This window comes from Protomyctophum bolini (genome assembly GCF_963924005.1).
Source record: "Protomyctophum bolini genome assembly, chromosome: 20".
NCBI lineage: Eukaryota > Metazoa > Chordata > Actinopteri > Myctophiformes > Myctophidae > Protomyctophum > Protomyctophum bolini.
This window is the reverse complement of record NC_137881.1, coordinates 28,751,087-28,823,175: the sequence shown is the minus strand read 5'-3', so window position 1 is coordinate 28,823,175 and position 72,089 is coordinate 28,751,087. Positions and strand designations below refer to the sequence as shown.

The 72,089-nt window shown below is 41.5% G+C and overlaps 4 protein-coding genes and 3 long non-coding RNA genes across 7 annotated transcripts; 1 reads left to right on the top strand and 6 right to left on the bottom strand.

Annotated features, from left to right (window-relative positions):
- Positions 1 to 12,260: 12,260 nt before the first annotated feature.
- On the bottom strand, positions 12,261 to 13,307 carry LOC308335708. The gene is made up of 2 exons (XR_013966080.1): positions 13,218 to 13,307; positions 12,261 to 13,059 (listed from the first exon to the last, which is right to left on the bottom strand). It is a non-coding gene; the product is annotated as an uncharacterized lncRNA (long non-coding RNA).
- Positions 13,308 to 35,398: 22,091 nt separating this feature from the next.
- Positions 35,399 to 38,994, bottom strand: LOC308335310 (B-cell receptor CD22-like; the record flags this gene model as incomplete). The annotated part of the gene is made up of 8 exons (XM_080792329.1): positions 35,399 to 35,544; positions 35,771 to 35,821; positions 35,971 to 36,068; positions 36,289 to 36,304; positions 36,859 to 36,966; positions 37,699 to 37,998; positions 38,147 to 38,410; positions 38,934 to 38,994. The coding sequence occupies 8 exons, from the start codon at positions 38,992 to 38,994 to the stop codon at positions 35,462 to 35,464; spliced, it is 981 nt and encodes a 326-aa protein (XP_080648455.1). The 3' UTR covers positions 35,399 to 35,461.
- A 287-nt stretch (positions 38,995 to 39,281) lies between these two features.
- Positions 39,282 to 41,104, bottom strand: LOC308335489. The gene is made up of 3 exons (XR_013966019.1): positions 41,043 to 41,104; positions 40,027 to 40,117; positions 39,282 to 39,551 (listed from the first exon to the last, which is right to left on the bottom strand). It is a non-coding gene; the product is annotated as an uncharacterized lncRNA (long non-coding RNA).
- Positions 41,105 to 43,203: 2,099 nt separating this feature from the next.
- Positions 43,204 to 46,122, bottom strand: LOC308335309 (B-cell receptor CD22-like; the record flags this gene model as incomplete). The annotated part of the gene is made up of 7 exons (XM_080792328.1): positions 43,204 to 43,295; positions 43,511 to 43,561; positions 43,711 to 43,808; positions 43,973 to 43,988; positions 44,791 to 44,898; positions 45,283 to 45,582; positions 46,113 to 46,122. The coding sequence occupies 7 exons, from the start codon at positions 46,120 to 46,122 to the stop codon at positions 43,213 to 43,215; spliced, it is 666 nt and encodes a 221-aa protein (XP_080648454.1). The 3' UTR covers positions 43,204 to 43,212.
- A 739-nt stretch (positions 46,123 to 46,861) lies between these two features.
- LOC308334970 lies at positions 46,862 to 48,667 on the bottom strand. Its single transcript, XR_013965944.1, has 3 exons — positions 48,606 to 48,667; positions 47,523 to 47,613; positions 46,862 to 47,127 (listed from the first exon to the last, which is right to left on the bottom strand). It is a non-coding gene; the product is annotated as an uncharacterized lncRNA (long non-coding RNA).
- Positions 48,668 to 52,180: 3,513 nt separating this feature from the next.
- Positions 52,181 to 59,143, top strand: LOC308335307 (extracellular calcium-sensing receptor-like; the record flags this gene model as incomplete). Its single annotated transcript, XM_080792323.1, has 9 exons — positions 52,181 to 52,434; positions 52,760 to 52,985; positions 53,493 to 53,579; positions 55,072 to 55,341; positions 55,438 to 55,650; positions 55,748 to 56,023; positions 56,743 to 56,967; positions 57,069 to 57,192; positions 58,230 to 59,143. 9 exons carry the CDS (start codon positions 52,181 to 52,183, stop codon positions 59,141 to 59,143), a joined length of 2,589 nt encoding a protein of 862 aa, XP_080648449.1.
- Positions 59,144 to 66,162: 7,019 nt separating this feature from the next.
- LOC308335306 (cell division control protein 42 homolog) lies at positions 66,163 to 66,886 on the bottom strand (the record flags this gene model as incomplete). The annotated part of the gene is made up of 1 exon (XM_080792322.1): positions 66,163 to 66,886. Exon 1 carries the CDS (start codon positions 66,817 to 66,819, stop codon positions 66,163 to 66,165), a length of 657 nt encoding a protein of 218 aa, XP_080648448.1. The 5' UTR covers positions 66,820 to 66,886.
- Positions 66,887 to 72,089: the final 5,203 nt, after the last annotated feature.

Here is a 72,089-nt window from a genome sequence, read left to right as displayed (position 1 = left end):
TGTCTGTCTAGTTTGGTTGTGCTTGTCTTTGTATTTGTCCTTTCCTATGTCTGTTTTACCTGTTCGTCTGCTCCTCTGTCTTTTAGCCTTGAGTCACGTGTTCCTTGCCCTTCCCTTGCCCGGTCCTGTCCTGTCCAGTCCTACTGGCTCAGTATTTTTGCCCTGACCCTGCCAGTTCTGTTTTGTTCCTTGCCCTGGTTCTGCCTCACTCTGCCCCTTGTTCTGCCCTTGTTTCCCTGCTTCTGGCTCTCTCCTCACCCCCGCCACCCACCCTTGTTTGGTGGTCCTTGTTGGACGTCTTGGAGCCGTCCGTTGGGAGGGAGGTACTGTCACGGTCCGCTCCTCGGACCGTGAACTTTGAGTATCTTGTCAATATCATGTCAGTTTCATGTCAAGTCATGGTCAGTAATGTCAGTTTCTTTGACATTCATTGTATAGTTTCATGTCTAGTAGTATCGGTATCAGTATCTAGCTCCATTAAATTGGAACCCCTTATCTATGCTGTTACGCTTTAGCAGTTTAATTGTTGCCATGTGCCTAAGTTAAGTTTTTGTCACAGTCCACTCCTCGGACCGGGAACTTTGACTGTCCTTTATTTGAGATTGGACTTTAATATGTAGTTCTGTCATTTCATTGTTTTCAGCATGTTTGTATGTAATTGCTCATGTGTTCCTGACTGTTCTCTTTGGTTTTGGTTTTGTGTTTCCTTTTGTAGTATTTGTGCCTAGTGTTCCTGCCTTGTAATTTGTCAGTGTTTCCACCTGTGTCCTTTTAGTCCCCCAGCCTATCCTATTGTTGATTGTATTTTGGTTCCACCTGTGCCCTGTTATCCTGTGTGTATTTAAGTCCTGTGTTTGCATATTGTTCTTGTTGGTTCGTTGTTTCCCTGTGGTGTGAGTCCCTGTATAGTTTCTGTGTTTTGCCATGCCTTTTTGCCCTGTTTTTGGAAGAACCTCAGTTTGATTTAATAAATCCTTTTAAGTTTATTGCTCTGCCTACTGTCGCCTGCATTTGGGTCCTCTTCCGTACTCACTCCTGACAGAGATATTTTTCTTAACATGCGCTATATGGGATTTCCATGTTAATTTGTCATCCATTATTACACCTAAATAACCGAAATTCTGATACTTTTGCCATGGCCACTCCATCTATGACTAATTCCACCTGGTCATCCATTTTCCTATTTCCAAAAACCATGAACTTAGTTTTTTCCAAATTCAGCGAGAGCTTATTTATATATATTGCATACACTCTGATTGTATATTTATATATATTTATTTGCATCTGTTGCCGTTGATATTTCCTCCATTATATTCATTAATGTTGTTGCTGTGGACCTATTTTGCCGAAAGCCATATTGGCATTCACTCAACAATTGATGCTTTTCAATAAAAGCATCAAACTTTTGTGCAAAGATCTTTTCAAGCACCTTAGAGAATTGTGAGAGCAATGACACTGGTCTGTAATTATTGAAGCTATGCTTGTCTCCTGATTTAAAAAGTGGAATAACGTTTGCAACTTTCATTCGATCTGGAAACTTGCCTGACTGAAAGAATAAATTAAAAATATAACAAAGGGGTTTGATAATACAATCAATTGTCTTTTTCACTATAACCATGTCTAACCCATCACAATCAGTGGATGTCTTATTTTTAGACTTTGTTACCATAGGTAGGATTTCTTGTTCGCTAACATTTCCCACAAACATAGACTGCAACACTTTACTACTTCCTGACCAATCACCCCGTTCTGTTTCATCATGATTTCCAATTAAGTTTGCCAAATTTGGTCCAATGTTTACAAAAAAAGAATTTAATTAGTTTACCATTTCGTTCTTGTCTTTTATAATTGTATTATTAGTATTGAAATGACTAGGTAAGTTTGTGGAAACTGGTTTATTACCCATTACTTTGTTTAAAATATTCCAGGTGCCTTTAATGTTATATTCTTGTAGACTTTATATACATTGCTAAGTGCCTAAATGATAAACTGTAATTGTTTTAATTTAATAAACGTATTGTTGAAATGTCTGTCGTGGTTCTGTTGTGTATTAATGTCGTGTAATAATTATTCATAGTGTTTTCACATGACAGTTTGGCCACAGCTCATTCATTGGTCAGGGTTTGACATTAAGATGTAAAACTATGAAATAATGAAACAAGTGAGACTTAAAGGTTCCATCGCATAAACAAGGGAGAAAGAGCCTTCTCTGTCCGAACACCCTTCCCAAAACCATCCGACAAGCAGATACCATTGCATCTAGGGATGCACGATAATTATCGTCCCGATAAATTGCGACCCGATATTAGCAATTATGACGTCATCCCGATAAATTCGATAACGTTATAATAGCGCCGATAATATACTTTATATGGGCTCGAAATTGCGATCATTTTGGACGCAAATGCGCCTGAAATTTTATCTGTGAGACATAAAAAATATAGATGGTAGCAACTATGGGACTACCAATCATTTCTGTGGTGCGCCCAAACGCTCCCCGAGTCGCCAATCTCTCCGGAGGAACGGCTGAGACGAGCGAGAGAGAGACGCTTCTCCACTGTCTGTTGCAATATAGTTCCATAGCAGGCTAATAGCCCCGCCTGCTTCTCCTCTCTATCCCCTCTCTCATTTCACTCACTGACTCGCATTCATACGAACGGTCTCAGCAGCTGACGAGCGCGTATTGGTGCTCGTTCATTCATCGCGCTGTTGAATGCGTGTCACTCGTTACCGGTTGTAGTTTATTAATTTGCTCCAGTTGTGTAGCATTGTGAAACGCGACGCGACCGTTTTGGTTGAGAAATGTAGAAGTAGTAGCTGTTTGGCTACATGATGCTACAGACCATGCTAATGACTTATATGCTAACAACAACGTCTATCACTGGAACTTGGATAGTGTTGTATTTGTGTTTACACACGCACACACACAGACAATAGTGGTTCTCAAAGTGGGATCCGGGGAGTCAGAGTTTACAAATGGAACGAAATTGACCCTTACAGGTCCATTTGGTTCCATTTGTACCCTCTCAGAGTTGACATTGATTTTACGATATAAATAAAAAATTATAAATTGAGGTCCCTTATGTAAATGGCATTAAATGGGGGGTCAGTAGCCTAATGCATGTCAAACTGGGTGTCCTTGAAATAAAAATGATGAGAATCACTGCTAGAGCCCTGGCATATATTTTCAAATGGGTGTCTGTGGGCTAACAATTTGGGGTCCTTGCTCCTTGACATGGAAAAGTTTTGAGGCCAACTGACCGGACACACACAGACATTCACAGACATTATATTGTTGTTTTTATTAATTTAAAAAAATTCACACCTGTGTGAAGTGAGGGGCACTCTTATCATCATACGTCATCTGGCCAATCACAATTTGCTCTGGGACTCCCAATTTATATTGTAAAATCAATGTTATTTTTACTCTTGAGAGTATACAACTGGAAATGTTCCATTTGTACACTCAGAGTTACAGACCCATAAGGGTCCATTTGGTTCCTAACTATATAATTTAGCTGGGGACCCCCTGGAACTCCCTCAGGTACCCCTGGGGCCGGGGGTCCCCGAACCCCACTTTGGGAACCACTGATATAGCCTACTATACTGTAATTGCTTAGGTCAAAGCTGTGTTACATGTACCGTTACTCACTAGTATGTATTTTTTATTCATGTCTATATATTTGTATTATCGGTTATCGTATCGGTATCGGTCTTTGAGAAGCAAGAAGTTCTTGATATCGGTATCGGTTTCAAAAAATCAATATCGTGCACCACTAATTGCATCCTTTAAATCTCTTCTCAAAACCCAGCCCCGTTGAATGTTTGTTCACTGAACTCTATTTACATTGTTATTTTTATATTGCATCCTTAAATATGTTTTCTACTGTTGGCCAGCTGGCTGTAAGTTGTTGATTTGCTATGCTGCATCTATTTCATTGTGTTCGATTTTCCTGCTTTTTTGTGAATTTGTTGTACAGCACTTTGACTTTGTCCAGAAAAGTGCTATATAAATAAAGTTATTATTAATGCCGTTATGGATCTGGTTCACCACGGCAACTTCCAACTTCGACCCGTTACGAAGCTGGAGGGGCCGCCGGTGCGAAGAAGCCCGGCTGTGTTTGGGGCCATTATCTCCTACGTCCAGGAACTCTTTGAGCAGCTCGGAATGGATCTGCGGAACAGAAGGGATCCGGGCAGTGTCGTGGGTTCCTCTGGGACCACCCTGAACAACGCCGTGGTGGAGCAGCTAGCCCGTTTCCGGGGCCGCGTGCGAGCCTTCGCCCTGACCCCCCAGGAGGTCAGTTCTACTGGAAGCACCGGACCCCCCCAAGCCTTGTACCCAGATAGGATTCCCCTTCTTAAAGCATGCGATGCGCTGAGGAAGGACCTGGCACCTCTGGGCATTATTATACAGGACCGAGGAGGACCTAACTCTACTTGGGAAAGACAGCAGACCACCACAGAGAAAATCACAAGGTAGACCTTTTTTTTCCCATCTAGGATTTTACTTGGATCCCACCACCGCTGTTCCTCAGATTCTGTGGGAGTTGCATCAGTCCCTCGAATAATATCTCCCAGTGTGACGTGTCCTGCTTTGAAGGCAGCTAGGCCACCATAAATTCTATAGCAGCAACCTAAAATGTCTATTTTATAAAAACGAAACTAATATAGGCCTACGATGAATTGCACGTGCGCAATATCTTTATATCTGATATGAATGTATATACAGTATAGGCCTATACGGGTCAATTTTATCACCATAGTTAGGGATGTCACAAATCACAATCACATATTTTTGCTCCCGATCCGATTCCGATCATTTCATTTTGAATATCTGCCGATACCGTATGATGTGCGTATGATGTGTGTCTAATATGAATATTCTTGCTAAGGGTCTCTACAATTATTCAGTACCCAGTTGTAATACATTGGGTCTAGCTCTATTAATTAGCTCGAATCTGTTAGATATTTGCATGGATCAATAAACATCTGCAATACATCTCATTACAGAACGTACAATTGTAATAAGTATAGGCTACTACCTTACTTTACTCGTTACTGGGTAAAGTAATAATATTACAGTAGTATATTACTAATAGTAGTAAGTAACAGGCAACACCAGGCCTGGATCATCCTTTTAGGGGCAAGGCCACTTGGCCTTTAGTGTGGTCAACTTTTTTAGGGCACAAGGCCAAGTGGCAGGGCATGATCGAAGGCCATCAATTAAAACAATGATTTTAAGTCCCCGGTCATCATTATTTTAGCTTAAAGGTTAAGGATGATTACATTTTTTCTTTATTTAAAGGCGAACATTGGTTCAGAACAGTGCTTCTTAAATAAATAATCACAAATAGGCTACTAGTGTCTGTAACATGAGGTCCCACGTCCCAGTGCAAAGATGAAAATCATAATGAAATGGCCTATGACCCTGTCACCCTAGGCTAATTAATATAGGCCTACATTTAATTTGGGGGTCCTTGAAATTAAAATGGCTGAGGATCAGTGGATTAAACTGAGTTAATTCACAGAAAATACAATGACAAACAGGCTAGCTTACATTCATTTGTATAGCCATATGTTTCTGTTCTGCCTCCTTTGTTTTTGTTCTGCGTCTTATTCTGTAGCGTGGGCGCCCTCTTGTTGATAAAGATGGGTGGTGCAGAGAAGATCTCTTCCATACCTGGGTCGCTGTGTATTCACATATTTTAATGTATTGTACCTTTTTAAAGTTGGGCTTGTTATTATTGTTTGGACCCAATGTTTTATACATTTGTGTCAATAAAGTAACTAACTAGCAGACTCCGATCTGAGCCGACTGTTTACTGAACGTGGATGTGAAATAAACATTGTTTTTGTATGGGCGTTTTTCTGTTTAGCACTCGAGCACTCCAAGTGAGTCTATCTGCAGACGGCAGAAAGGGGGAGTTTCCATTTGGGGGCGTTTCCAATTGGGGGCGTTTCCAATTGGGCTCGCCCATAGAGTATATGGGCTCGCCCCCGAGACGGGTCTGTCTGCAGACTGCAGATATGGGCGTATCCTATTGGGGGGGTTTCCTATGAGGGGGGCGTTTCCTGTTCCTCGTTATTATCCAATGGCGTCGTTAGATGGTAAAAAACTACAAGACGCCATTTTAGACAAGATGGCGGAACATTCACCGAAGGGGCAACACGTTGAAAACATTATGGTATAGTATACTTTTGTTTTGATTGTAAATGTATTAATTGTAAATTTGCGTAGGTGACAAGATGGTTATAGAGAACAACAAATTGTACCAGCCCAAGAATGTGAATTACAAATTAAGTTTGCTCTGCTCTTTTCTCATCAGGTGTGGTGAACTGGAAGAACTTTTCTGCGAGATACATAAAGAAGTACAGGGTGCCATTCCAGCTCGTCACATGCAGCCAGTGCCTCGCCAAGTTTAAGGACCCAATAGGCTACAGGGGGACTGGACGCAGAGGGCAACTACTGTCATTTTATTCTGATAATGACATGCAAGGCTACTGCAGTATTGACTGCTTCTATGCCGCTGGATGCAGTTTCCACACTTAGGGGGTGTGTGTTGGGGGGGCTGAGTGGAGAGAGCGCTGAGTGGAGATCTTTATTATAATAAAGCCGTTTATAACACTCAATTTAATTGTACTTGTGTCTTTCTCTTTGAAATGTAACACTTGGCCAGAAAGAAGTGTCAATGTTAATTTTATAATATACACTGAGTAATATTCATGGATGCCTTTTTATTAATCTGCTCTGCAATCACTCAAGGCTGCATTTTATATTGGTAACAAATCATAATCTTATATTAAAATCAGTAATGTTCAAAAAACCAAGTTAATGGAGACAGTTCAATCCTACCATTGTTGCGTCACACAGCAGCTCTATGTATTACACTCTGATTCCAATTACCATATTTACCAGGCAATTACCATGTTGTAAAAGTGGTACAGCAATTATCTTAAGCATGTTTGTTGTGCATTGATGATACAATGCACTCAAACAATAGCCTATAAAGCCATAGTGGACAGTACAGTATTTCCATCTTTTTAACTGGGATTCCTTCTATCAGTTGGCAAGGCATAAAGAATGGGGTGGTATATTGACTATAAGCCATGTAGCCTAGCAGGGGTTGGCAACCTTTTTGACATTATGTGATGATAGTCAGTGTGTCTTATCAACCCTAGTAAGTTTAATTATGATACATGGGCTATACAAAACCTTTATTTATTCTTCTTTAGAACTGTATTCTTTCACATTACCTCCATGAAGACTCCCTCCACCGTCAGTTATATAGTCATTCTAACTCCTAACTCTATGTGCAGGATGTAATTTGTATATGTGAGGGGACTTCATTTAACTGAGCTATAAACTTTTTTGAATATTTCATTTAAAAATAAAAAAAAACATCACTCTCACTCTTGTGTGCCAGTGATCACCCTCCCTTTGCCAATGATGGCCAGGGGTATAGGTTGCCTATACCCCTGGCCTACAGGAGATTTGAATGGATATCTGATATAGGATATAGGGGTAAGTATGTAACAGACAGATCCTAGATATGCCAAAAGCTTCATGATAAAAGTAATTTAGTGTGTTACTTAAAATGGATCCTGCTTCTAAATAAGAGTAGCTAGCCTACAGACCTGAAGATGACCTTGACATTGTACTACACATATGGCTCTGACAGGATGCAATGTGAAACAAATAGGCCTACAAGACAATAATGTGACAAACTGATTAGCTGTGGACAAGCATCAATCATGTTGAATAATGTATGGCAGCTATGACAACTCTATTACATGGCATTCTTCTAAATATGCAAAACATGTACAAATAGAAGTTAGTCCACTTTTCCCAGTCTATAGGCTATGTGCTGAGTCTGCTGACAGAGGTCACAGAGGAGACAGACCATTATTTTTGCATGGGCAGCTTAAGTATGTACAATGGACACATTGCATGTACTGTAGGCTTATACCTTTCCCTTTGTTTAATGCATTGTTATGCATTATAAACGTCATATATAGTATTTGGTGTGTTTCAAATTGTTTGTTAAATGATTTAAAAAGATGACCAACAAAGGTTGTATGAAGCAGGGTGTTTTTCTTGGAGCTAATTTTACATTTAGTTGTTAAAATTAAATTTTGCTTTGATTGATTGATTGATGAATTTTATTAACAGATTTGGAGAATTACAGTACATTTCAAGTACAACTCAATACAAAACTGTTAACTGTGGATAACACCATAAAGCATTACACTTGTTTACAATGGGGTCCACCTTGTTCAATTCATCAAAACAAATAGAGACGTACAAATATACTCTTCAAAGAAATAAAAATAAAAACAAAATAAATAAAAATAAAATAAAGAAAATCATGACAGGGGAGGTGATAAGGGGATATGTGATATGTTGATCCTGATAAGGGGATATGGGGATGTGTTGATCCTCTGAGGTACAGTATGTACTGTAGGCCTATATATCTTCCTCTGTACAATGCATTAGTATGCATGAACTTCATGTTTAGTATTTAATGTTTTTATTACCAATAGACACAACTTGTGGTTGCTGAATTTCCCCCATTGTATGTACTGTAGGCTTATATATTTCCCTTTGTTTAATGCATTGTTATGCATTATAAACTTCATATTTAGTATTTGATGTGTTTCAAATTGTTTGTTCACTGATTCATTCAAAATATTTCTTAATAGTTATAATAAATGAGAAAGCTTAAGAAAGAGCGTCAATACAGCTTTAAGAAATGAAGTGGGGGCGAGCCCAATTGGAAACGCCCCCAAATGGAAACTCCCCCTTTCTGCCGTCTGCAGATAGACTCACTTGGGAGAAAAGACGGGACGTAAAGGCTCAGTTCAAATGGCCAGTTGAATTTTCTGGGCCGCTCCTAAATTTGAATTAGTGTAAACCTACATGAGCCCTACACGTTTTGGATTAATGGTGTGGTAAGTAGATTGTAAATTTAGTAATGCAGATGTTTAACAATAATGTATTAAACTCTTGAGAGCTTAAAATTAAATCAAATCGTTTCATTTTATGCTCTCAAGAGTTAAAGATATATAAGGGACCGTCCATTTGGTTACTCTCTATCATTTAGTTGGGCCGGGACCACCTGGAACCCCCTCAAGGACCACTGGTATCACTAATATCCCTAATACTGTATGTACATGGTGTAGGCCACACACTCAAAGAGTACGGCAATTTCCCCGTTTTGATGTGCCTTCGGCTTCTCATCAATTCATTATGCATAAACAAACATTTCACATGAACAAACAATATTGGTAAAACTAACACATTTGAGTACGTTATATACATTTTATTTTCACACATTTAGAGTCCGACCGGCTGAGAGCAGCCTGCATGACTACCAGAGGCTATACCGTGTGCGCACTAGGCTGTGCCCCGGCGGTGAGAGGGGACAAACGGACGTGAGCAGGGCTGCATCCCAGCTCTCTGCCGCAGCATGGAACTCCGAGTGCGAAATAGCGATTATGCAACAGCTTACCCTAAGACCTACACGTCAACTCAATGTCATTGTAAGGAAGCCTTTCGAGCAATAAAATAATTTTTTTAATTACACTTTCACCTAGTATGACGCAAAAGGCCACCTCAAAACCACTAGCCTTTACTGCGCTAGCCACTCAGCTCGGCTAGATGCTAGGTCACGTCAGAGCCTGAGATATAGTCACGTGTCGTTTGAAACTGTTTTCATTCAGACCACGTGATGTACCTTATCAGCAATGTTAATCTCGGGCTTTGACACTCCCCCTTTAACATTATAAAATACTGTGAATACAAAAATGAATACAATTATGTAGTCCTATAAGAGTTAAAATAAAACAAAGCAATCTAAAACTATATAGTCAAATATTATTTCACTGAGATTGAGCTATAAGCACAGACGCGAGGTGACGCGAGGTTATGTTTACTGCTGGGCTATCGAGCACATGGCTAATTTGCATATAACTACTGGTTACCCACAGAAGACTGTCATTTATAATAAAATAAACTATTGTTGAGTTTCCAACACTATTATTGCATCTCATCTCTGGCCTCTAGAGTGAACAGATTAACTGTCTAGCACAAAGCGACTAGCTTTCGAATCGCCTCGGACTGGTCAGTAGGCCTACAGTTACAATACAACAGCATGATGCAAGCACGACTACAGCAGCAGCAAACGTTAGCAATAGCTCGTTGCTACATAGCCCTGGTCCAGTGCTTACAGTAAGCACTGGACCAGGGCTATAGTTGCGAATACACAGAAACATGTTGGCAATGACAGAAAACATGTTTCGTTATGCAGCTGCACCATATAATCGTTAATTAACTAATTGAAGACCATGCCGTTGCCAGATTGCGCTATTCCTCTATACTGGCTGACCTACCAGTGAGGAACCCCCACCGGGAGGACAAACCTATCATCAAACCTTTTTACAGCTCTCTCTTTATTAACGAATATAATACGCCCCAGAAAGAGAGTGCAGACTGCAGAGAGTACAGAGTACAGTAGACAATATGCCAATTGCCATACTATTACTAGGCTGTTGCTCTGCGCTCTGATGCCCTCTCCACGCCGCGCACCGTGGCGCATGAACAACAACAACTCCACGTGGACCCACGTATGAATTAGATAGTTTATAAGAAATGGCACGGCGGCCATCCTTGCATGCAGTGACAGTAACAGAATGAGAATCCTGTAGGGCCGTAGGCTGCCTGTATTGTAACCTGTTCATTTTGGGGGGCATGAGGGCATCAACGTTGTTGATGATGAATGATACTATGAAACTTAACAATTCGTTAACTAGTACTCACCTATATGCTGCCACGGAGGATATACCATGTTTAATTCCAAAGTGTTTAGCCTACATTGTTTAAGTCATAGACGCATGCGGTTTTATGAACTTTGGCTAAAAGCATGTTGTTGTTGTTATTATCCCACTACCACCCGGCACTTCAAGTAGACTGTCATGGCAGCTGGCTACAACCGAAAGAACTTCCTCTTCCTCTTCAAAATAAAATCTGCTGATAACAATACTTTTATTTCTTAAGTGAACTACAGGATGTAGTAGACGCAGGATAGTGGGCTTGGAAGGATAAATAAATCACACAGAAGGCAAGAGAAATAAACTCCGCAGACAGTCGGGGCTTTGCCTCCAAGACGTTGCTGTTCAAAACCATTATTCCACCATGTTAAAAAATAAATTGTTTCTTTATTTATTTATTTGAAAGGGTGGCAGCCTGTGCTCAGGGGTATAGAGGCTGGTAGAGCAGACGGATGGGAACCATTTTTATTTTTTTTATTTTTTTATTAAAACTTTGCACTATACTTTTTGATGAAAACAATGCTGGCATTGTAAACAGTCAACTGTTAAAAGCACTATGACAAATATGTCACACAAGTCACATTTCATTGCTCTCAACACACTTTACGCCCAACTGCTCCCCCGTGTGGTCACTTGGAGCATCACACTGCTGGGTCAATGCAAAGAAGTAATGACACCTCAGGGATTACTGTACTGTACTGTACTGTACTGTGGTTAAGATAAGTTGAGGGCAGGAAGACAGTTAAGCTCCCTTTAAACTTGTAAGTATCAAAAGCATCTGGTGTTAATTATAGGGTTTAAACCTACTACTGTCAGTAATCGTGTTGATACAGTATTCAATCAATCAATCAATCAGTGGTTAGGGCATCAAAACTATAGGAAGTACTTTTCATTGTACAAAAAAAAACATGAATTGCGGTAACTACTACAGTATGCATCCCATACATCTATAATGCACAATACATCATACAGTTCCTGCCTGCAAATCCTTTGCGGTTTCTATAAAATAAGTTAAAAGTTCATAGACACTCAGCCATGGACCAGGCAGAGTCACTGTACTGGACTCATTTGAAGATGGGGATGTTGAGGTATAGGAGTTGAGTAACAAAAGACAATGCTATATTGACAGTATTGGCCGTCTAATCTCTGAAACAAAACCTTCAAAATCAGACGCACATTCTACTATGTCGCAGTAGTTTATTTAAAGATATTTTGGGGGGGTTTTCTGCCTTTTAATTGATAGCGAACACTAGAGATGAACAGGGAAAAGGGAGAGAGAGATGGGGTGAGACATTCAGGAACGGGAATCGAGCCTGTGCCGTGACGTCAGGCAGTTGTGTTCCTCTAGTCTACACCAGGGGTGTCCAAACCTTTTTCCAGCTGCACCTCCTGTCATACTGATTAATATAACAAAGTCACATACAAATGCGTCACATTATTATAACCATTTTATTTAACTACAGTGCGATATCAATTAGACTTGTACGTGCATGCGTGCGTGTGCAGTGACATAATATGTGGATAACAGACGCTATATTAATACAATTACAAACAGTCACAAGATGTGGAAATTCACATAAAAGGCATTGCACCTGTTGCCACGTAATAAACAACAATGTCCAATCGAGTCTCATGCATACATTTGAAGTGTAATACATCAAGTACTATGAGAACAACAAGTTGGCAAACATCACACCAAAATTAACCAGTCAATGTCAACTAGATTTAGACAATGAGAAACTATAGTGGCCATGAACAGCAGGTGATATAAAAACAACTCGCTAGTATCACACCACCATTAGGCTAATTAGCCATCATCAAGTGTGAGTTAACAGGTGTCTTCTATCTACTTGTGATTCTCTGGTCTATGTGACTCGATCTGTCCCAAAGAGCACTGAGAGGGCAGAGGCCCAAACTCCAAAAAAGAAAGACAATGTAAACATTAAAAGATATAATATTGATAACAGCTATTTTTACAGCCTGGCATTTGTTTTTTTTGGGGGGGGGGGGAAGGGGAAAGGAAAGGTACTATGTTTACCCAGGGTGACTGGACTAAGCTCAAGAACTTGTTTACAGCCAGGCCCTGTTCATAGAACATTTCATGGTAGAGGTTCAATGCCTTGTCCAAGGGCACTTCAGTGGTGGTCATTTTATCGTGCCAGTCCGGGGATACGAACTAGCGACCTTCCGATATCAAGACCGCTCCGGAAACCGTTCAGCCACCGCTGCCTTAGGCAAAAGAGCAGGTGCCTAAGTCCCAAAAGATGGGGGGAATTGACTAATTGGGGGGGGGGAGACATGCAAATAAAATACACTCGGCATTACCTCCACTTCCATTATCAAAGAGTTTCATCTTATGTTGATTCTTTGATGTTTCTGACATTTGCATAGGCCTAAAGTGCATCAGCTGCACGTTGAGGTCTGGCATTTGCATAAAGTGCATCAGCTGCACGCTGAGGTCTTGATGAGCGTGTGACTGAAACATGAGTTGAAATCATCTGATTAGAAGCTTTGCAGAATGTGGGCCAACAGTTTGATAAATGTGTTGGTGTTTTTTATCTCTCAATTGGTTGCCAGAGTTCATTGAGTTCTCATTCCAGCTTAATAAATCATATAGTGATTATCTGTTTACTGGCAATTTGCCATGAATAACAGTATGACATGATAATATATTTAAACAGTATACTGTACCCTTTGGAACGTGGTGAGATCGATCCAGTATGCCTACATCATAGACGCTCGTGTTGCCTAAGTGGACCAATTGTTTATTTATTTATTTTATTTTAAACATTACGGTGATGGACTTATTGCCAGCTAATGTTTTACATTAAACTATTTTAATTTAAACCTATTGAGACGTGTTCTTAATAAGCAACATGATTGGTTCACAGACTGACCGTGTCGCAGTGGGCAGTACGTGTCATCAGAAGACCCACTTTCATTGGTCTGCTGGTGTCCAGCTGAGCCCTGATTGGTTCCCTGAGGCTGAATGGGTCTGTAAGGAAGGGGGAAAAAATAAATACAAAATAAATGTATACACACAGTCACACACACACACACACACACACACACACACACACAGTCACACACACACACACACACACACACACACACACACACACACACACACACACACACACACACACACAGTATACAGTATGGAATCTAAAGCCATGTCCGACATACAAAGATCAATTCATGCTTTACTTACTTGACACAACATGGATCTGTTAAGAAAAAAAGAGGGAAAAAAGGCCACATTTAGTAAGTAGTTTACATCTTTAATGCTTCACATTTCTCACAGCCGAACGGCTTAAAGATCACATATATATTTAAGCAGGAGCCTGACCATTTAGTGTTTTAAAAACAAGCAGCAATATCTTAAAATCTATTCTGAAACCCACGGGTATAGTGAAGGGCTGCTAGGACTGCTGTAATGAGCTCACTTCTGAGTCAGGAGCCTGGCAGCTGCATGTGTTCTGTATCAGTTGTAGTCCTTGAATATTTTGCTTACTGATACCCAAATAATGTGATGCATTTCATAATTCTTCTATCAACTCAGTGGCCTTCTCCCTGAGACTGGGAGGTCGGGGTTCGATCCCCGGCCGGGTCATACCAAAGACATACCAATGCCTCCCTGCTTGACACTCGGCATCAAGGGTTGGATTGTTCCTGCGACATACTAGCGTCATGTCCAGGGGGTGTACTTGTACATAAAGCTGCCTCAAGCTACAGTAACAGGAGATAGGCTCCTGCCCATATATGGGCCTCATGGCTCGGCAAGGCTTGCTTACTTATTTCATAATTCCTACAAGCTGAAAGCATGTGGACATTTCTGCTAACTCGAGCATACATTTACATCAAGGTTGTTTCGCGTTGGGGTCTAATAATCACCATGTCAGGGTTTATTTCTCAATAATGACCTGCTCCCCATTGATATATTCCTTGTGTATGGGAAGCCTTTACTGCTTCTCTAATTGGCTGCCTGGACATTAATGACATACCTGTGCACTTCTTCCAGAGACACAGGCCCAGAATCAGCAGAAAGATGGAGATTCCAACTGATAGGCCTATCAGAGCGTAGAAATATGGAGTGTCCGGATGGTTGTTGTCTGCAGCAGAATAATGAGACACATATTCCTCTTAAACGCACATTAAGAGCTGTAATGTCAGTCATTTCAATAATTTTAATTTATGCTAAAAGTAGGGAGGATGCATCATTGAAAATCACACACTACATTATGCTGGTATACACGCACGTGTGCACACGTGCACGCACGCACACACACACACACACACACACACACACACACACACACACATGTGCAGGAATCCCAACTTCTCCGCCCATTTGCATCGAGTCTACTGAAGTATTAGGTGGGAATGTGACCTTATTGTCTGGTTACACAGACTGTAAAGTACATGTTATTACAATCATTCTTACTGCTAGACCTGTACGTCCCGTCGGCCACCGGCCTGCTTGAGAATGATGCAACTTGGGAAATAATAATACCCGTTGTAAACTGACTGTGAAAAGTTGCCATGGCAATCAATTGGCTGAGGCAGAGGCTGGGAATTGCACAGGTTTTACAGGCTGATTAGGCCCACTGGCAGAGCCTGACCAGAGCCTTTTGTGGTGGTCCTGGAGAACCGTGGGTCCGACCGACTCGATACCGGGCACTGCACTATAGCTGTGCGGGTGTAGAACACGTGTGACGAATGTGAAGTCGGTGGGGCAAACGGTTCTCGTTACGTGCATTACAACCGTACACACACACACACACACACACACACACACACGCACTCTCACGCACACACGCAACGTCCTCTGTCTACTCACTTGTGACCACGCGCAGCAGCACCTTGTTAGAGCTGTTTCCTCCTCCCAGTGAGTTCCTGGTGTGACAGACGTACAGTCCAGCGTGGCAGGACTGCAGAGAGGCCAGAAGCAACACCGGTCCTGACCCTACCTGGACCAACGGGGAGCTGGAACATGGAGTGCTCTTGTACCAGGTGTAGTTGTGGTTGTCTACTGGGGGGTTGGCGTCACAGCTGCAGGTCAGAGTCACTGTGCTGCCCTCAACTACTTCTCCTGGTGGATTCACTGACACTGAAGTGTTTTCTGGAGGGTCTGTGGAGGAATATTAAGCTCTGTTTACACAAATATAGGTTACAATATTGTATGTTCTTGGTACGAACAATGACAATAACAATTAATGCTTTTGAATAAAGCAAATAATGCCATATCATTTTGATCTTAATGAAATTAAAACCTCACAGTGAACACTCAGAGGGACTCGAGGTGAAGTGACTGTAGCGATGTTGTTCTTTGCCTGACAGGAGTATGTTCCACTGTCACTGGGTTGGATGTTAGAGATGGTAAACATATTTTTCTGTGACACTCTAGTGTTGTCTTTGAGAAGGAAGTAACTCTGGGTGGGTGGATTTGATCCACTGCTGCTGCAGCTCAAAGTGACGGAGCTTCCTTTGACAACATCTCCTTGTGGTCTTACTGACAAAACCACATCCTGGGGACCATCTGTTGGAGAAATAATATAATAGAGAGGATAATCAGATCCATTTCAAACTAACCCTGCAGTGTAAATAAAATACTGAAATAATGAAAAGTGAACAAATGTTGAAATGAAACAGGGGATACTTTGTAACTAGAATGTTTAGGTCAAATCAGCCCCAAATCCCAGCTAACATGTCCATGTGGGCACCATATGGGGTGTATGTGTGTTTATGGGTACCAAGTGGGCATGGGCTAGAACTGGGCAATTATACTGGGTTCCAGGTAGGTTCTATGTGGGCTAAGTGGGCATGGGCTTGAACTGGGCAAATATTGTGGGTTCGATATGGGTTACAAATGGGCCAAGTGGGCATGGGTTAGAACTGGTCAACATGTATGGGTCCCTTGTGGGATATATATGGGCTAAGCGGGCATGGGTTAGAACTGGGCACGCATGTCTGTGTCCCATATGGGTTACGTATGGGCTAAGTGGGCATGGGTTAGAACTGGTCACCCATGTCTGGGTCCTATATAGGTTATGTATGGGCTAAGTGGGCATGGGTTAGAACTGGTCACCCATGTCTGGGTCCTATATATGTTATGTATGGGCTAAGTGGGCATGGGTTAGAACTGGTCACCCATGTCTGGGTCCTATATAGGTTATGTATGGGCTAAGTGTGCATGGGTAAGAACTGGGCATCCACACCTGGGTCCCTTGTGGGTTATTCATGGGCTCAGTGGGCATGGGTTAGAACTGGTCACCAACACCTGGGCCCCTTATGGGTTTATATGGGCTAAGTGGGCATGGGTTAGCACTGGTCACCCATGTATGGGTCCTATATAGGTTATGTATGGGCTAAGTGGGCATGGGTTAGAACTGGTCACCCATGTCTGGGTCCTATATATGTTATGTATGGGCTAAGTGGGCATGGGTTAGAACTGGTCACCCATGTCTGGGTCCTATATAGGTTATGTATGGGCTAAGTGTGCATGGGTAAGAACTGGGCATCCACACCTGGGTCCCTTGTGGGTTATTCATGGGCTAAGTGGGCATGGGTTAGAACAGGTCACCAACACCTGGGTCCCTTATGGGTGTATATGGGCTAAGTGGGCATGGGTTAGCACTGGTCACCCATGTATGGGTCCTATATAGGTTATTTATGGGCTTAGTGGGCAAGGGTTAGAACTGGTCACCCATGTATGGGTCCCTTGTGGGATATATATGGGCTAAGTGGGCATGGGTTAGAACTGGTCATCCATATATGGGCCTCTTGTGGGATATATATGGGCTAAGTGTGCATGGGTTAGAACTGGTCACCCATTTCTGGGTCCTATATATGTTATTTATGGGGTTAGTGGGCATGGGTTAGAACTGGTCACCCATGTCTGGGTCCTATATAGGTTATGTATGGGCTAAGTGTGCATGGGTAAGAACTGGGCATCCACACCTGGGTCCCTTGTGGGTTATTCATTGGCTAAGTGGGCATGGGTTAGAACAGGTCACCAACACCTGGGTCCCTTATGGGTGTATATGGGCTAAGTGGGCATGGGTTAGCACTGGTCACCCATGTATGGGTCCTATATAGGTTATTTATGGGCTTAGTGGGCAAGGGTTAGAACTGGTCACCCATGTATGGGTCCCTTGTGGGATATATATGGGCTAAGTGGGCATGGGTTAGAACTGGTCATCCATATATGGGCCTCTTGTGGGATATATATGGGCTAAGTGTGCATGGGTTAGAACTGGTCACCCATTTCTGGGTCCTATATATGTTATTTATGGGGTTAGTGGGCATGGGTTAGAACTGGTCACCCATGTCTGGGTCCTATATAGGTTATGTATGGGCTAAGTGTGCATGGGTAAGAACTGGGCATCCACACCTGGGTCCCTTGTGGGATATATATGGGCTAAGTGTGCGTGGGTTAGAACTGGTCACCCATGTCTGGGTCCTATATAGGTTATTTATGGGCTTAGTGGGCAAGGGTTAGAACTGGTCACCCATTTCTGGGTCCTATATATGTTATTTATGGGCTTAGTGGACATGGGTTAGAACTGGTCACCCATGTATGGGTCCCTTGTGGGATATATATGGGCTAAGTGGGCGTGGGTTGGAACTGGTCATCCATATATGGGCGTCTTGTGGGATATATATGGGCTAAGTGTGCGTGGGTTAGAACTGGTCACCCATGTCTGGGTCCTATATAGGTTATGTATGGGCTAAGTGTGCATGGGTAAGAACTGGGCATCCACACCTGGGTCCCTTGTGGGGAAAGTGGTGAAAAAGGGCGCCAAAGTTTGTAAAAATGTCACCTTTGCATCCAAAAACAACATATTTCCTGTGATTTTTTCTAATGAAGGGGCATGTATTCCCACTTACTTTTTTGCCCCGATTCCAACTGTGGTGGTCTTATCTCTCTACGACGTCAGGAAGTGGGTGTAAACGCCAACTTCCTGTCCCCAGCCCCCCGAAATGTTGTGAAAAAAACCGAGACCATTTTCGGACTCAGCACGACGAGCTGAAGTCGCTGATATCTGTTTCCCAGCACAGGGACTTACGGTTCTCTTAATTGGCTAACCCTAGGGTTAGTTTTCAACGCGCGATAGCTCGAGAACGATACGTCCGTCAGCCAAGTAATTGACATGGGCGTGTTCAGTTTTCCGAGATCTACGCTCCGATATGTCCGCCATTGTCGTGCGACCCCCGTAGCCCGTAACCCTAACCCTAGGTAACCCTAGTGTTACCTGTCTGGAAGCCTTATAGACATAATGAACCAAAGAGTGTGTTTATGGTTGAAATGCTAAATTTAAAATTGAGTACCAGCAAGGAGACACATATCAGGGCGTTCGTCTTATCGATAGCTACGCGTGGATGCAACTAACTTTTATTTACGACCTTTGTGGGAGGAGCTATCGCGCTTCAAAGTGTAACCCTAAGCTCCTAAAGCACACGACCATGTGTGGCGAACCACATATCAGATTGTTCGTCCCGACAAGCTATATAACATACTAAAAGATGGGCCCGTAATATCGAACGGTTTTTGACTTATAAGCGTTAAAGAGGTTAGACAAATAACGAAACATTTACGAAACCTGGGTCCCTTATGGGTTTAAATGGGCTAAGTGGGCATGGGTTAGCACTGGTCACCCATGTATTATTAGCCCATACATAACCTATATAGGACCCAGACATGAGTGACCAGTTCTAACCCATGCCCACTTAGCCCATACATAACCTATATAGGACCCAGACATGAGTGACCAGTTCTAACCCATGCCCACTTAGCCCATACATAACCTATATAGGACCCAGACATGAGTGACCAGTTCTAACCCATGCCCATTTAGCCCATACATAACCTATATAGGACCCAGACATGAGTGACCAGTTCTAACCCATGCCCACTTAGCCCATACATAACCTATATAGGACCCAGACATGAGTGACCAGTTCTAACCCAGGCCCACTTAGCCCATACAGAACCCATACAGGACCCAGACAAGGGTGGCCAGTTTTGCCTTGCCAAAAATAACAGAACGTATAAAAGTTTAAGCATGGGATAAGTCGGCCACACACACACACACACACACACACACACACACACACACACACACACACACACACACACACACACACACAATTCTCTCTAATTAATTAGGAAAATCTGCTGCAGGCAAACGTTGAACAAAATAACACATTCTTCTACATTCTCTAATTGTGTAAATATTTTTGTTTAAATGCAATGTTAATTTATAATGGTACTCCTGAGAGTGTAACATGAAAGAGTTAAAGCTCTAGTATGGCCTAAATGTATATAGCCACAGTTTAATATTCAAACTTGTCATTATCATGTGCAAGTTAAAACCACATATGGTTAGGCTACCAGGTTTGAATAAATAAAAAAATCTCCCCCCCATTAAGCCTATGTACTAAAATACTTTGAAATGGCAGGTGGTTTGGCAACCCAGTAAAACACCCAGAGTGCATTGCAAGTCCCGCTTGGATGTGATTGGCTGTGTGGTCATACTATGACTGACTGTGTGACGTTGGTTGCAGTGATTGGCTCCTGAGTCAACAGGCAACTATCTCGAAGTTAGCCCGCTCTTTCTTTCTTTCACTGCCCGGCTGTCACTGACATGGAAGAAGCGCGGCTTTGTTGATCAACCGGCGCGGCTATATATAATATAGGCTACTATACACTACACTATACTGTATATACCAGCGTTATGGACGAGGAAAGGGGCCGTGCCCGCAAAAAGACAAAGAAGACGTCGACCAGGGCTCAGGTCAGGTCTCGCAGCAGAAGCAGCAGCAGAGAAGGGAGCAATGGCCGACAAAACCAGGAGACGCTGGTGCGTGTCCATGCAATGTAGCCTACAGGCAGCTACTGCTACAGGACATGTAGGTAAGAGCTAGCATGCCTATTCATTTGACTATCATTATTTTTGCGATGAGTACATCTACATTTAACTTCTGTTATCTGCTGTGCATTTTGATTCAATAACTAAAATGAGTTAGCTGCTGGCATTTGGAAGTGGCTATACAGTGCTTGGGTAAGCTTAGCTAACAACAGTAGTAATGTGTCCATGCATGCATGTGTGTCGGTCCCGAAACACAAATGATTGATAGTACCACCAAATTATAATAATAATACCGGTAGTAAAACGTTTTTAAAACAGTGTGGTCGTTAAGCAGCTCAACCCTGAAACACAGCACATAAGATGAACTGATATATTTACATATCAGTTAATCTATATCTATATATTTACAGGTCTGTTTCCAGTGCCCAGCCAGCACGCCAACATGGGTCCCATGTGGTTTAGAGGTGGGCTCACCTGGCTCCTATGTGGGAGCCAGGTGGGATAACCATATGGTTCTCAAAGTGGGGTCCTACTGTATTGAGGTAGTTCCAGGGGGTCCCCAGCTAAATGATTGATAGTACAGGAACCAAATAGACCCTTATAAGGTCTGTAACTGTCTGAGAGTGTAACACATGGAACCAAATGGACCCTGACAGGTCTTTAACTCTGAGTGTACAAATCTGTACACTCAGAGGGGTGGTACAGTGTAGGGCTGACCTTCGATCGACGCTTCGACAAAAAAATTGATTTGATTGATCATAAAGTTAATGTGACTGTGAGTGTGCGTATACGCAGGCATGGGAAAAAGCAATGCGATTTCATATAGTTAAGTTACCTCATAGTTATGCTGCATGCGCTGTTGGTCGATGAAGAATTATAATCCAAGGTTTGTCAATCATATTATGGTTTGTGGTTGAAAGTAAACCATAATAAGTCAACTTTAAGAAGAGATCTGCAGTTATTGTGCTGCAGACAGTGCAGAGTGAGAGCAGCGCCGCTCTGCTAATTGATCTGACTGGCATTACAGTAATTAGTTTTTTGCCAGCACCTGCTCCAATATAGGCCTAAATCAAATCAAACTTTATTTATATAGCACATTTAAAACAATAGAAGCTGACCAAAGTGCTGTAGGCCTACAGCATTTTGCATTTATCGAACGAACGTCGATTAATCAATGTTTTTGTTTTTATGTGTTTGGTTCATTCTTCTCTTCTCTTTGTCTATTTGTTTAAGTAAATTGGAAATGAAGATGTCCAGTGATCCAGTCCACAAATTACTAGCTGTGTTCTGTGTCCATGTCTGGACATAACAAGAAGTTCCAAAACCTGTTTCTTTTTCATGGTGCATAAGGTAAAATTTAGTTTTTAAAATGTACATTTCTACATGAGACCACATTCTACAAAATGTCTTAAGTCCTGCCAGTTTTTTGAAAACCCTATCAGTGGTGCTTGAATGTTTTCATGTCCCTCTGGACCCTAAGCTGAAAATATTTTGTTTCAGCGACCGACCAGAAGCAAATATTTGAGTTAAAATCGTTTGCTGTGAAAGAATATATATTCAAAGACTTACATTTTCTTCCAAAAATAGCAAATCTATAAGCTTGCATATCTGCTATTTTTCATTAGCTAAAGTATGTAGAGAAAAGTCCTTGCGCACACCTACAAGGACAGAGCTGGCAAAAAAAAATCAAATAATGAGAGGAAAGATGTCCCGCACACTGTATTCATTTATAGAGCCGCAGTTTATTTCAGCTTTAGACTGAAACGTTGTCACTCAGCTTTCCTCTCATTAGCTAAAGTATAAAATAATTGTTAATGTGGTTAAACACTAAAGTGACGGATCTTAATGGATTAACCCATTTTGGTCTGAGGCCGATTAAAAAAAATCCTTGTAAATCCTGACCCAGGATTTTAATACTGTACATAGTGTAGAGAAACACAAAAGGGGTTCCTGACCAGAAGGGTAGCGTTACAAAAAGGGGTTCCCGCCTAGAATGAGTTAATGATGTAATTTTGCAAAACATTTGATGTACACTAGTAAAAGCATGCCACAGCATACAGCTGCTATGTAACTGGTGGAATAGGGTGTGCGACAGATCTGTAAATAGGCCACCGTTAGCGTTTCACATAGTTTTTTAATATTGTCATCATAAACCCAACTTGTTACTTTTGACAAGTTTCCCACCAGTAGCTTTTAAGCTTTTACAAGGTGTAATACAACACGTGTGTAAGTAAGTAGGCAATGAGAGGCTATATGATAGGCGTATGATAGCCCTATGCTATTCAAAGGTTCGGCATAATATTGCTTTAACTTTAATGTCTCTTTCCCCTGTTTTTGTGATCTTTTTTTTTAAGACACATGCGTCAGAAGCAGAGACTCCATCTGATGTACAGACTGATGTTGAAACGACTGAGGAGGTAACAATGGCTGTTTTAGGGCAGTGGTTCTAATAATATTTTGTGGCAATATAGGGCCGTGGGGGTCATCGCACCCCACTTTGAGAACCCCTGCATTAGAATATGGACCACCATAATTATCTGAGAGTGTACAGTTATGGTGGTCAAACAAAATGGATTTGGTTCTCGGAGTTGCAGCAACATTAGGGTCCATTCGGATCGCAACTATCCATAATTTATGTAGAGACCCCTGGAATCCCCTCAAGGACCCCTGGGGATCCCCAGACCCCACTTTAAAAACCACTGTGTTGGGGTGCTTGCCAAGTACATTGGCACACAACCTGGAATTTCCCTTCTATTATTAGACGCATAAGTCCCACCTCGATCTGAGCAAGGAAGTGAGGATTAAATGTGAGTCCGCATGAATCAAGTAGGTTGGACTGACAGGCTGCCACATTCCAATTCCGCACACTCCTGCTCGCTCACTCCTCCACATGTCATGTGATGTGATGCTGTATTTCTCCTGAGCTGTTTGACATTGTGGCCCACACCATGCTACTGCTTAAAGTTAGTTTTTTATGTTTGCTAAAATGTACGTTTTCTTTATTGAATGTACTGTAGGCCATCGCAAAGACATGTGACCTACACCTCCCTGTGGAATGAACAGCGTTGGACTGACTACTGTGTCCCAGAGAGACTACTGTGTCCGCCACTTTAGTATGACCAGCAGCCCCAGTGTGTGTCCTGGAGGTTCTCATGCAAGTATGTAAACTATGGAATTAGATTTATTTCATTTAAAAAAAACATAAACATACTGAGAATTTGACATCTTGAAATGTAAAATTATGTGTAGGAACCCTGGGTTACAGTGGAATTGCTGCCCAACTGAAACCCTGATCAGCTGCTGGAACCCTGCATGTGAGCACCTGAATGTGGGACACAGAGCCGCCCTACTGGAACCAGTTGTAAGTTGAAATATATTAACTTCAAAATGTAGTTTCGAATCACAATCACATGCATAGTCGATAGAATCTGGCCCTTTGATTGCATGCACATAATGGTTGCTCCACTGTAAATTTATCTTGAACTTTCCTCTTGTCATTCTAACTTGAAATGGTGTTTGGCAAAACATTTGATGTTTGATGTACACAAGTAGAAGCATGCCACAGTATTACAGCTGTAGCTGCTGAAAAGGGATCACAATTCTGAACAGAGGCCACCGAAAACAAATTTGCCACCATGTATTTCACATAGAAAACAAATTTGCCACCATAGCTCAAGACATTTAAAATTACAGTTTTTTGGTTTGTTTTTAATCTTCTGTTCAGAAAATAATCCTCAATATGCAGCAAAAATATCTTTACAGACCATAGCTATTATTGATGTATAATTAATCATGTAATTTATTGTAGCACTTGCCGTGTGATTAGATTGTAGTACAACTTTCATGATAAATTCTTAAGCGTTATTCAGTCTGATTTATTGGTGGTGAGGTGACCCCGCACCTACAACATGACGTCACAGAGCCGCAGTGAAGAGCCCTTCTTGCTGTTTTTACTCACCACCGTTCTGCGTTATTACAGCTCTGGTGGTCACCTCACCACTGAAAATCCAGACTATGAATAGGCCTTTAACCCATTGATGCCTGAGGCCGAATCTGGGAACGCCTTCTAGGGCCTGACCTAAGGTTTATGAAAACCTTCAAATTCTGCTTCATTCTTTTTTTTAAATAGTAATGTTGCTATATGTATAGCAATAGCTGATGAGACACAGAGAGCACGGCCGGCATCAAGGGTAGAACAACGTATAGGTTGCACCAGGCATCAATGGGTTAATAAGATGGTTGTGGTGGCCAATCCATTAGTCCCTAATCACACTCTATTATATATATATTTTTTAAATATACACATGTCTTATGATGTTTCATAATGTAAGAATCAAGCCAGCATTACTAAGTCAGCTTCTTGTTATTTATCTTTAGGGACACTAAAGAAGAACACAGTGGCAGTCACACAGGACATTCAGCAGAAGGAGGGAGAGGGAGCACTTGAGAACACATAGGACAATGGGGCACAGCCCCAATAGAAAAAACACCATCTGACAGTCTTGGTAACACACACACACACACACACACACACACACACACACACACACACACGCACGCAAACAACTACCTCCTCATAAGAACCCTCTTATTTTAGTTCAAGTTGAGAGTTCAAGTTTAATCTTTCTCTTTCTCCAGTTGGCTTTTTTGTGTTCAATTTTAAATGATTGTCAAGTCGTGATTGTGTCAGGTTCCTCTTACTTTTTGTGTTCAGAATATTTATGTTCCTCATGTAGTTTGCCAATTTATACACTATTCTAAAATTATTGTTTACAATAGTTATGGGGAGTTTCATTTCAAACATGTTTGGGCTCAATTTAACGCCTACACAGGCTTCTGTGAACGCCCCATAAAGTTTAAATTGCTTTCACTCACTCATCCCATGGCCTAGGGGGTTGTACAGGTGTCATGGTGGATGCTTGGGCACTCTCCAGTGCTTTTCGATCTTCTGTTGTGCATATCAGGGTTTTAAAGCTGCAGCCAGTCCACTCCTTGATGTTGTCCACTCGGGACTTAATCTGCCTGTCTGCCTCTTCTCCACTTTCCCTCTACTGTCCCCTGTACTATTGTCTTTGACAGGGAGGGTATGTCTTGTGACATGACCATGAGAGTAGAGGCTCCTGTTCTCCAGCATGGGTGGTAGCTAAACTGTCTTAACATAATCATTTGACTGGTCTTCTTATACGATATATGTAGCATTCTTCTGTCACACTTGCTTTAAAATGACTGTAGGCTATCCTGTGCTCGGTGTCCGCTGTAAGTGTCCAGCTTTCAGAGCCAATGGAATAGGGTGGAGATTACAAGTGACTTGTAATCTCAGCTTCACTGAGAAGCTGATTTATTATTTGTTATGTTTCCAAATACTGTATAGTCTAGTCATAGCTGATGTTGCTATCCCAATTATTGCTTTTATCTTTTGTGGAGCTGCCATCTTCACTCACAAAGGACCCAAGCCCTTTACTTCCTTCAGGCAAGTGGCCTGTTCCTTGGTGATATATGTACTGTATGGCTGTGGCTGGTGACCAGGTTATTACTTTTCTCTTCATCTCCATGCCATAAGTTTGATGTCATTGGAGATGGTAGGGTCTTCCTCTGATGGATATGGTGGTGTGATATTCTATGAGTGCTTCCGCCATGATGTTGTTTATAAGAACTGCACTGCTTGGGTATAGTGCTTGGATTACCTGTTGTGGTACAGGTTGTGCTGGTGCTAAAGGTGCTTCTCAATCAGTATTCTGACTTTGAATATCTCCTTTTTCAAGATCCTTCTCGGTTAGTAGAGTCATGCTTGTCTTCTATTATTGTGGCTGTATGTTGTTGTGTCCTCCTCAGTTTATTTTGTGTTTTCTAGGCTGCTTTATTGTTGCCCTGTCTTCTCCCTGCATCTATGCTTCCACACATGGATTATGTGATCCACTTTACTGCCTCCCGGTAGATCTAGGATGTTATCAGTGGCCCATGGTTTGTTTTTCTTCCAGTCCTGCCCTAGTACTTCAGTTGGGGTTTCTATAAGTGCTTCCTCCATATTGTCTGTCAATGTATCTATGTCTTGCAGTAGGTTAAGTGTTGTTTTCAATTAATCTAACATGATTAAAATGGATTTTAACGTTACCATAGGTTTACATAGGAAGGAGGCGTGTCTGATAATATGAATATCAAATATTTAAATACTGAATCAAGCAACTTAACTGGGTGCTCACAAGTTAGTGAACGCCCCTGGTTGTCCCTGGAACGATGCTAGGCCAGCGATGTGTCAAAGTGTGTCCCTGAGAAAAATTCGTAACCCCTAATTGCTGCCTGAGCGCCAGCTCCCAGAGATAATGGCTGCTCCTTACTCCTAGTTGTTAAAGGATGGGTACAGTGACAAAAAACACCACAATGTTAGAATGACCCCAAACATGTTTGAGAGTTAAATATCCTTTAATTTAACCCGATCTTCACTTGATGGTTCAAGTTCTTGAAAATGATCAACATTGCCCAATAAGCTTGCAATAGTGTTTTATTTATTTATTTTGAGGGGTGCTAGCCCGTCCTATGCCCAGGTTTGTGTGTTCCACATAACTATTATTTGATTGGCGTAACAATGTGTGTACCCCATTGCGACAATTTGATTGGCTGAACAATGTGTACGATGATTTGATTGGCTGAGCACGGAATGTGATGTATGATATGATCGCCCATCACTTCACACAAGTGTTATTTACACAATTTGTGAATAATTTGTTTTTCATATGTTTCATTTATGACAGTTATGTTAAAACATTAACAGAAAATTGGTCTGAAAGAACAAAGCTTGTTTTTATATTGCAACCAATAGATTCCATGTGACCATGTTTTCAATAAACTTTGTCAAAAGATATATTCTCTGATATAGCTTTTTCACTCTGGTAAAATTTAAATTGGCTAAACCTTAGGCACTTTTTACATCTTGTGTCAATGTGTTTGCAGTTGTTAAACAGGGTTCATGTCAATATACTGCTAAATTCTTCCATTTAAATCCCTTCAGGACCAACTTGAAACCCATTTTGGCAAAGTTCCCGGGTGTTACCCACTTGTGCTGCTGGAAGTGGGATCTACATCGGTCTCAAAGTGCCCAGTTGGACTCCACTAAAGGCCCATTCAGATCCCACTTCAAGCCTATATAGGTAAACACAGGTGAGGCCTACATGGGTTTGAGATACAATTGCCAATTTGGACCCCACCTAAAACCCACAGCTGGGCCCTGAGTGTATACTGGGTGAAAACCCACTTGGAGCCCTTAATGGGCAGATACAAGTCTGGCCTACATGGGTCGCATTTAATTCGCCCAGCTGGAACCCACATTCAGATCCCGGTTCAAACCCATATAGGCAAACACAGGTGACGCACACATGGTTCTGACATCAAATGGCCCATTTGGACACCACCTAAGACCCAGCTAGAAACCCACGTAAGCCCATATGGGCTAACACAGGTGGGTGCTTTGTGAAAAGTGGGTGCACGGCCCACTTGGAGCCCTTAATGGGAGGACACAAGTCTGGCCTACATGGGTCGCATATAATTTGCCCAGCTGGAACCCACTTAAGGCCCATTCAGTTCCCGGTTCAAACCCATATAGGCAAACACAGGTGGCGCACACATGGTTCTGACATCAAATGGCCCATTTGGATACCACCTAAGACCCAGTTAGAAACCCACGTAAGCCCATATGGGCTAACACAGGTGGGTGCTTTGTGAAAAGTGGGTGCACGGCCCACTTGGAGCCCTTAATGGGCGGACACAAGTCTGGCCTACATGGGTCGCATATAATTTGCCCAGCTGGAACCCACTTAAGGCCCATTCAGTTCCCGGTTCAAACCCATATAGGCAAACACAGGTGGCGCATACATGGTTCTGACATCAAATAGCCCATTTGGATACCACCTAAGACCCAGTTAGAAACCCACGTAAGCCCATATGGGCTAACACAGGTGGGTGCTTTGTGAAAAGTGGGTGCACGGCCCACTTGGAGCCCTTAATGGGCGGACACAAGTGTGGCCTACATGGGTCAAATATAATTCACCCAGCTGGTACCCACTTAAGGCCCAGTCAGATCCCAGTTCAAACCCATATAGGCAAACACAGGTGGCGCACACATGGTTCTGACATCAAATGGCCCATTTGGATACCACCTAAGACCCAGTTAGAAACCCACGTAAGCCCATATGGGCTAACACAGGTGGGTGCTGTGCAAAAAGTGGGTGCACGGCCCAGGTAAAACCCATAGCCCATAGCCCATATCAAAACCCAAGTGGGGCCCATATGGACATGTTAGCTGGGATGTCTCATTTGATATCTAAGCCTTGAACACATTTAGGTGTCAATATTTCGTTAAAGTTATAATACCAACTACTGGCAACATGAACCATAGTCATACCTAGAATGGCCTGTAAATTGTACTTTTACAAACTATGTTTGGAATCATGTTGCTGTGAAGAAAGAGCATAGTGGATACTATATGCATCCTGTCGTGGATAAAGGTACGAATGAGGGGACACTGCTCGCAGCTTTCATTGAATATGATTATTCTTTTAATGTGCTGTTGTATTAATTAATTGAATGCATTAAAGACAGAATGGAACAGATTCAGACAGAGAAAGACTTCACATGAACTCATATAAACTCACACTGCACATCCAACCTCACAGCGGCAGACTTCCATGTCTCTTGTCCTTCAACAGCACACTGGTAATCCCCAGCATCCTGGATTGTGGCAGGGAATTTTGGGTTGGGTATTTGTTGTCCATCTTTAAACCAGACAATTGTGGGACGTGGTACACAAGATATGTCACAGGAGAGTATCACCTCTCCCCCCTCTGACGCAGTGTTCCCATGCAGCAGCTGTGCAGTCAGTCCTGATCAGAAGAATAAAAACAAGATGGACATCAGTTGGGGAGATTGTCAGGAAAGATTTGATTTTGATTTCAGGAAAGATTTGATTTTGATTTCATGAAAGATTAAAACGGTACTGTTATTTACCGGACAGAGATAGAGATAGTGTGTAGGTGGACTCGTACGAATTATGTGTTGTCCAAAACCCGAATCTATAACTTCCCATATCACTGTCTTCTATGTTATTGATCCTCAGGGTGCAATCATGGCTGTCATCACCAATGTATTGAAAACGACCTTGACGAGGTCCAGAGCCACGGAGAAGTTCTTCTCCGTTCTTGAACCAGATTGTGTCAGACTCAGTGACAGCCTGATCCCTTGGGAAGGCAACATATGAACATCCAATATTTACTGACGATCCTCTGATGACACATGGAGGTGGACTGGTGAAGTTCACTCTCTGACCACTAAAGACACCTGTACAAGACAAAACAAATAAACCCTGGTAAATATTATGATTGTTCTTTTTTGAGTGGTGCAACCACTCCAAGGAACAGCAATGTCCTAACCTATGTGACTATGTGACTGACTACAGTATGTCCCAATGTTTAGAGTACCAGTAGGGGCAAAGGGGGCACTGTTGTGCCAGAAACAGAGAGAGAGAGATAGTGTTGCACTGTTGCCTGCTAATTACAGAGAGGGGGGGGGGGGGCAGGGGGAGAGGGGAGTTGCACCACTCAGTTCACACGGTGTGATTTTTTCATCATATCAGGTAATATATATGTATATATACATATGTTTTTTAACTCAATATTTCATACATTTATCTGTACGTATATGTGTTGAAACCATTTCAAACTGTCCTCACCAGGTACCAAGAGCAGAATGTCCAGGATCACACTGATTGTCTTTAGAAACCTCATGGTATCTTGAGGTGAAAACAGCATCAACCTGCAATGAAAACAACCAACTAGTAATGTTACTGTTAAATGACTGTACTCTCTGTTCTGTAATACGATATAAGATAGTAAATAATACATATTTTACCAAGTCTCACCAATGCTAGTGAAAAGGTACAGTAAATGTCAAATAGCCAAGCAATATAGCATTTACTATAACGTGTTATAAATAAATAAGAAATGATGTAGAGTAGCTCAGTGTCTTGTGCAAGTAAGAGACATCACTTAGCAGCAGATTATCAATGGATTGTATAATAATTGTATGTGAATGGAGAATAAATATCATACAGTTGATTTCGTCGACTAAAACTAAGACGGAAAATGTTCGTCGACTACCTTTTTCCACTGACAAAAACTAAATGGAAACTAAATAAAAACTAAGCTATGATGACTAAAACTAGGACTAAATATACTGACAATTTCGTCAACAAATAAAAACTGGACTAAAATGTTAGGAAGGGACTAGTGGACAAGAGATCCAGTATAGGCCTAAGTCATTTTACAAATAGCTGCATGCTGAAAATAGCCAATCTACAAGCTCACAACGCACGCTGCGACGCGTTGTGACCTTGAAGTTTCACCTGCGACGGCATCAGTAGATCAGTTACGACGGCATCAAGGCGGCAAGGCCCGCCAAAATACAGTTTGTTCGACTAAATAAACTGTAGATTTAGTCGACTAAAATCTCATGATGTTTAGTCACATTTAGATAATGTGACTAAAACTAAATGCAAACTATTCAAGAGACTATGACTACAACTAAAATCAAAATGTGTGCTGCCAAAAACAACATACATAAAGAAAGTCATAGTGCCAGATACATGTATCAGTATATAAGATACAATCCTGTCAGTGATTATATCAACTAAAGTATCATTGCTGCTAAGTTACGGTGAGGTATAATTCAGACATATACTCACTTGTCTAGAGATCGTCTGTCCAGTCCAGTGTGTCTACATTAACAACAGTCATCTATAGACACAACAGATCAACAACACACACCAACTAAACAGAGAAGTGGAGGTTAAAAGTTAAAACCAATAAGTGTTGTTTAGTCCCTTCCTTCCGGCTCACACTTAAGAATACAGAAGTAAACGACTTAGGAATATCTATCACTGACGAGCAATGGTCTACATCTCAAAAGTTTGTGCACTCTTCTTCAGTATGTGCCAGGCACGGTCTTATACAGTTTAAAATATTACACAGATTACATTTGTCAAAGGACAAACTCAACAGAATGTATCCAAATGTGAATCCAGCCTGCGACAGATGTGGCCAGTCGCCGGCCACTCTAGCTCATATGTTCTGGCATTGCACTAAACTAAAATCATATTGGCAAAGTATATTTAAATCACTGTCAGACATTGTTGAAAGACCTTTTGACCCGGATCCACTAACAGCAATTATGGGAGTCACAGGGCCCGGGGTCAAACTGTCTACTTTCCAATATAACATGGTAAAATATGTGACTCTACTGGCTCGCAGACTGATACTGTTGAATTGGAAACAAGCACAGGTTCCAACTCACACTTCACTTATGAAGGATGTTATGCATTACTTACAATTGGAAAAGATTAAATTGGAATTGAGAGGGAGTGAAGATAGGTTCTACCAGACATGGCAACCCTTCATTGAATATTTTAATAGGTGCACGCTAACCCCTCCTACACAATAGCACAATAGAAAATTGGAAAGAAAGAAAAGGAACTGAGTGTTTTTTCTTTATTTTATTTTTTATTATTTAAAAAAGAATGTCTAACTTACTGTTGGAAGTTTGAGAGCAAGAGTGTCTGTCCTGTTGTCTGTTTTGTTTGTCTGTTTTTTTGTTTTACACTTATGTCTTTTTTATTATACTGTATGTGGAACATTTACATTGCTTGTTATTTTTTTCATTTTTATTTAACTGAATTACTTATTATCATTGTCTAAATCTGAAATTGTCTTACAAAAATGCCTAATAAAAACAGTATTAAAAAAAAAGAATACAGAAGTTAGGCCGTATATATTCATACTGCTGACTTTTAGTTCTCTGTTTTTCATTACTTGTGTGTTTAAAGAAATCGTACAAGCTGATGTACTGATATACGGTATGGCATGAGAAGGCCTGGATCTGTACCCCACAATAACCCAGAGACTAATACAAGAACTTAAAAAAGGAGAATAAAGGGGAAATCACCATTAACCCATTTTGACCGAGACCGATTCTACAAATGTCTTTTCTATGTCAGTGGTTCTCAAATCGTTTCAAGTCAAGGACCCCCAGAATTATATGTATTTGGCCGCCCGACCCCCCCATCTGAAAATATGTTGTTCCAGGGATGCCCCCTGAAGATTTGTGTCACATTTTCACGATTTTTCACAAATAGCAGACCTACAAGCTATCTACGGGCTATGAGCTTGTAGATCAGCTATTTTTCAATAGCTATAAAGTATAACATAATGCTTGAAACACCGAGAGGGGTTCCCGCCCAGAATGGGTTAAGGTCATACCAGGGGGGAATAGAAACAATGATCAGTAAAATGTGCGTAAATAAGGTGACCATGACATTAATGATGTCTAATTGACCAGCCTAACGACTGTTTGACAATATATAGTCTGGGCAAAAGGAAGTGCATTTGCAGAGCTAAATTCTTTGCACACATGTGGTAAACCACAGTGACTCAGCCATTAGTTCAGTGGAGTTTGAAGCAGGGTGTATATTTAACGGACTCATATTTGTCACACATCTATAGCACGCACGCACGCATAGTGCGTGCGCGTGCGTTCGTGCGTGCGTGCGTGTGTGTGTGTGTGTGTGTGTGTGTGTGTGATGACATCTGGCCCAGGGGTGATGAAATAGATACTAGTGGCCCAACAGGTGCACTGTTGGAGGATAATTAATTAATTCTAACCCAGACCCTTCAAAACATGCTAACATTAATTAACAAGCAAGCACACAGGTGTGCCATGTTTACAACTATACTGTAGCTATAGGTTTGTATTTGTACAGTGTCATAATACATACAGGGATGGGCAACAAACCATACACCAAATAGTAATGTGACCGTCATTGGCTCTGTACTCGTGGGGGCTACTTTCACCAGCAATACAAAAATTAAAAATTAAAACAATTCAGCAATGAGATCAACATAAATAGAATAAAATAATCTGATATATCAGGGTCGGCCAATATGACCCTGCAAACAATCAGAGATATCGGATAATTATCGGTCATAATTTCAATATCGTGCAAGGTGTAGCTCATGGAGGAGTGTAGCGGGGCACAGCCTATTGAAAATGAGAAGAGGCCCAATGGAAGTTGCACATAATTATACTTTAATCATCCCCTTTTGACCTGGCAAAGTCACTAGAGCTAAACATAGTTATATTCTCAAAGAGCGGCTTAAGATGAATAATGGCACGTGTTTGGTGTTTCCAGACCCCAAATAGGCCCAGCATGAAAGATCCTCTAAAACTCCCTTAACCTCTCTCAACCAATTAACGAGACGTTGCAACGGTTCGGTTTGATATTTTGGTGTCACGGTTCAATAACCTTTCGATACAAAAACAAGTTAAAAGTTCATACACACTCAGCCATGGACCAGGCAGAGTCACTGTACTGGACTCATTTGAAGATGGGGATGTTGAGGTATAGGAGTTGAGTAACAAAAGACAATGCTATATTGACAGTATTGGCCGTCTAATCTCTGAAACAAAACCTTAAAAATTAGACACACATTCTACTATGTCGCAGTAGTTTATTTAATTTTTTAAAGATATTTTGGGGGGGTTTTCTGCCTTTTAATTGATAGCGAACACTAGAGATGAACAGGAAAAAGGGAGAGAGAGATGGGGTGAGACATTCAGGAACGGGAATCGAGCCTGTGCCGTGACGTCAGGCAGTTGTGTTCCTCTAGTCTAGACCAGGGGTGTCCAAACCTTTTTCCAGCTGCACCTCCTGTCATACTGATTAATATAACAAAGTCACATACAAATGCGTCACATTATTATAACCATTTTATTTAACTACAGTGCGATATCAATTAGACTTGTACGTGCATGCGTGCCTGTGCATTGACATAATATGTGGATAACAGACGCTATTATTAATACAATTACAAACAGTCACAAGATGTGGAAATTCACAGAAAAGGCATTGCACCTGTTGCCACGTAATAAACAACAATGTCCAATCGAGTCTCATGCATACATTTGAAGTGTAATACATCAAGTACTATGAGAACAACAAGTTGGCAAACATCACACCACAATTAACCAGTCAATGTCAACTAGATCTAGACAATGAGAAACTATAGTGGCCATGAACAGCAGGTGATATAAAAACAACTCGCTAGTATCACACCACCATTAGGCTAATTAGCCATCATCAAGTGTGAGTTAACAGGTGTCTTCTATCTACTTGTGATTCTCTGGTCTATGTGACTCGATCTGTCCCAGAGAGCACTGAGAGGGCAGAGGCCCAAACTCCAAAAAAGAAAGACAATGTAAACATTAAAAGATATAATATTGATAACAGCTATTTTTACAGCCTGGCACTTGGGGGTTTTTTGGGGGGGGGGAAGGGGAAAGGAAAGGTACTATGTTTACCCAGGGTGACTGGACTAAGCTCAAGAACTTGTTTACAGCCAGGCCCTGTTCATAGAACATTTCATGGTAGAGGTTCAATGCCTTGTCCAAGGGCACTTCAGTGGTGGTCATTTTATCGTGCCAGTCCGGGGATACGAACTAGCGACCTTCCGATATCAAGACCGCTCCGGAAACCGTTCAGCCACCGCTGCCTTAGGCAAAAGAGCAGGTGCCTAAGTCCCAAAAGATGGGGGGAATTGACTAATTGGGGGGGGGGGGGGGGGAGACATGCAAATAAAATACACTCTGCATTACCTCCACTTCCATTATCAAAGAGTTTCATCTTATGTTGATTCTTTGATGTTTCTGACATTTGCATAGGCCTAAAGTGGATCAGCTGCACGTTGAGGTCTTGCATTTGCATAAAGTGCATCAGCTGCACGTTGAGGTCTTGATGAGCGTGTGACTGAAACATGAGTTGAAATCATCTGATTAGAAGCTTTGCAGAATGTGGACAACAGTTTGATGAATGTGTTGGTGTTTTTATCTCTCAATTCAATTGGTTGCCAGAGTTCATTGAGTTCTCATTCCAGCTTAATAAATCATATAGTGATTATCTGTTTACTGGCAATTTGCTCAACAATGAATAACAGTATGACATGATAATATATTATGTAAACAGTATACTGTACCCATTGGAACGTGGTGAGATCGATCCAGTACGTCATAGACGCTCGTGTTGCCTAAGTGGACCAATTGTTTATTTATTTATTTTATTTCAAACATTACGGTGATGGACTTATTGCCAGCTAATGTTTTACATTAAACTTTTTTAATTTAAACCTATTGAGACGTGTTCTTAATAAGCAACATGATTGGTTCAAAGACTGACCGTGTCGCAGTGGGCAGTACGTGTCATCAGAAGACCCACTTTCATTGGTCTGCTGGTGTCCAGCTGAGCCCTGATTGGTTCCCTGAGGCTGAATGGGTCTGTAAGGAAGGGGGAAAAAATAAATAAAAAATAAATGTATACACACAGTCACACACACACACACAGTCACACAGTCACACACAGTCACACAGTCTCACACACACACACACACACACACACACACACACACACACACACACACACACACACACACACAGTATACAGTATGGAATCTAAAGCCATGTCCGACATACAAAGATCAATTCATGCTTTACTTACTTGACACAACATGGATCTGTTAAGAAAAAAAGAGGGAAAAAAGGCCACATTTAGTAAGTAGTTTACATCTTTAATGCTTCACATTTCTCACAGCCGAACGGCTTAAAGATCACATATATATTTAAGCAGGAGCCTGACCATTTAGTGTTTTAAAAACAAGCAGCGATATCTTAAAATCTATTCTGAAACCCACGGGTATAGTGAAGGGCTGCTAGGACTGCTGTAATGAGCTCACTTCTGTTTTTGTGAGTCAGGAGCCTGGCAGCTGCATGCGTTCTGTATCAGTTGTAGTCCTTGAATATTTTGCTTACTGATACCCAAATAATGTGATGCATTTCATAATTCTTCTATCAACTCAGTGGCCTTCTCCCTGAGACTGGGAGGTCGGGGTTCGATCCCCGGCCGGGTCATACCAAAGACATACCAATGCCTCCCTGCTTGACACTCAGCAAGGGTTGGATTGGGTTGGCTTGTCCTTGTCAATAATGACCTGCTCCCCATTGATATATTCCTTGTGTATGCAAGCCTTTACTGCTTCTCTAATTGGTTGCCTGGACATTAATGACATACCTGTGCACTTCTTCCAGAGACACAGGCCCAGGATCAGCAGAAAGATGGAGATTCCAACTGATAGGCCTATCAGAGCGTAGAAATATGGAGTGTCCGGATGGTTGTTGTCTGCAGCAGAATAATGAGACACATATTCCTCTTAAACGCACATTAAGAGCTGTAATGTCAGTCATTTCAATTCATTTCAATAATTTTAATTTATGCTAAAAGTAGGGAGGATGCATCATTGAAAATCACACACTACATATACTGGTATACACGCACGTGTGCACATGTGCACGCACGCACACACACACACACACACACACACACACACACACACACACATGTGCAGGAATCCCAACTTCTCCGTCCATTTGCATCAAGTCTACCGAAGTATTAGGTGTGAATGTGACCTTAGTTGTCAGGTTACACAGACTGTAAAGTACATGTTATTACAATCATTCTTACTACTAGACCTGTAGGTCCCGTCGGCCACCGGCCTACTTGAGAACGATGCAACTTGGGAAATAATAATACCCGTTGTAAACTGACTGTGAAAAGTTGCCATGGCAATCAATTGGCTGAGGCAGAGGCTGGGAATTGCACAGGTTTTACAGGCTGATTAGGCCCACTGGCAGAGCCTGACCAGAGCCTTTTGTGGTGGTCCTGGAGAACCGTGGGTCCGACCGACTCGATACCGGGCACTGCACTATAGCTGTGCGGGTGTAGAACACGTGTGTCGAATGTGAAGTCGGTGGGGCAAACGGTTCTCGTTACGTGCATTACAACCGTACACACACACACACGCACTCACGCACACACGCACGCACGCAACGTCCTCTGTGACTGTCTACTCACTTGTGACCACGCGCAGCAGCAGCACCTCAATAGAGCCGTTTCCTCCTCCCAGTGAGTTCCTGGTGTGACAGATGAACAGTGACAGTCCAGCGTGGGAGGGCTGCAGAGAGGCCAGAAACAACACCGGTCCTGACCCTACCTGGACCAACGGGGAGCTGGAACCAGGAGTGCTCTTGTACCAGGTGTAGTTGGGGTTGTCTACTGGTGGGTTGGCGTCACAGCTGCAGGTCAGAGTCACTGTGCTGCCCTCAACTACTTCTCCTGGTGGATTGACTGACACTAAAGTGTTTTCTGGAGGGTCTGTGGAGGAATATTAAGCTCTGTTTACACAAATATAGGTTACAATATTGTATGTTCTTGGTATGAACAATGACAATAACAATTAATGCTTTTGAATAAAGCAAATAATGCCATTATCATTTTGATCTTAATGAAATGAAAACCTCACAGTGAACATTCAGAGTGACTCCAGGTGAAGTCGCTATAGCGATGTTGTTCTTTGCCTGACAGGAGTATGTTCCACTGTCACTGGGTTGGATGTTAGAGATGGTAAAGATCTTATTCTGTGCCACTACAGTGTTGTTGTTTTTGAGAAGGATGTAACTCTGGATGGCTGGATTCGATCGACTGCTGCTGCAGCTCAAAGTGACTGAGCTTCCTTTGACAACATCTCCTTGTGGACTTACTGACAAAAGCACATTCTGGGGACCATCTGTTGGAGAAAGAATATAATAGAGAGGATAATCAGATCCATTTCAAACTAACCCCTGCAGTGTAAATAAAATACTGAAATAATGAAAAGCGATCAAATTCGTGAGTTTGTATCGCACGCACCATTTTCCAAGTTTTGTCAAGAAACAGGGGATACTTTGTAACTAGATTACCACTAGACATTTAAGTGTCAATATTTCGTTAAAGTTATGATACCAATTACTGGCAACATGAACCATAGTCATAGCTAGAATGGCCTGTAAGTTGTACTTTTACAAACTATGTTTGGAATCATGTTGCTGTGAAGAAAGAGCATAGTGGATACTATGCATCCTGTCGTGGATAAAGGTACGAATGAGGGGACACTGCTCGCAGCTTTCATTGAATATGATTCTTCTTTGAATGTGCTGTTGTATTAATTAATTGAATGCATTAAAGACATAATGGAACAGATTCAGACAGAGAAAGACTTCACATGAACTCATGTAAACTCACACTGCACATCCAACCTCACAGGGTCAGACTTCCATATCTCTTGTCCTTCAACAGCACACTGGTAATCCCCAGCATCCTGGATTTTGGCATGGAATCGTGGGTTGGGTATTTGTTGTCTATCTTTAAACCAGACAATTGGTGGACGTGGTACACAAGATATTTTACAGTAGATTATCACCACTTGCCCCTCTAACACAGTGTTCCCAGTCAGCAGCTGTGCAGTCAGTCCTGATCAGAAGAATAAAAACAAGATGGACATCAGTTGGTGAGATTGTCAGGAAAGATTTGATTTTGATTTCATGAAAGATTAAAACGGTACTGTTATTTACCGGACAGAGATGGAGATAGTGTGTAGGTGGACTCGTACGCATTTTGTGTTGTCCAAAACCCGAAGTAATAACTTCCCATATCACTGTCTTCTATGTTATTGATCCTCAGGGTGCAATCATGGCTGTCATCACCAATGTATTGAAAACGACCTTGACGAGGTCCAGAGCCACGGAGAAGTTCTTCTCCGTTCTTGAACCAGATTGTTTCAGTGACATTCCCTGTGTAGTCATATGAACATCCAATATTTACTGGCGATCCTCTGACGACACATGGAGGTGGACTGGTGAAGTTCACTCCCCACTGACCACTAAAGACACCTGTACAAGACAAAACAAATAAACCCTGGTAAATATTATGATTGTTCTTTTTTGAGTGGTGCAACCACTCCAAGGAACAGCAATGTCCTAACCTATGTGACTATGTGAATGACTACAGTATGTCCCAATGTTTAGAGTACCAGTAGGGGCAAAGGTGGCGCTGTTGTGCCAGAAACAGAGAGAGAGAGTTAGTGTTGCACTGTTGCCTGCTAATTACAGTGAGAGGGGGGGGGGGGGGGGGCAGGGAGAGAGGGGAGTTGCACCACTCAGTTCACACGGTGAGATTTTTTCATCATATCAGGTAATATATATATATATATATATATATATATATATATATATATATATATATATATATATATATATATATATATATATATATATATGTGTGTGTGTGTGTGTGTGTTTTTTAACTCAATATTTCATACATTTATCTGTACGTATATGTGTTGAAACCATTTCAAACTGTCCTCACCAGGCACCAAGAGCAGAATGTCCAGGATCACACTGATTGTCTTTAGAAACATCATGGTATCTTGAGGTGAAAACTGACCCACAGCATCAACCTGCAATGAAAACAACCAACTAGTAATGTTACTGTTAAATGACTGTACTCTCTGTTCTGTAATACGATATAAGATAGTAAATAATACATATTTTACCAAGTCTCACCAATGCTAGTGAAAAGGCACAGTAAAATGTCAAATAGCCAATATAGCATTTACTAGTATTTACTAAAAATAAAGTAGCTCAGTCTCTTGTGCAAGTATAAGAGACATCACTTAGCAGCAGATTATCAATGGATTGTATAACATGTGAATGGAGAATAAATATCATACAGTGTTGATTTCGTCGACTAAAACTAAGACGGAAAATGTTCGTCGACTACCTTTTTCCACTGACGAAAACTAAATGGAAACTAAATAAAAACTAAGCTATGATGACTAAAACTAGGACTAAATATACTGACAATTTCGTCAACAAATAAAAACTGGACTAAAATGTTAGGAAGGGACTAGTGGACAAGAGATCCAGTATAGGCCTAAGTCATTTTACAAATAGCTGCATGCTGAAAATAGCCAATCTACAAGCTCACAAAACGCACGCTGCTACCTAGATTTAAATGACTATGTAAAAATGGAGATATGTTTTGCCAAAGGGACTTTCGTTGTAGCAGATTATATTTGTCAAGCTTGGGAAAGAAGACAGAGTACTCTGTATACATCTGAGGTGTAATATAATGAATTGTGTAAGGTAAACATGCTATAAAATGCATAAATTATGTATTGTAAAACATGCTGTAATTGCAAATGTGAAATGGTGTCTTATAAACCCATGAGGGTTGGGCACAAGGTGTGCATGACACGAAAATAAATAAACAATCAATCAATCAATCATATCAGTATATAAGATACAATCCTGTCAGTGATTATATCAACTAAAGTATCATTGCTGCTAAGTTACGGTGAGGTATAATTCAGACATACTCACTTGTCTGGAGATCGTCTGTCCAGTCCAGTGTGTCTACATTAACAACAGTCATCTATAGACACAACAGATCAACAACACACACCAACTAAACAGAGAAGTGGAGGTTAAGGTTAACCAATATGTTACTTTACTTTACTCCCTTCCTTCCGGCTCACACTTAAGAATACAGAAGTTAGGACGTATATATTCATACTGCTGACTTTTAGTTCTCTGTTTTTCATTACTTGTGTGTTTAAAGAAATCGTACAAGCTGATGTACTGATATACGGTATGGCATGAGAAGGCCTGGATCTGTAGCCCACAATAACCCAGAGACTAATACAAGAACTTAAAAATATATCAATATAAATAGAATAAAATAATCTGATATATATGGTATCGGGATCGGCCAATATGACCCTGCAAATAATCAGAGATATCGGATAATTATCGGTCATAATTTCAATATCGTGCAAGGTACGTGTAGCTCATGGAGGAGTGTAGCGGGGCACAGCCTATTGAAAATGAGAAGAGGCCCAATGGAAGTTGCACATAATTATACTTTAATCATCCCCTTTTGACCTGGCAAAGTCACTAGAGCTAAACATAGTTATATTCTTAAAGATGAATAATGGCACGTGTTTGGTGTTTCCAGACCCCAAATAGGCCCAGCATGAAAGATCCTCTAAAACTCCCTTAACCTCTCTCAACCAATTAACGAGACGTTGCAACGGTTCGGTTTGATATTTTGGTGTCACGGTTCAATAACCTTTCGATACAAAAATAAGTTAAAAGTTCATAGACACTCAGCCATGGACCAGGCAGAGTCACTGTACTGGACTCATTTGAAGATGGGGATGTTGAGGTATAGGAGTTGAGTAACAAAAGACAATGCTATATTGACAGTATTGGCCGTCTAATCTCTGAAACAAAACCTTAAAAATCAGACGCACATTCTACTATGTCGCAGTAGTTTATTTAATTTTTTTAAAGATATTTTGGGGGGGTTTTCTGCCTTTTAATTGATAGCGAACACTAGAGATGAACAGGAAAAAGGGAGAGAGAGATGGGGTGAGACATTCAGGAACGGGAATCGAGCCTGTGCCGTGACGTCAGGCAGTTGTGTTCCTCTAGTCTAGACCAGGGGTGTCCAAACCTTTTTCCAGCTGCACCTCCTGTCATACTGATTAATATAACAAAGTCACATACAAATGCGTCACATTATTATAACCATTTTATTTAACTACAGTGCGATATCAATTAGACTTGTACGTGCATGCGTGCGTGTGCAGTGACATAATATGTGGATAACAGACGCTATTATTAATACAATTACAAACAGTCACAAGATGTGGAAATTCACAGAAAAGGCATTGCACCTGTTGCCACGTAATAAACAACAATGTCCAATCGAGTCTCATGCATACATTTGAAGTGTAATACATCAAGTACTATGAGAACAACAAGTTGGCAAACATCACACCAAAATTAACCAGTCAATGTCAACTAGATTTAGACAATGAGAAACTATAGTGGCCATGAACAGCAGGTGATATAAAAACAACTCGCTAGTATCACACCACCATTAGGCTAATTAGCCATCATCAAGTGTGAGTTAAGAGGTGTCTTCTATCTACTTGTGATTCTCTGGTCTATGTGACTCGATCTGTCCCAGAGAGCACTGAGAGGGCAGAGGCCCAAACTCCAAAAAAGAAAGACAATGTAAACATTAAAAGATATAATATTGATAACAGCTATTTTTACAGCCTGGCATTTGTTTTTTTTTGGGGGGGGGGGGAAAGGAAAGGTAAAGGAAAGGTACTATGTTTACCCAGGGTGACTGGACTAAGCTCAAGAACTTGTTTACAGCCAGGCCCTGCTCATAGAACATTTCATGGTAGAGGTTCAATGCCTTGTCCAAGGGCACTTCAGCGGTGGTCATTTTATCGTGCCAGTCCGGGGATACGAACTAGCGACCTTCCGATATCAAGACCGCTCCGGAAACCGTTCAGCCACCACTGCCTTAGGCAAAAGAGCAGGTGCCTAAGTCCCAAAAGATGGGGGGAATTGACTAATTGGGGGGGGGGGGGGGAGACATGCAAATAAAATACAATCTGCATTACCTCCACTTCCATTATCAAAGAGTTTCATCTTATGTTGATTCTTTGATGTTTCTGACATTTGCATAGGCCTAAAGTGCATCAGCTGCACGTTGAGGTCTGACATTTGCATAAAGTGCATCAGCTGCACGTTGAGGTCTTGATGAGCGTGTGACTGAAACATGAGTTGAAATCATCTGATTAGAAGCTTTGCAGAATGTGGGCCAACAGTTTGATGAATGTGTTGGTGTTTTTATCTCTCAATTGGTTGCCACTGAGTTCTCATTCCAGCTTAATAAATCATATAGTGATTATCTGTTTACTGGCAATTTGCTCAACAATGAATAACAGTATGACATGATAATATATTATGTAAACAGTATACTGTACCCATTGGAACGTGATGAGATCGATCCAGTACGTCATAGACGCTCGTGTTGCCTAAGTGGACCAATTGTTTATTTATTTATTTTATTTCAAACATTACGGTGATGGACTTATTGCCAGCTAATGTTTTACATTAAACTATTTTAATTTAAACCTATTGAGACGTGTTCTTAATAAGCAACATGATTGGTTCAAAGACTGACCGTGTCGCAGTGGGCAGTACGTGTCGTCAGAAGACCCACTTTGATTGGTCTGCTGGTGTCCAGCTGAGACCTGATTGGTTCCCTGAGGCTGAATGGGTCTGTAAGGAAGGGGGAAAAAATAAATACAAAATAAATGTATACACACAGTCACACACACACACACACACACACACACACACACACACACACACACACACACAGTATACAGTATGGAATCTAAAGCCATGTCCGACATACAAAGATCAATTCATGCTTTACTTACTTGACACAACATGGATCTGTTAAGAAAAAAAGAGGGGAAAAAAGGCCACATTTAGTAAGTAGTCTACATCTTTAATGCTTCACATTTCTCACAGCCGAACGGCTTAAAGATCACATACTGTATATTTAAGCAGGAGCCTGACCATTTTAGTGTTTTAAAAACAAGCAGCAATATCTTAAAATCTATTCTGAAACCCACGGGTATAGTGAAGGGCTGCTAGGACTGCTGTAATGAGCTCACTTCTGTTTTTGTGAGTCAGGAGCCTGGCAGCTGCATGTGTTCTGTATCAGTTGTAGTCCTTGAATATTTTGCTTACTGATACCCAAATAATGTGATGCATTTCATAATTCTTCTATCAACTCAGTGGCCTTCTCCCTGATACTGGGAGGTCGGGGTTCGATCCCCGGCCGGGTCATACCAAAGACATACCAATGCCTCCCTGCTTGACACTCAGCATCAAGGGTTGGATTGGGTTGGCTTGTCCTTGCGACATACTATAGCGTCATGTCCAGGGGGTGTACTTGTACATAAAGCTGCCTCAAGCTACAGTAACAGGAGATAGGCTCCTGCCCCTATATGGGCCTCATGGCTCGGCAAGGCTTGCTTACTTATTTCATAATTCCTACAAGCTGAAAGCATGTGGACATTTCTGCTAACTCGGGCATACATTTACATCAAGGTTGTTTCGCGTTGGGGTCTAATAATCACCATGTCAGGGTTTATTTCTCAATAATGACCTGCTCCCCATTGATATATTCCTTGTGTATGGGAAGCCTTTACTGCTTCTCTAATTGGCTGCCTGGACATTAATGACATACCTGTGCACTTCTTCCAGAGACACAGGCCCAGGATCAGCAGAAAGATGGAGATTCCAACTGATAGGCCTATCAGAGCGTAGAAATATGGAGTGTCCGGATGGTTGTTGTCTGCAGCAGAATAATGAGACACATATTCCTCTTAAACGCACATTAAGAGCTGTAATGTCAGTCATTTCAATTAATTTCAATAAATTTAATTTCAATTGGCTGAGGCAGAGGCTGGGAATTGCACAGGTTTTACAGGCTGATTAGGCCCACTGGCAGAGCCTGACCAGAGCCTTTTGTGGTGGTCCTGGAGAACCGTGGGTCCGACCGACTCGATACCGGGCACTGCACTATAGCTGTGCGGGTGTAGAACACGTGTGTCGAATGTGAAGTCGGTGGGGCAAACGGTTCTCGTTACGTGCATTACAACCGTACACACACACACACGCACTCACGCACGCACGCACGCACGCACGCACGCAACGTCCTCTGTGACTGTCTACTCACTTGTGACCACGCGCAGCAGCAGCACCTCAATAGAGCCGTTTCCTCCTCCCAGTGAGTTCCTGGTGTGACAGATGAACAGTGACAGTCCAGCGTGGGAGGGCTGCAGAGAGGCCAGAAACAACACCGGTCCTGACCCTACCTGGACCAACGGGGAGCTGGAACCAGGAGTGCTCTGGTACCAGGTGTAGTTGGGGTTGTCTACTGGGGGGTTGGCATCACAGCTGCAGGTCAGAGTCACTGTGCTGCCCTCAACTACTTCTCCTGGTGGATTCACTGACACTGAAGTGTTTTCTGGAGGGTCTGTGGAGGAATATTAAGCTCTGTTTACACAAATATAGGTTACAATATTGTATGTTCTTGGTATGAACAATGACAATAATAATTAATGCATTTGAATCAAGCAAATAATGCCGTATCATTTTGATCTTAATTAAATGAAAACCTCACAGTGAACATTCAGAGTGACTCGAGGTGAAGTGACGCTAGCGATGATGTTCTCTGCCTGACAGGAGTATGTCCCACTGCCACTGGTTTGTATGTTAGAGATGGTAAACTTAATCTTATTCCGTGCTACTACAGTGTTGTCTTTGTGAAGGAAGTATCTGTGGATGGGTGGATTTGATCCATTGCTGCTGCAGGTCAAAGTGACTGAGCTTCCTTTGACAACATCTCCTTGTGGACTTACTGACAAAACCACATCCTGGGGACCATCTGTTGGAGAAATAATATAATAGAGAGGATAATCAGATCCATTTCAAACTAACCCCGGTGTAAATAAAACACTGAAATAATGAAAAGCGATCAAATTCATGAGTTTGTATCGCACGCACCAGCGATCATTTTCCACGTTATGTCAAGAAACAGGGGATACTTTGTAACTAGATTACCACATGTAACTAGACATTTAAGTGTCAATATTTCGTTAACGTTATAATACCAACTACTGGCAACATGAACCATAGTCATAGCTAGAATGGCCTGTAAGTTGTACTTTTACAAACTCTGTGAAGAAACATCATAGTGGATACTATGCATCCTGTCGTGGATAAAGGTACGAATGAGGGGACACTGCTCGCAGCTTTCATTGAATATGATTCTTCTTTGAATGTGCTGTTGTATTAATTAATTGAATGCATTAAAGACAGAATGGAACAGATTCAGACAGAGAAAGACTTCACATGAACTCATATAAACTCACACTGCACATCCAACCTCACAGGGTCAGACTTCCATGTCTCTTGTCCTTCAACAGCACACTTGTAACCCCCTCCATCATGGATTTTGGCAGGGAATGTTGAGTTGGGTATTTTTCGTCCATCTTTAAACCAGACAATTGTGGGACGTGGTACACAAGATATGTCACAGGAGAGTATCACCTCTCCCCCCTCTGACACAGTGTTCCCAGTCAGCAGCTGTGCAGTCAGTCCTGATCAGAAGAATAAAAACAAGATGGACATCAGTTGGTGAGATAGTCAGGAAAGATTTGATTTTGATTTCATGAAAGATTAAAACGGCACTGTTATTTACCGGACAGAGATGGAGATAGTGTGTAACCGCGTGTGTGCGCATTATGTGTTGTCCGAAACCCGAATCTATAACTTCCCATATCACTGTCTTCTATGTTATTGATCCTCAGGGTGCAATCATGGCTGTCATCACCAATGTATTGAAAACGACCTTGACGAGGTTCAGAGCCACGGAGAAGTTCTCTTCCGTTCTTGAACCAGATTGTGTCAGTGACATTTCCTGTGTAGTCATATGAACATCCAATATCTACTGACGATCCTCTGAGGACACATGGAGGTGGAATGGTGAAGTTCACTCCCCACTGACCACTAAAGACACCTGTACAAGACAAAACAAATAAACCCTGGTAAATATTATGATTGTTCTTTTTTGAGTGGTGCAACCACTCCAAGGAACAGCAATATGTCCTAACCTATGTGACTATGTGAATGACTACAGTATGTCCCAATGTTTAGAGTACCAGTAGGGGCAAAGGGGGCACTGTTGTGCCAGAAACAGAGAGAGAGAGATAGTGTTGCACTGTTGCCTGCTAATTACAGAGAGGGGGGGGGGGGGCAGGGGGAGAGGGGAGTTGCACCACTCAGTTCACACGGGTGTGATTTTTTCATCATATCAGGTAATATATATGTATATTATATATATGTTTTTTAACTCAATATTTCATACATTTATCTGTACGTATATGTGTTGAAACCATTTCAAACTGTCCTCACCAGGTACCAAGAGCAGAATGTCCAGGATCACACTGATTGTCTTTAGAAACCTCATGGTATCTTGAGGTGAAAACTGACCCACAGCATCAACCTGCAATGAAAACAACCAACTAGTAATGTTACTGTTAAATGACTGTACTCTCTGTTCTGTAATACGATATAAGATAGTAAATAATACATATTTAAAGTCTCACCAATGCTAGTGAAAAGGTACAGTAAATGTCAAATAGCCAAGCAATATAGCATTTACTATAACGTGTTATAAATAAATAAGAAATGATGTAGAGTAGCTCAGTGTCTTGTGCAAGTATAAGAGACATCACTTAGCAACAGATTATCAATGGATTGTATAATAATTGTATGTGAATGGAGAATAAATTTCATACAGTAGATTTCGTCGACTAAAACTAAGACGGAAAATGTTCGTCGACTACCTTTTTCCACTGACAAAAACTAAATGGAAACTAAATAAAAACTAAGCTATGATGACTAAAACTAGGACTAAATATACTGACAATTTCGTCAACAAATAAGAATTTGACTAAAACAGTGGACAAGAGATCCAGTATAGGCCTAAATCATTTTACAAATAGCTGCATGCTGAAAATAGCCAATCTACAAGCTCACAACGCACGCTGCGACGCGTTGTGACCTTGTAGTTCACCTACGACGGCATCAGTAGATCAGTTACGACGGCATCAAGGCCCGCCAAAATACATTTTGTTCGACTAAATAAACTGTAGATTTAGTCGACTAAAATCTCATGATGTTTAGTCACATTTAGATAATGTGACTAAAACTAAATGCAAACTATTCAAGAGACTATGACTACAACTAAAATCAAAATGTGTGCTGCCAAAAACAACATACATAAAGAAAGTCATAGTGCCAGTGTGACGGATGCAGAAATGACATGGCAGGGCGCAGCGCTGACGGCCTGACTGGAGAAACTATCTTTAGTCTTTTTAATTTAGTTTGTCAAACATGTATCAGTATATAAGATACAATCCTGTCAGTGATTATATCAACTAAAGTATCATTGCTGCTAAGTTACGGTGAGGTATAATTCAGACATATACTCACTTGTCTAGAGATCGTCTGTCCAGTCCAGTGTGTCTACATTAACAACAGTCATCTATAGACACAACAGATCAACAACACACACCAACTAAACAGAGAAGTGGAGGTTAAAAGTTAAAACCAATAAGTGTTGTTTAGTCCCTTCCTTCCGGCTCACACTTAAGAATACAGAAGTAAACGACTTAGGAATATCTATCACTGACGAGCAATGGTCTACATCTCAAAAGTTTGTGCACTCTTCTTCAGTATGTGCCAGGCACGGTCTTATACAGTTTAAAATATTACACAGATTACATTTGTCAAAGGACAAACTCAACAGAATGTATCCAAATGTGAATCCAGCCTGCGACAGATGTGGCCAGTCGCCGGCCACTCTAGCTCATATGTTCTGGCATTGCACTAAACTAACATCATATTGGCAAAGTATATTTAAATCACTGTCAGACATTGTTGAAAGACCTTTTGACCCGGATCCACTAACAGCAATTATGGGAGTCACAGGGCCCGGGGTCAAACTGTCTACTTTCCAATATAACATGGTAAAATATGTGACTCTACTGGCTCGCAGACTGATACTGTTGAATTGGAAACAAGCACAGGTTCCAACTCACACTTCACTTATGAAGGATGTTATGCATTACTTACAATTGGAAAAGATTAAATTTGAATTGACAGGGAGTGAAGATAGGTTCTACCAGACATGGCAACCCTTCATTGAATATTTTAATAGGTGCACGCTAACCCCTCCTACACAATAGCACAATAGAAAATTGGAAAGAAAGAAAAGGAACTGAGTGTTTTTTCTTTATTTTATTTTTTATTATTTAAAAAATAATGTCTAACTTACTGTTGGAAGTTTGAGAGCAAGAGTGTCTGTCCTGTTGTCTGTTTTGTTTGTCTGTTTTTTTGTTTTACACTTATGTCTTTTTTATTATACTGTATGTGGAACATTTACATTGCTTGTTATTTTTTTCATTTTTATTTAACTGAATTACTTATTATCATTGTCTAAATCTGAAATTGTCTTACAAAAATGCCTAATAAAAACAGTATTAAAAAAAAAGAATACAGAAGTTAGGCCGTATATATTCATACTGCTGACTTTTAGTTCTCTGTTTTTCATTACTTGTGTGTTTAAAGAAATCGTACAAGCTGATGTACTGATATACGGTATGGCATGAGAAGGCCACAATAACCCAGAGACTAATACAAGAACTTAAAAAAGGAGAATAAAGGGGAAATCACCATTAACCCATTTTGACCGAGACCGATTCTACAAATGTCTTTTCTATGTCAGTGGTTCTCAAATCGTTTCAAGTCAAGGACCCCCAGAATTATATGTATTTGGCCGCCCGACCCCCCCATCTGAAAATATGTTGTTCCAGGGATGCCCCCTGAAGATTTGTGTCACATTTTCACGATTTAAAACAAATAGCAGACCTACAAGCTATCTATGGGCTATGAGCTTGTAGATCAGCTATTTTTCAATAGCTAAAGTATAACATAATGCTTGAAACACCAAGAGGGGTTCCCGCCCAGAATGGGTTAAGGTCATACCAGGGGGGAATAGAAACAATGATCAGTAAAATGTGCGTAAATAAGGTGACCATGAAATGAATGATGTCTAATTGACCAGCCTAACGACTGTTATACAGTATAGTCTGGGCAAAAGGAAGTGCATTTGCAGAGCTAAATTCTTTGCACACATGTGGTAAACCACAGTGACTCAGCCATTAGTTCAGTGGACTTTGAAGCAGGGTGTATGTAACGGACTCATATTTGTCACACGTCTATAGCACGCACGCACGCACACACGTGCGTGTGCGTGTGCGTTCGTGCGTGCATGTGTGTGTGTGTGTGTGTGTGTGTGTGCGTGTGTGTGATGACATCTGGCCCAGGGGTGATGAAATAGATACTAGTGGCCCAACAGGTGCACCGTTGGAGGATAATTAATTACTTCTAACCCAGACCCTTCAAAACATGCTAACATTAATTAACAAGCAAGCACACAGGTGTGCCATGTTTACAACTATACTGTAGCTATAGGTTTGTATTTGTACAGTGTCATAATACATACAGGGATGGGCAACAAACCATACACCAAATAGTAATGTGACCGTCATTGGCTTTGTACTCGTGGGGGCTACTTTCACCAGCAATACAAAAATTAAAAATTAAAATAATTCAGCAATGAGTTCAATATAAATAGAATAAAATAATCTGATATACTGGTATCGGGATCGGCCGATATGACACTGCAAATAATCAGAGATATCGGATATCGGTCATAATTTAAATATCGTGCAAGGTGTAGCTCATGGAGGAGTGTAGCGGGGCACAGCCTATTGAAAATGAGAAGAGGCCCAATGGAAGTTGCACATAATTATACTTTAATCATCCCCTTTTGACCTGGCAAAGTCACTAGAGCTAAACATATATAGTTATATTCTTAAAGAGCGGTTTAAGATGAATAATGGCACGTGTTTGGTGTTTCCAGACCCCAAATAGGCCCAGCATGAAAGATCCTCTAAAACTCCCTTAACCTCTCTCAACCAATTAACGAAACGTTGCAACGGTTCGGTTTGATATTTTGGTGTCACGGTTCAATAACTTTTCGATACAAAAACCCCAACCAAAAAACAACAACAGGAATTTCCTTGGACAGACTGGCTCAGATAATTGGCTTTTGCCACTAATGAGATCAACAGCAACCCCAGTTTACTACCCAATGTGACTCTGGGAATCTGGGATACAATACTGAGACACGTACCTCCCACAGATTACACACACCCAAAGCCAGTGTGAAACAAAAAATGCCATACCTATACCACATGTACTTTCATGTATACCATATACAACAATGTGCAAACACAGCAGCAAGATGTGTGAACTGTTGCGACAAAAGGTTATAGCTAATGGAATACAACCACCCTAAGGACTACTGTCTGTACCAAGTAGACCGCACATGTAAACAGAGCTGCGACCTTTAAACGCATCTTAAATCAGATTTTTGTACACTATTTAAAAAAAATGCTGCTATTTGTTTAAAAAATGCTTTATACCCTGTATAACATGTATAACGATGCAATGTGACATAGCTCTGTATACAAAATGCTGTACCCCCTCCAACTGTATTTACTATTGTATTTTGACACTTGCTTTGGCAATGTAAACGTATGTTTTCTCATGCCAATAAAGCTCATTTTAATTTGAATTGAAATTGAATTGTATCTATGGAGTTGGAGTTGCATTCCGTACAGTGGTGGGTCAACACCTGGCCTGCCAAACATAGATCTGGTAAGATAGTGCCATTGACACATTACATGCACATTACACATTACATGCACGCACGCACGCACACACACACACACACACACACACACACACACACACACACACACACACACACACACACACACACACACACACACACTCACTCACACACTGCCCTACCCAGATGGGTGTTGTGAAAGATTACGTAGTGGCACAAGGTGGCAGAGGGGATGGCACAGCTCTGTGTATAAAACTTAGCAACAATGGACAATGGATTTAGAGTCGGGTGGGTGGTGTTGACAGCCATGAGGGCGTCTCTAGACAACATACACCTGCTTTCGTACACGTACACGTACTTGACCATGATATTGTTCTTGTCCTTCTATCCTTTGTCTTCCTCGCCGCCCTCCTCTTCATGTGAGCTACAGACACAGTTTGACCTCAACAGGTTCTACAAGGCCGGCGACATCGTTCTGGGCGGCCTGTTTCCGTTCCACTACTCCTCCGTCTTCCCCGAGCTGTCTTTTACCTCCAAGCAGCAGGAGCCTACATGCTATGGGTGAGTATCACAAATACGCACAACAACATGGCAAGCAAGAGAACACAGACCTTCAGGACAAGAGTTCTAAGTTCAGTGCCTTTGTATAGGCATCACAATGGAGTGAAAATGTCCAAGGCAGCTCTGTTCAGTTGAAGTAGAAAATATTTGATTTCATAAAGCAAGACAGGTGACCAACACATTTCGACTTATATTTGTATTTCTATACACTGCAGTTATTGTTACTTTTACCTAAGTACATTTTTGTATTTTTTCCCCACCACTAACAATTTGTTTCTGCCCGACACGATATTCAAGGTTTACAGTGAAATTGTGTCTGTGTTAGTTTTATTGCCGAAGGATTCAGACTGGCCCAGTTAATGGCTTTTGCCATTGACGAGATCAACAGAAAGCCCAGCCTCCTACCCAATGTGACTCTGGGATACAGTATCTATGACAGCTGCATCACGCTGGGAGTCACGTTCCGTGCAGCACTGTCATTGATCAGTGGGAGAGCGGAGCAGTTTACGCTGCATGAGAGCTGTGTCGGGTCCCCTCCAGTGCTGGGGATTGTGGGTCCTTCTGACTCAAAAAGTTCTATTGCCATCTCTCGAATGTTAGGTTTGTACAGAGTGCCCATGGTAAGTCTCTCACTTGACTCTCATTTTGCTGCAAACCTATATCGTATAATTTTGGCGATTTGGCTATTTCCCCAATCTGATAAATAATGTGGTATTTTACAGTTTGAAACTAAAACATATTTACTTGCAGCACAGCCCATGAGCAGAGGGCGTGAGTGGAGTGTGCAGCAGGTTTTCAAAAGGTCATCTGTGTTAGAAATTTGATTCATTATTCAGAAGGAAATCTATAGAGCATATACATACACAGGAACATGCACGCACGCACACATAATACACACACTCAACTAATTCCAAATAATAGGGTTACACTTCCCACTGAGCTCACATGCTTTGCTTGCAGGGGAAATAAAAATGATCCTACTGAATGATAATAATAATAATAATAATAATAATGTAGATATAGTATATTACAGAACAGATGTTGTGTGCCTTTTCCAGGTAAGTTACTATGCTGCTTGCTCCTGTCTGAGCGACCTGACTCAGTTTCCATCCTTCTTTAGAACCATACCAAGCAATGCCTTCCAGGTAACTAACCTTCGACACACAATATGTGTTGGTATCTTAGACTTACACTCAGTTCATCTTCCACACATTTGACGATTGATTGATCATTAAAATATGCAAATTCCAAAAGGTTACTGGTAGATTCATTGATGATTCTCACCACTATCTTATAGTTGAAAGTGATTTTAGTGGAGTGAGAGAAATGCTAATAGTCAGTTTACCTTTGGGAAAGGTGTATAATTGTCTTCTTCACTCCCTGATAAAAGACTGGAAAGAAGTTAGAGGTTATGCAATTTATGTAACGACAACCGTGTGGGGGATGAGTTTCACGTTTTGTTTTAGTGCAACACTATATTCGCATTATGAATTTTAGATAAATATCTGCCAAATAATTTCCTCTATGTTGAAATTAATTGTATTACCGCGTATTATCTGTCCAAGCCATTTGTAAAGGCTGCTGGGTGGGTGCTTTTCTGAAAAAATTATAAAGGTCTTGCCTCTGTTTAGAGTTTAGCTGGTGCATAGCAGCAGCTAATCTTCCTGGGGTCCAACACAGAACATAAAGACATGACATTCGACATGAATGACATTACAGGACATAGCCTACATTACAGGACATACAGGATATATAAATCAAATCAAATCAAAAGGTACAGTATGCCTTTTTCAAATAAGGCATGCCTTTTGCTATGTCTGTACAAATATTGTTATGCATTGTACACTGTCTATTTACAAATCTTTGCTCCATACCATTAGGAACATGGTCTTGAGTTAAATACATGATGATGATGATGATGATGATGATGATGAATAATTCAATTAATTCTAATTAATTCCAGACAAATCATCAATATCACACACACACACACACACACACAAAATAAATTAAAACGTGAAATCATAAATAGAGTCTGACTCTCCAGTGTTTACGCAGCCTGGACGAGTAGGCTACTGGAGGAGACAGCTCTTCCCAGGATTGACTATTCCTTACAGTTCCGGGACTCATCCACCCAGGCGAGACATGACCCATGCATATTAGAGAGCCTCTTAGTTAAGCCTCACATGGATGGATTCCACACGTTACAAACAAGTGACTGGCAGACTGCATGGCTGGCACTATATGCCATATGGGACCTTGAGTGGAAACCTCAGGGCATCAAGCCTCTGCATGCTGTAGGCTACCTTTCTTGTATGTGCACCACAGAAGCTGTATAGATGGCAGCTGCCGAAGGCTTTAAAAATGCACACTTGACAGGACCTGAACACATACTGTCTGAACCTGCGAAGCAGCATATTAGCCTGAATGGGCATCAGGTTTGCGGCACTGTCTAGAGATATCTCTAGAAAATGTGGCCACGGTAGCCTATATGATTTCCTGGCATACAGAAAGAGGTCACTTTACTTAACTGAAAGGCTGCATGCAGGGAAGGCCAATTTCTTGTCCTCACGGCTTCTCACTATCTCACTGACATCACATAACCCTTGTGCTAATAATTCCCTCCATTGTTTTCAGGTGCGAGCTATGCTCCAGATCATGAGGCGGTTTCAGTGGACCTGGGTAGGCGTGCTGTTCAGCGATGACGAATCTGGCCGCGACGCCGCCCTGTTGTTCCAGTCCGACCTGGACAAGTCCGGCCTGGGTTGCGTGGCGTATTCGGAAGCTCTGCCCTGGGACAATGACCTGGCCAAACTGCAGAGGATCGTCACGGCGATGAAGACGTCCACGGCTCGCGTGGTCATAGCGTTTGCATATTTGATCTATATGGTCAATGTCATGGAGGAGGTTTGTGTTATATGAGTGACATTCATTTTAGTTTTTCTTTTTATTTAGGTTGTTATTAGTGTTATTTATATATTTATTTTTTAACACAATCAATAGGTGGTAAAGCAGAATGTGACAGGCCTCCAGTGGTTGTTACCTGCCACCGCGGGTTGGTGGAACGACCTCAATCTCCAGTCTCCTCACTACATGCCATACCTGAGAGGCACCCTGGGTTTTGCCATTCGGCGTGGAGAGATACCAGGTCTCAAGGACTTCTTGTTAAAAGTGCACCCTGACAATGACCCGGACAACAGCCACGAAGATAACATAGTGAGCCGTGTCACGTGTTTAATGTTGTAAATGAGTTGCAATTTATTAACGACGTCAGAATCTGCGATTATTATGTATTCCGTTGTCGTTTCTTCAGGTGAGGCAGTTTTGGGAGCACACGTTTCAGTGCAAATTTGCACCCCTTCCATCAGAGTGGGTGGACGCTGGTGGAAGGGTGTGCACTGGACAAGAGGACCTGGGGACAGCAGAGACTACACTCGTGCACGTGTCTGACCTCAGAGCAGATTATAACGTGCACAAGGCTGTGTACGCTCTGGCCCACGCCCTCCATGACATGCTGCAGTGTGTGCCAGGAAGAGGGCCTTTCACTGGGCACAGCTGTGCCAGTTTAAAAACAATAGAGCCATGGCAGGTGAGACATTCAGGGAAACTTTGACAGGAAAAGACTCGCTCACCATATAGAAAAAGAAGTAAAACTCCTTAGACTGAGACTGAGAAAAATATATTTTATTTTATTTTATCATGCTTTTATGGTGCTCTGTGCTCATGGTGCAATTAAAAAGCAGGTGGGACATTCATTCACAGTTTGCCTGTTAATGTTTGTTGTTCGATTTCTTAAATCGGTACGTAACGTCTCTGAATAGAGGAAATCATTACATAGAAGGAAAATACACATTCCGGCAATTAATAAAGGTACAGCATAAAGCAAATGAGAGTGGAACTATAAATATGTTTGTTCAAAATGCTATGACATCATAAAATGTGATGAATAAAAGCAAATTAATTAAGAGAATACATCTTAAAAAAAAAAAAAGTTAATACCTAAATAAAATGTCCACATTTGTCCTAAAGGGCTTTAAATGCCTAGAAAGTTGTGAGTCAAATAAACCAGTGGAGCTGAGTTTTTCATTCGAGTGTTGCAGACATTTTTCCTCTTGTATGCTCTATTTCCTTTGCTAGAAAGTTGTGCCCTCACCACATGCACACACGCACACTATAAATGTTGTACTATGAATACTGCCAGGTGTAGTTATAATACAGCAGTTCCTGTCAATGTAACTATAGTGTATACTGCATACAGTATATATAGTTAGTCTCTCTCCTCTATGATTTTGCTCATCATCCTTTCAGCTTGTGTATTACCTGGAAAAGGTCAACTTCACCACATCATTTGGTGACAGCGTATCATTTGACGAGACTGGCGACGCTTCACCGATCTACGACGTCATGAACTGGGTGTGGCTCCCTGACGGAAGCACACAGTTTCACAACGTGGGCGTGGTCAAGAAGTCGGCCTCCAGGGAAGAACTCATCCTGGACGAAGACAGAATCTTCTGGAACTTTGACTCCCGAAAGGTCATGTCAGCTTTCTAAAAATTATACCCATAAGACCTCTCATGGGAATGTCATTTATAGTTCAGACTGAAATCGATCATTATTGTTCCTTTCCTCCGCAGCCTCCTCGGTCGGTGTGCAGTGAGAGCTGTTCCCCTGGAGCCCGTGTGGCCAGAAGGAAAGGAGAACCTGTCTGCTGCTACGACTGCATTGCTTGTTCCGATGGAGAGATCAGCAATGAGACAGGTTGGTGTACAAGTCCATACCCGGGGTACGTGCAGACTTTATGACACTGTGTTGGAATATTTTGTCTGACTGGGTGTGGCTTTGCTAGAATTTGAATGAACGCTGTTTCGGTGAGCTCCATGCCTGTGCCTGCATGTCTGCTTGTGCACATTCATAACTTTTACACACGTGGCTCATGTTTATACATGAGGGAACATTTGTTTGTTTGTTTGTTTGTTTCAGACCAACAAACCCCAATGGGCTGCATAGTTATTATATACCTGTATGCAACACATGTAGTACTCAAACAGATTCCAATTGGTTGTGGTTGTCTTCCTGTTTCCTGTTTAACAGCAGCAACAACAAAAAATACAAATGTCCAATAGTATATGGCATACGGTATAGATTAATTGGTGATTCTCAACCCTATCTTAGCTGAAAGTGATTTTAGTGGAGCGAGATAAATGCTAATAGACAGTTTACATTTGGGAAAGGTGTATACTTGTCTTCTTCACTCCGCGCATATGACGGTCAAAGCCTGTGTGCAATTTGCAGATCGATTGGTCAATCCATTGAGGACAAAGAAATGGAGGCATTTCCGCCCACAGCAGAGGAACAGGTTACATTTATAGTAGGATCATATAGCGGGATTGTAGAAGGATAGTAGGATGAAGCAATGTAGGTTAGGATGCTCTAGTGACTAGAGCATCCTAACCTACATTGCTCGTAGCGTTAGGAGTACGTCTCCTTATAACGCTATGGTACTTTCAACTTCCTGCGCACGCATGAAAGGCTGCACTGTCTGTCTGTGTATATATTTCACAGGAAGAAGAATTATGTTTTGGAAAGCAGGCTTTCGACAAAACCGTCTTTGTATTGGTGCGTAGTGAAAGTGTTCTTTTTATTTTCGCAGCAGTCGACAGGCAGTGCAGCCTTTCATGCATGCGCATGCAGGAAGTTGAAAGTACCATAGCGTTAAGGAGATCTCCTGTCGCTATATGGACCAGAGCTAGGACACAACACATACTTGTTAATCTGTCTTGCTGTCGTTGTTATAGACTCCACAGAATGCATCAGTTGTCCAGAGGATTTCTGGTCCAATCCCCAGCATGACCGGTGTGTCCCCAAGAGCAGGGAGTTCCTGTCCTACCACGAGGACCTGGGTATGTCCTTGACAACCATCTCATTGCTGGGCACACTTATCTGTGCCATTGTCATGGGAATCTTCGTCTATCATCGAGACACGCCCATGGTGCGCGCCAACAACTCAGAGCTCAGCTTCCAACTTTTGCTGTCCCTCAAACTGTGTTTCTTGTGCTCACTTCTGTTCATTGGCCGTCCCAGACTATGGACTTGTCAGCTGAGGCATGCCGTGTTTGGGATCAGCTTCGTGCTCTGTGTCTCGTGTATCCTGGTAAAAACTATGGTGGTGTTGGCCGTGTTCAAGGCCACCAAGCCTGGGGGTGCAGCCATTATGAAGTTTTTCGGTGCCATGCAACAGAGAGGAATAGTTCTGGCACTTACTTCCATCCAGGCAATAATCTGCACAGCCTGGCTCGTGTCTGCCTCACCAACCCCTTATAAAAACACACAATACCACAATGATAAGATCGTCTATGAGTGTAAAGTGGGATCAACAGTTGGTTTTGCAGTATTACTAGGCTATATTGGTTTACTGGCACTCCTCAGCTTCATCCTAGCATTCATGGCAAGGAATCTTCCAGACAACTTCAATGAAGCCAAGTTCATCACCTTCAGCATGCTGATCTTCTGTGCCGTGTGGATAGCCTTCATCCCAGCATACGTCAGCTCTCCAGGCAAATATGCGGATGTAGTGGAGGTGTTTGCTATTTTAGCATCTAGTTTTGGTCTTTTGGTGGCGCTGTTTGGACCAAAGTGCTATATAATGCTTTTGAAACCTGAGAGAAACACTAAGAAGTCCATCATGGGTCGCGGTGCCACCAAGAAATAGAAGCAGAACTTCTATGATGATCACGAATCCAGTCAGAGATGCAAACATATTATCTATTATCTATCATGAATCAAGTTGGTGAAAAGATTATCCTCCCTGCTCCCTCAAGACTTAAAGTTTGGTGATTTTAGACCAATAATAGACCAAACAAATTGTACCTTTTCATTCTCTTTGGGTCGAAGTACTAGTAGGCTATGTAAGAGACTAGGAGGCAAATTAAGTATAGGTTTAAAATTGGCAAATGTAACCTTTAGCTATTCTTTTTGAAGGTCTCATGGTTTCAAAGTGTTAAACGCTGCTCTGTGTGTTATTTCCATTGTCAAAATGGCTTGAAAACAATATTATTTCTATTGCATGAAGGTTTCATAACTCTTCCAACCAATGTGAACGTGCCCGCCAATGGACATGTAGATCTCTTAAAAAGCATGGTTTCAACTGCTGGCTAAACTCTATAAGCTCTCATGTTGCTCAACCCTCCCAATTTCTCCCAACTATATGGTAGGTATAACAGTGCAAGAAAAGCACTCGGGCAAAGACAATTTTACCCTATAATGCATACTGCAGTGCAGGTACTGTAACAATGTCATCGACACTTTCATGGACACTCCTTTTCATTGTGAAATAAATCTATGCATCTATATATAGGTCTATACTAATACATGACTATGATATTACTATTAACAAAGTATGTGTTTGTATGTTATGGGAATATTTAGGCCTACTGGGAATTAACAATGACATCACTGGGCATCTGTATTAACCCATTCTGACCGGGCACCCATTTTGGTGTTGGCATCATGTTATGCTTTAGCTATTGAAAAATAGCAGATCTACAAGCTCATATCGCGCCACCGAGTGGCGCGATACGAGCTTGTAGGTCTGCTATTTTTGAAAAATTCGAAGAACGACTGACATTTTTAGAATCTGATCTCAGGTCAGAATGGGTTAATCAGACCAGTGTGTGTCCAGTGGAAACCTCGTATGAATCTGATCTCAGGTCAGAATGGGTTAAAGGAATCAAAACTAGAAAGGTCGCAATTTTTCAAAATTGCAAAGTGTGGTTGCCACAGTCGCTTAGGCCCCTCCCACTAATATTGCCAGCCAATTACAATGTCACGTCACCCCTGTGATCATGTGTAAGTAATTCGGAGGGTATCTATGCCCCAAAAAACTGTATCTGTAATCTGTAACAAACGGTTAATGAAAATGGAATTGCTTTTGGCTTTTGGTTGATTAAACCACCCGCGATATCTGATTAAAATTTTGGTGTGGGTTGGACATTTGGTTTGGGATTTGTGGCGTTTTTTGTAAAATAGGCCCCTCCCACTAACTTCGGAAGCCGATTACGGCCGAACGATACGCTCTATCAAATATATTATTCCAGGGACCCCCCCATGAAGCAAAGATTGAGTTAAAAACGATCGCTCTGACAGAATATATATTCAAAGATTTGCACCACATTTTCACGATTTTTCAAAAATAGCAGACCTACAAGCTCGTAGCGTGGCACTCGGTGCCGTGCTATGAGCTTGTAGATCTGCTATTTTTCAATAGCTAAAGTATAACATAATTCTTAAAACACCAAAAGGGGTTCCCGCCTGTCACTATACACCATTGGTTCTCAAAGTTGGGGTCTCAGCTGGTCCTTAGAAGGGTAGAAACTAAAATCAGCCAGAGAATGTATCATTCATATACTGTACAGTAGCCTACTATGCTGCGTGAATAAACATACAATTTGATAGCATACAGTAGATCACCCAGGTTTCATGTTTTTTCAATCCCCACACGTGTGCGTGTGCAGTGTATGTATAAGTGTTGCAACACTTAAAATGTAGAATATGAAATTTTAACAGTAATATCGTATATACGTACACGTGTGTGGGTATATGGATAGGGTGGCCTGGCTGGGTGTGACTACCGCGGCCTGAATGATTCAGCCCTGCAGCCCTGCTGTGAGATATGATCTGGACAACAGATGTCAATATAAAGTTGAGGATAACATTGGCCACTTCTGTGTCTTAGTCATAGTTCTCTCTCCTTTCTTTCGTAATCTTTTTTGTCATCAGACGGACAGCTTGGTCATATACACTTCTCTCTTTGTTGACGTTTTGTTAACTCATCCTCCTGCCGTTAACCCAGTGGTGGAAAGTAACTAAGTACATTTACTCAAATACTGTACAAATACTGTACTACTAAATGTTGAGGTATTTGTACTTGACTGTATTCCAATTTCCAATACATTTACATCTACTCCACTACATCTCAGAGCAACATTTGTACTTTTACTCCACTACAATTATTTGAAAACTAGTTACTTTGGAGATTTACATTTTGATTAGAAAAACATACATTACTGTAACCACTTCAACCCTATATACATTTCGACCATTTGAAAATAGCTGATCTACAAGCTCACAATGCGTTGTGATGCATTGTGTGTGACCTCTCTTTTCTATTTAAATATGAATATAAACTAGAAAGGTCGCAATTTTGAAGAAATGCAAAGTTGTGGTTTGCAGTTAATTTCTCGCATTTGCGGCGCCCCCTATGGATGTAAATGGAACTTGGTTGATTGAACCACCCACGACATGCGATTCAAATTTGTAATGGATCGGACATTCCGTTCGTGATTTATTTATTTGTAAAATAGGCCCCTCCTACTATCTTCGGATAGTCGCCCTGTTAGGGCGACCACACTAATGACAATCTCTTCAAATAAACAATTGAATCAGAATACAGCTGATTTAGCAAAAGGCACTGACCCATGTGATATTTAATTGGTGTTATTGCACAGTTTCAACCTTGTAGTCTTTAATTGGTCTCTAAGGCCTGGGTTGATTAAACAACAACTCTGTGTATGTGCGTGCGTGCATGTGTGTGTGTGTGTGTGTGTGTGTGCGTGTGTGTGTGTGTGCGTGTGTGTGTGGGTGGGTCTGTGCGTCTTTTAGGAGGTCTGTGCCATAGATACATTTACCTTGCATCACCAGGCATTCCACCGTGGAGAAAACCGGTGGTTTTCATTCCAAAACTGATCAAATGATTAAAGGGATTGTCATTGTGACATTAAAAAAAAGTTTTTGTAATTTTTCTTATTTTACGCAGAGCCTGAGTTTCCTCACTCACTCGATCGGTCTCAGAGGGAGAGATAGCCAAGAGTAGTCGCGGTTTATTTACTAATCAATCGATTTAATCCATTTTGGAAAAGCTTAGATTTGATTAAAGTTTAAAATGTGTGATTAAAGTTTATATTTTAACCTTTCTTAACCTTTTCTGATTAATTGAATTTGAATATGAAGGACGGCCAAATCCCCAATGAAGCCATAGGATTTCTTGGGTTTTAAATCCTTTAATAGCAAACAAAATCAATCAAAACCTCCCAAGTTTGATTAAATGTAGTAATGCTGTAAATAGCCACACGGGGGCAATGAATTAACATCAAATGGAAACTGAATGATATCTAGGCTATATAGATATTCAAGTGAGTCATTTCACTTTTCACTTTCACTGGCCATATATGTCTTGAGTGTCTTGAGTGTATACAGGGTTTGATTCAAGGTTCAAGGTTGGACAAAATTGTTACATCTTGTGTACATAAAACTAAAACTTATTTTAGTTTGGTTTCCTCCGTGAGGTTTCAGATCAACATATGGAATGTCAGAACAGGAAGGACGGATGGGGAATGATCAACATATGGAACAGAACAGGTCAGCTCCAGATATAGAATAGAATAGAGTTGCTGGCCGGCTCCGTATATGCAGATCTATCAGTCTTAATTCTCCATGTACAGTAGGCCATACGGTTATCCAGGATTAGATGTGTCGTGCAGTGGCGTATATCCCAGGAATTACGTTTTGGGCAGGCAAGGTGTGATAATTGTCACAATCGTAGCACTAAAGGTTTTCAAAGATATATACCTGCCAGACGAGTATAGGATACAAAGGCTGAAAGGCATGCATTTAAATTCCAATGGGTGATTGAGGGCCGCGCTCTACCGCAACGCCGGCAACGGCCAATCAGCTGTCCACTAATAGTTCTCAGGTCTTGTTTCTGTCCTGTTTTTTTCTCATTGTATGGATTTTGATATGGAGATGGTATATGGTGGCGTGACGTGATGTGTCACAGGGCCACCATTTATGGAGATCTATATGGTTCCTCATGTCACGTGACGTCACGATGTCACCAGGCGTGACCATATATGGAGACGTGACGTCACGAGGCATGACCATAATTCTGTGGAGGCATGGGTGCAGGTGACGGACGGACGGGAGATGCAGGTTTCCATATAGTAAATGCTCACCTACAGTCGCAATAAGTATATATTGGTCAGTATCTGTTACGAAGGAACGGAGTGCCTCTCTGACATCATAACCGGGGTGTCAGAGAGGTGACGTCACTCTAACATACCTCTGACACCTCAGCACTATAAATATAGGTGCCTACGCGAGCAAAGCGGATTTAAGATAAGATTCGAGATCAACACGCCGACCTAGGACTCCATACCAAGATCGCGATACCGACCGCCGGACACCAAGACCGCATCATATCTGTCCCTTCCGAACTTCGGAAGGTTGGATTCTCTCGGCCCTATCCCCGACCAGACTCTCATACTTGGGCCTCAGTCACAGTATCGGCTATCGGATTATGTTTGAATGATGATGCAGTTTGTCAACTCATGTGACATTGTTGAATAAGGTAAGACATTACTCTGTCCTGACCATTGATTGCGAATTCAGTGAGCACTTACTATGAGACCTAGCAGATCATGTCTGTCTGTCTGTCTGTCTGTCTGTCTGTCTGTGTGTCACACTTTTGTGCCCATATATGGAGCTGCTTTGGGGACTCCTTATATGGTTATGGCTGAATCATGGTGACATCAGTGTGATGGCGTGGTCCAACTTGTGCCCATATATGGAGCTGCTTTGGGGACTCCTTATATGGTTATGGCTGAGTCATGGTGACAACTTAAATATGTACGAGCTGTGTTCGCTTCCCGCGTTTGCGCGTCTTACTGGTGCTATCAGTTGAACTTGTCTCACCTAAGCCTTACTTTTTGCTGACCTGATGCCACTATAAGTTTTCACTCCAATTGTCTAAACTTAAAGGGTGCGTGCCAGTGCTGGGCAAACATGGCTGCTCATGAAGAAAGGAAAGGCCTGCAATTAAGTTCATGAAACCTTGTAGAAAGTTTGGTCACGAGGGGACATTTCAAAAATATCTAAACGGCTCTAAACCGAGAATTGGCTTGCCATGGCATTAATTTATGGTTGTTCTCAACATGTATGCAATGCAATAGAACTGGAATTTCCACATTTATAGCATTACAAAGACCTCGGTCCTGCACTATAACGCTATGCCGTAGACGAGATATTCCAGTTGCAGTGCTTTTCACACAATCTCCTTCAACCACAGTCCATATATTTTTCAACATGGATCATGGATGGATCCATATTTGTAGGCTATAGTTAGTTCCAACTTTGTTCTATTTCTAATTTGTGTCATTTCTTATTAAACGTGGTTAATGTGCACCATCTAGTGGCTGCATTGTAAAACTACACCACCTGATCTCTGATTTCTCCACTGTCAATGAATTCAAGATGTCTAAATTAAAGATAGATACTGGTATAGGGACTGGACTATATCCTGGGAAGATAGTGCTTTATTCCTATCAAGACACCTGCAGAGAATGCATGGTATGGTATATTTAAACTTAACCAGTAAACTGACCACCAACACTTCTATGACATTGTGCATAATTATATAGGCCTGCTCCCTTTTGTTGATTATTTTAGTTTAGCAGGGTTACAGTTTTGTACTGAAATGATTAAACACAACCATACAGTATTAATACATACTATAGAAAACAGCAGGTTAACTTGTTTATCTCTTTCACCTGCACCAATCATTTCAGCTGATTGAATGATTGTCCAAAATTGCTTATTAGTCTTTAACTTTATTTTCGAGGGAAAGCGTATATAATAATGAACAATACATTGTATTACACAATGTATTGTGTGTAATTATGCTGGATCCATTGTTCCCGACCTATGATGACGCTTAACAGATAACAGCAACATATATACAGCAAATCACAGATTGAGTAAAAAAAAACACAAAGTGTGTTGTAAAAGAAAAGAAAACAAATACATGAACAATAATTCATAATAATGCCTAATCATCAAGATATTACAAAACACAGATTTTTTGGTTCATCACAGCTCACACCATGGCCATGGCCAACAGGGCACCGCATTCAGCAGTGACATGTCCTGCCACCCAGGTGCAGTCAATCAGCACTGACCAGCGACCATACACCCTAGCAACAGCTGCACCAATAAGGGCACCCCTCCGCGGACCCCGCTCGTTGTCCTTTTTCTTATGCCAGAGCCAACAGGAGGCTCTACCTGCCTTGTTCTTGGGGGGTTGCAGGCACTGAGAGGTCTCAAGGACTGCGGTTTGCTTCCTATAGGGTCCTCCTCCTATACCAGACTGTTCGTCTGTGCGGCGTGCATGCGTCCGTCCGTGAGTTCCCCAGAGAAGGCTTGTGATGTTTTGTACATCACTAAAATCCTTAACCTTCTATATATGTTTGTGTCATCATCACACATGTGAATGACAGAGTTAAACAATAATCAATGTGAGATACATACAATGAATACATTGGGTACGTATACGTATAGGTCATATAGCAGCAGCAATTGTCAGGAAGGGCTTGATTTGTTTGAAAATACAAAAGGCTATTATGGAATGAGCTGGAAATCTAACCTTGATCCACTTGTCAAACACTTCTGGAACGTATACAATACTTATTTTTTTGATTAATTCAATGTTGCAATTACAGGCGATCTGTTTAAACCATTTTGGGCGGGAACCCCTTTTGGTGTTAGCATTATGTTATGCTTTAGCTATTGAAAAATAGCAGATCTACAAGCTCGTAGCGCGCCACTCGAGCTTGTCGATCTGCTATTTTTTGAAAAACACCATACAGTTCAAAAGCAAAAGTGTAGGCCTACTGCGAGGGATCACGACAGCGCACACGTCGTTTGCATCTCGTCGTCGTTGGTCTCATAGTGACCCTGAGCCCGGTGAGCCGCCAAAACCAGCTGGTCAAACGCATGCTGCACGCCTTCCTTCGTGCGGGCGGAGCACTCGACGTACGCGACGGCGTTCAGGTGGCGGGCCAGCTCCTCCGCCGTCTCCGGAGGGACGGGCGTCTGCCTCGTCCGTGCCAGCGTCTCCACGGTGGCGGGGTCCTCCCTCAGGTCGCTCTGCAGGCCCACCAGCAGGTAGGGGCAGCCCGGGCAGTAGTGGCTGATCTCGGGTATCCACCTGTCCTGGACGTTTTCGAACGACGAGGGGTCGACGACGGAGAAGCACACCAGGACCACGTCCGTTCCGGGGTACATGATGGGGCGCAGCCTGTCGTAGTCCTCGCTCCCCGACGCCTCGTACAGCTGGAGGTCGCATTGCTCGCCGTCGATCGTTATCAGCTTTGAGTGGTTTTCCATGACCGTCGGAGCGGTGTCTGGCAGCTCAGTGGGGAACGTGTCCGTCATGTAGGTGACCAAAAGGCTAGATATGCCCACTAAGCCGTCTCCGACTAAAACACACTTGATGGTCTGCATTGTTGTTATCCTCGTTTCAAAGTCCACTGTTTCTTCCTTGGAGGTCACTTCCATTTATTCTCATTGAAGATGTGTTTATTGATCCTCTGAGCTGGCCATGAACCTTTGTTGTTGTACGCCTGGAAAAATATCACGTTCCCTCATTACTTATAATACAATTTACAATTTAGGCATTTAGCAGACGCTCTTGATCCAGAGCGACTTACATTTAAGCAAAAACAAAAGCATGTCATACACACATATATATATAAAGTAGTTATCATGAATCGTGTATAAACTAAGAACGTAATAGTGGAGTATCTATGTCAACTATACTATACTATATTATATATTATACAATATATACATGTGTACTATAAAGTGCTATGACTACATAAAATGCAATTCTAGTGCTGTCTACGTAAGTCGACATAAAATGCTATCTAAGGGGCTAGGGCAAGTGCTACGGGCCATGGTGGAGTCTGAAGAGGTGGGTTTTCAGACTACGACGGAAGATTGGGAGTGAGGCTGCAGTTCTGACTGTGATGCAAGTGTTAATGTTTTTTTTAAATCTTTTACAGTTTTAAATAAAACGTTTTCAGGAAACTGTAAATCCTGTTTCATCAAAGTATTAAGTAATTATTATTTAAAAAATAGTTCTACTGTTGAACATACATTTTCTTAATTACAGCATGTATTCATTTTAACATTCCTATAGCAACAAAACTAATCCCACATATAACTATTTATTAACCATTAGAGATCTGTATCATACCTGGAAAACGAGGATAAAGATCTGTTTTCTTTCGAAGAACAATCAACCCAAGATGGAGCAGGTCATCACAGCAATACCCGAAAATGAAACAGACGATATCTATCTTCCATCAACCACAGAAAGTAGACGAACCATCCATGACTGTCAGGCAGCATTTCATAAACTGGCTCTTTCTCCCCAAGCACATACCGATACTCAACAGGTGAACCTCCCCGAAGACCTGATTGGCTGCCCTTTCCAACCAACCTCCAAGGTCTCTGGTACTGTGATGTCATCTATGCTGCTGTCAGAGTGGGTTAAAGAGCCTGCATTTAATATAAACAAATGCTTCACGCTGCAGTTCAGTGGCCTTGTGGTTAGAGGGTCCGCCCTGAAACTGTGGAGGTCGGGGTTCGATCCCCGGCCGCGTCATACCAAAGACTGTAAAAATGGGACCCAGTACCTCCCTGCTTGACATTCAGCATCAAAGGGTTGGATTGGGGGGTCAAATCCACTAATTAAATGATTCCCTGAAGCTCACTGCTCCTTGGCTGCGGCTCACCGCTCCAAGAGATGGGTCAAATGCGGAGAACAAATTTCACTGCGGTAACGTGTGTGACAAATCATATGACTTTGACTTTGAGTTCAAGCTTGCAGATCTGCAACTTCTTTTTTGAATCCTGAAAAGTAATAGTTTTGGACATAATGAGGTTTGTGCCCGACAGAGATGATTTAACAATATTATATATCATAACACATAGTCAATTACAGAAGCACACAAGATGGATATATCGATTTGGGGGCTCCAGGTGAACAGTCTGAACACTAGCGTGAAGCACGTGCTTATAGCAAATGCAATTAAGGTGTATATAGCTATTAGCTAGGAGGATTTTCAAGTCAATTGATAGTGTGAGGTGTGGAGGATGGAGGCATGTAGTGACTCTGCATCCATCCATGCAGGGAATGCCATGACTGGTGGAGGTGCAGACTGGACCTGCGGTTATACCGCCAGTCCGCCCCAACACTGACTGGTGTTTCTGGAGTTGTCTTGTATTACTGAAAGGGAGAAAAGAATGACGCATGGCAGTCATCCACGGAAAGTCGGAAACACAACAACATGAAAAATACAATCTACTATATGTTATTATCCAGTCTGTGTGTGTGTGTCTCTCTCTCTCTTTCTCTCTACACCCTAGAATAGAGCATCAAACTGTGGCGATACTGCATTCCGTTAAATCCTCATCATCTGTTTTGACTCAGGCTTAATTGGCACACCTTACACATGGAATCACAATCATTTTCCAAGACTTTATCATCAACACCCATGTTCACCTTAATGGTCAGCAGAACTATTGATAGCTACGTACGTGGCCAAACAAAAAATAGTTTATTTGGTACACCTCGTGATACTCCCATTCTCGAATAACACTGTCCTCTATACAAATCCATAATCGGGAACCCCTTTTGGTGTTTTAAACATTATGTTATACTTTAGCTATTGAAAAATAGCAGATCTACAAGCTCATAGCGCGCCACCGAGTGACGCGCTACGAGCTTGTATAGGTCTGCTATTTTTGAAAAAATCGTAGAAATGTGGCGCAAATCTTTGAATATATATTCTTTCAAAGTGAATGTTTTTAAATCCGGTCTAAATGGGTTAAGAATGTAACCTAATTTAAGCACTCACATACCTATAGTAGCCTTACCTTAACTTGCATTGCAAGATTCATGTTCTTATAGGCAGCCTTATTTCATGTAGCTTTATTTTTATTTTATTTTCGGAAAGGAAACCTGAGTGGGAAATGATGTACAAAAATAGAGCACCTTGTTCTCTTCCCTATACTTGGCAGCAGGTCTATCTTGACCAACAGGTTAATAGAAACCTTCTGGAGAGACCAACAGGAAGATAAGATATATGCATATACGATATGCATGAGTTTACCCTCCAAATTCCAATGAATAACGTGCTTTTGGTTGTTTCTTTATTGTTATGATGTTGTATCTCCAACTAAAACTAGGCTATACACACTTGATATTCTGCATAGTTGCCTTTTGTTTAAAATCCACTGTTTTCTTTGAAAATCATTTAATTTGTTTCGTCCTATCTGTGCTGCTTGTGTTAACTCTGACAGTGGCTGCATGCTCCGGGATTACGTCATCATCCAAATGTTTTTCACTAAAATCATTCCGAAGAAACATGCAAATCATTGCTTCATCAAATAAGTGTATTGTTGTTGTTTTGGCTTGTCAAATTATTTGACCATTCCCAGTGACAAAACAAAGAAAGCACACATACAATAAACATTTAAATCGCATCAAATGTTTTGTAAAAATGTGTTTCAAATTAGGCCTATGCAAACGAGCCTCATTATACAGTGAGTCTACTGTTTTGTTTTAACTAATAGGGATCCGTAACATGAACGTGGAAAAAGTACCGCAATCATGACACAAATAGCATTCACTCATATTCACTCATATTCAGCATGCATTGTCTACAACATCAGTAGACTCTCTGTGGCTGCTCCAGTGTGCTCCATAACCAAGCCAACTCTCTGCAGAGTGCAGACAGTATAATAATATCTCAACCTGTCAGTATATAGTGTACAGTATGCAGTATTACCTTACCTATAATGTAATATGATGTCGCCTATATGTTGCGATCAGAGTGGGTTAATAAAGAGGATGGTTATGAAATATAAACTTTGTATGACATGAAATTGTATCAGGAGCCTGCATATTTATTCACCTATTAACTAAGCATTGTTAAACAAAGAAGCATAACTACTCACACACATTTACTAATATTCACAATAAGCCTATAGGCTAGTGTAAAATGTACATGTTACATTGTACATAGGTGGAATTGTGTACAGTCTGACATAAAAAAAACACCTACTTCTTGCACCATTTCTGTCACTATAACCAAAGAGCACGTTGTTGGAGATTTCTTCCTCTCATATTTTTATAGCCTTATTCTTTTGATTGATTGATTGAAATATTTATGAACAGTTAAGCATTACACTTGTTTACAAGACGGTCCACCATGTTCAATTCATCAAAACATTTAGAGACGTACAAATAGACACTTCTATATGGTCAAGGAAGAGAACAGGAATTCATCATGAAGGAAGCAAAAAGGGGAAAGAAACATATTATACAGTGAGGGGCAGATTTTACGGGGGCCAGTTTCGAATTGCAGCCGTCCGTATTTGCCCTTTGAGAGCTGTTTTGAAGGAGTCAAGGGATTCACATGTCTTAATGACTGTTGGTAGGGCGTTCCACATTTTGGTGGCATAGGAGCGAAAATAATTTAGTCCATTGTTTGTGCCGAATCTGGGTTGTACATGGTTTGTTGCACTTCCTCTGGTGTTGTGGGTGTTTACATTAAGGAAGTATTTAGACAGGTACATGGGTATCTTGGTGGTGTATCGAATCTTGTGGACCAGACCCATTGCAAGATGCTGTACTCTGTCGTCAACCCTAAGCCATATTCTAACATTCCCAAGCTTCAAGCTCACAACTAAACTGAAGGAATAGTTGTTTGGAAGAGGGTGCACTGCCATTTTCAACCAGCCAGAGGAGCTGCAGCACCATACGCAACGTCTTCCAAGTTCCAATAATAGCAGCCAGTGTGAAATAGAAGCCTGGTAACCGCATTTGTATTGAACAAACAATAACAAACAAACAAATACATAAATAAGATACTCAGATGGATCAGTTTCTCTAATGTGATGTCATAATGAGTCATGTCAGATAATACCAGTGCCTCCCAAATTGTTGAGTTGAAGACTTGAAGTACAGTGTGTGTGTGTGTGTGTGTGTGTGTGTGTGTGTGTGTGTGTGTGTGTGTGTGTGTGTGTGTGTGTGTGTGTGTGTGTGTCAATGCGTACTTACTTCCCTCTCTACTTACGTACTTCCCTACGTACTTACTTCCCTCTTTATCAAATCTTTATCACAGTCTGAGTCATGAGTCATGACAAATAATACATTACAATACAAAACAAGACAAACAACAAACACATGGTCAAGGTGTGGGAGTGACGTCAGAAATGTGCTCCTTAATAAGGCGTGCCGTGTGACATCCCATAGCCTGGAAAGACCGTCGCGAATCGCGATGCATGCACGCCGCACGCGCGCGCACGCACACACACACACACACACACACACACACACACACACACACACACACACACACACACACACACACACGCACACACACGCACACACGACACACCAGAAATGCATGTGTAATTCTGGTCGAAATATCTATCTCTAGACTATCTATGATAATCTATTTTAAATAGATAGATAGATAGATAGATAGATAGATAGATAGATAGATAGATAGATAGATAGATAGATAGATAGATAGATAGATAGAACGTTGCTCTATCAGTACTGATATATTAAATACTTCCCAAATTAATTGCTGCCAACCATTTTTCCAAAGCTTTGTATTTTATCTGCCGGTATCTATTTATTTACAGTATATTATGAATGACTAAAAAGAAAGTCGTCCGTCCGGGAGATGGAACGGTTGTCCGTGGCTACGCGACGCGTGTTGACGTTTCGGGAGCGTGAGCGTGGGCTC